At 53.2% G+C, this 70,612-nt stretch overlaps 1 protein-coding gene across 1 annotated transcript; it reads right to left on the bottom strand.

Annotated features, from left to right (window-relative positions):
- Nucleotides 1-20,829: 20,829 nt before the first annotated feature.
- LOC142596819 (maestro heat-like repeat-containing protein family member 2B) lies at nt 20,830-54,244 on the bottom strand. Its single transcript, XM_075727312.1, has 37 exons — nt 54,118-54,244; nt 53,506-53,645; nt 52,028-52,150; nt 51,309-51,474; nt 50,811-50,909; nt 50,107-50,258; nt 49,576-49,719; nt 48,948-49,040; nt 48,359-48,428; nt 48,134-48,247; nt 47,583-47,656; nt 47,128-47,247; nt 45,984-46,091; nt 45,629-45,788; nt 45,224-45,264; nt 44,790-44,931; nt 44,031-44,083; nt 43,487-43,594; nt 43,120-43,239; nt 42,797-42,919; nt 41,802-41,960; nt 41,458-41,580; nt 41,073-41,140; nt 40,571-40,706; nt 40,370-40,465; nt 39,450-39,573; nt 38,695-38,804; nt 38,102-38,254; nt 36,427-36,623; nt 36,014-36,176; nt 35,525-35,718; nt 34,976-35,113; nt 29,586-29,695; nt 28,911-29,137; nt 27,168-27,297; nt 25,108-25,238; nt 20,830-21,033 (listed from the first exon to the last, which is right to left on the bottom strand). The coding sequence occupies exons 1-37, from the start codon at nt 54,242-54,244 to the stop codon at nt 20,830-20,832; spliced, it is 4,740 nt and encodes a 1,579-aa protein (XP_075583427.1).
- Nucleotides 54,245-70,612: the final 16,368 nt, after the last annotated feature.

Raw genomic sequence — 70,612 nt, forward strand, 5'->3', positions numbered from 1 at the left:
ATTCTTAAAGCTACCTCAGGTCTTGGTCTACAGAGAGGGGTTTTGGTCTTGCTTTTGGTTTGGTTTCTCTTTTTTCATACACATATCCCTGTATGAACTTCAAAGCAGAACCTGGATCTGTGTGTGGCAGGAATAAATCACTGGAAAGCTTACCAATTCTTGTTGAACACTAAAGCAGCAAAACTAAAATTAGTGAAGTTGTTTTTGAAAAGAAGACGCACAAAATCTTATGCTTTGTGTATTTCTTCATTGTGTTGCCTTATGTTCACTGTCATTCTACACTTGCAAATTTGTCCTGCTGTTCCTGCAGCCAAAGCAAGCAAGTGGATCCTTTTTGGTTTAGTATGACTATTTCAGTAAGTGCAGGGATCTCTGGTTGGCATTTGTCCTTAGAGGCTGCAGAAATGCAGAGTCATGCCCATTGTTTTAGCGCGGTCAAGCACAGCTGTGATCCTTCCTGGCTGAACTTTGAGTTTAGCCAAGCCATTGGGTTTTAGGAAACCACTGTAATTTACATGCAGCACTGCAGCAGTGAGATTAGCCTTTTCCTGCTATTTTCTGTCCCCTTCCCCACTTGCTTTGTGTTAGTTTCTGTTTAGTCTTCTGTTGGAAGTGGGAGTTAATACATTGACTGTCAGTTCTGGGTTTTGGGGTTTGTCTTTTCTTTTTCTATTTTTTTTTCCCAATTCTTCTGCATTATTATCTTCGGGTTTCATCCAAGTTGCATACATTGCCTGAGGATGGAAACATTTACTCTGCTCCTGGGAGCAGGGAGGGCTCAGGAGCATATCTGAAATGCTTGTACAGCAGGGCAGGCAGTGTGAGAAACAACCAAGATGAACTACAAGCCTGGGTCCATTCCCAGAGCTAGGATATCATTGGTATCAGTGAGACTTGGTGGGGCAGCCGGGTGTCAGCTACAGCTGCTCACATGCTGGAGTGCAGGGCAGTCCTGGGAGAAAAGCAGGAGCCAGGCACGTGCGTTGCATTTGCTGAGCAGGGCTGGGTCCCCGGAGGGCAGAGAGCAGTGGCTTGAAGAATGGCAGCCTCAAAGGGCGTGCAAGGTGCGGGAGCTTCCTGCTGCCACCCTGGCTTGTGGGGATAGAGCTGAGGCACCCAGCCGAGTGCAGCCTGGTCCCTAGGATGGCAGGGCAGGCTCTGCCTGAAAGTGGAAGAGCTGCTCTCAGGGCCCTTGAGGCGTAGCATGGCTTCATGGGCACCAGAGCTGGGCCCCAAACCAACTGGCTCAAGGCTGCTTTGGATTTTGGAATGGACCTGAAGGTGGTGCCCAGTATCTGCTCAGAGCAGACAGAAGGCGGCCTTAGAGCAGACAGCTTGTCTCCTGTGGATACTCTGCTATTGCAGCCCCAGATTTTGCAGGTGGTTAAGGGGGATTGATGTGAGAGGTGGCCACACTTGACAGAAAATTGAAGGAAGAGTTGTGGTCACTTTGGGGAGAGAAATCTGGCAGAGACAGCAGTACCCAGGAAACCCCATCAGTAATGGCATGGAAGTCCAAGACGACCTAGCTAACAGCGCCTGAATGACCACATCTGTTCCCAGGTGTGGCAAACATGGGAGCAAGGGGGGGGGGAAATAAGCAGGGGTAGGTCCCTTGTTTGGGAGGAGGCAAGGGTGGAGAAAGGCGGGAGTCAAGGAAGCTGAGGGGGGTGTACAAGCAAATGACCACAGGCAGAGAGAGGCACTGCAAAGTGAACAGCCAACTCTTGTAATGAATTAAACAAGAAGCTGGGATCTTGAAAACTGAAACTAAGTCCCTCTTTTCAGCTGAGGGAGGGAGCATCAGTGATGGCTTCAGGCTGTGTCACAGCAGGTTCCCCTGCAGCCCCAGGGACAACACAAGGGAGCCCAGAGGGGCAGAGCAAGTGCTGCCTTGGGCTGGTCCTGTGCTGCTGAGCTGGGCCGGGCTCCTGGGACACAGGCAGCTCCTGGCAAGCGGGCAGCGCTGCAGAGAGACAGCTCTGCCCAGGAGCAGCTCCTGTGCCAAGCGCAGCAGGGCTGAGCGCAGTGCCTGCAGGCAGGGAGGGGAGAGGAGGGAGGCAGAGAGAGGTTAAAGGCAGTGTGGGGTGGGAGGATGCTGAGAGCTCACTGCAGGAGAGATCTTCACAGCCCTTGACATGGTAAGTCACTGGCTGTAGGACAAGACCGGTGCAGTTCCTGGAGGGATCTCCTGAAGCTGGTACATCCCACAGCTTACAGGATCTTACAGGATACAGTCATCTGACACAGTTGAACAGCCAGGACTGGTCCCTGTCCCTGCCCACTGCTGCAGAATAGGGCTGACTTCTCAAGAGCCTGTGGGCAGATGCCCTGCTCCTCATGGCCCACACGGCCAGCACCAACCAGGGCTTCAGGCACAGAGCTCAAGGAAGGTCTGCTAGAAACAGAAAAGGGTGTCTATGTATGACAGGGGGAGTGTCTATGGGAAATGGCTTTCATTTTGCTCAGAGAAGTCTCCCCTAACTTGTCACTATCTTTTTCTCCAATGACAGTCCCCATGCCCAGAGGCAGCAGATGTCCAACAGCAGCTCCATCACTGAGTTCCTCCTCCTGGTGTTTGCAGACACGCGGGAGCTGCAGCTCCTGCACTTCTGGCTCTTCCTGGGCATCTACGTGACTGCCCTCCTGGGCAACGGCCCCATCATCACCACCATAGCCTGTGACCACCGCCTCCACACCCCCACGTACTTCTTCCTCCTCAAGCTCTCCCTCCTTGACCTGGTCTGCATCTCCACCACTGTGCCTAAAGCCATGGCCAATTCCCTGTGGGACTCCAGGGCCATCTCCTACTTGGGATGTGCTGCCCAACTCTGTCTGTCTGTCTTTTTCATTTCAGCAGAGCTTTTTCTTCTCACTGTCATGGCCTATGACCACTATGTTGCCATCTGCAAACCCCTGCACTACGGCACTCTGCTGGGCAGCAGAGCTTGTGTCCACCTGGCAGAGCATGGCAAGCTGAAAAGTCCTTCACTAGCATAAGCAATACTTAGCAACAACTAAAACACCAGTGTGTTATCAACATTCTTCTCATCCTAAATCCAAAACACAGCACTATGCCAGCTACTAGGAAGAAAATTAACTCTATTCCAGCTGAAACCAGGACCGTATCTATATATACACACCTTAATAAGCTGGGTCAGAGAAATACATCCAGAAGAGTCATCAATCTGTTCACAAAACATTAAACACATATTCAAGTTCTACAATCAAAACACAGCAATAGTTCACCTCTACTGTAGCCTGAAAGGCTGCATTGTATCCTCTGAGTGTCACTGAAAGAGGCATTTCCAACCCAGTGTAATCTGTATTTGTTCAAAAAAGTGTCCAAACCTGTGACAGCTCCAGAGTGCCTCTGTGGTTAATGAGAAGAAACCAAACTCACCAAACCCGCCTGAGATCAACTTACTGCTCCAGACTATCTCAGAGAGGGACCCTTGTCAAATGCTCACAACTGCTTAAGAGTCAAAGGGGTAAGGAAGCTGCCAATTTTCAGCTAAAAAGGAATTTATGAGAATAAATTGCAACCACACTCCTCCCTCCCAGCTACCTATGGAACAGCTTGCAGGAATGAAGTCCTCAGGCCACTGGTTCGTAATGGACTGCTGTGTTTGTTGAGAACTAATGACTGGAGGGCAATTTTTCCACAAGGAAAAAGGGGAACTCTTCGCTTGCTCCTTTTCCAGTATACTCAAGTCTATTATGCCACAAGCAGCACTTAAGCTTACACTAGTAAAACCTTAGCAGAAAGACACTTGAATCACTGCTTATTATGCCTGAAGTTGTTCACAAGCGTAGAATAACATTTCACAATGTAAAATGAACAGCTCTCCTCAAGGGGTCACTAACTGGATCAGAAGAGAGTAAAACCCTTCCTTGGAAAATGCTCTTGTCCTTTTGCACCTAATGCAGTGGAAGAATTCAAGGGAGCAGTTTTAGCAGACTCTGGGGAAAAAAATCTCTACATGCAGAAGATGATTCCTCACTCCAGTTCATCATTCCTTCTCTATATGTTTAGAATCATACGGTGGTACACTAAAGAAAGGCTTAACTTCTGGGAAATTAAAGCAGCATCCAACCCTGAAGTCACCCAGCTCCAAAAGCATACTGCAGGCAGAAGTGAAGACAAATGACAGGGATTTTACCCACAAATGCACCAGGCTCTAACCTTGTGCCAAAATTTATACACTGGGGTTTAGGTATTTTCATTTGCAGACAAACTATTCAACTAAACTGCTTCATCTGAGAAAGTGGAAAGATCAAATGCAGAACTTTACAATAGCACTTTGTGTAGCAACGATGTTTAATTTCACGGCAATCTATGAAAGACATTTACTCACTCAGAGGGGCCCAAAGAATATCACTTCAATCATACAGTTTTAGGAACAAACACCCAGGTATTTAAGGACATGGAAAGGAATCATTTAGCTGCACAGAACTGTCCTCAAAACATATGGGATACGTGGCTCATCGTATTTGTTTGAACACCCAAATCAAAAGTAAGAAACAGTACCAAGTTGAACAATAATGGTTTCTCAGGGGGTTTTCATCACATTTTCAAAAACAATTAGGCAAAAAAAAAGTGTTTAAAAACAACAGCTAAGTGATACAATGTGAAAATGGCAAAAAAATGCACTCCAGACAATTTGTATTGCAAGAATCAAAAAGCACACAACAACCGATACAAACATACAAACTATTATGCTGAATCAAATACATTCTATTTACAACATATACTCTGTTTTACTGCAAAAGAGATGAAATTACTGTTTGGAAAATTAATACAAGGCTACATTGTTTAGAATTAAGTGCCGTGTGTAGAAAAACAGTGCGAGACTGTGGTTTTACATACTGGTTTTGATGGTCCACGCACTGGCTCCGTTCGACTTCTGCAAGAAGAAATGGAGGTGATCAGAACTTAAAATAGAGCACGTACCTCCTGAAGATGAGGAAGTACAAGGAAATGCTTGAGATTATCACACAGTGGTTTCTTCGTACATTTCCCTTCAAGAACGTACTACAAGGCAAGTAATGCATTTTTGAAGGCCTCTCCACCATTACAGCATACGGTCAGCATTCCCAAACATTAACCACTCTACCAGCAGTTTCTGCAATGTTTCCAGACAGAGGAATCAAAAGCTAATCTGCACGGCTAGTTTTCAACGTTACAACAGCAGTGCCATTCTTTCCTCGTCCCCACACACAGGGATTTAGTTGAGCTTTGATGCCAGCAGCATCTGTCCTCTCACTTTAGGGCAGCATTACAATACCAGGAGAGGGTGCCACCCAACCAGAAACGGAGGATGCATTCACAAGGCAGCACTGAGCATCCATACTTAAATTAACCCCCCAAACAAGGCCATGTTTATAAGCACAATGCTGTGGCGTCCACAATTACTCAGTAGTGCCTGAAAGCACTGCAACAACTGCTGCAGTAACATGCCCAAAGTTTACAGGCAGAGCCACACAAATTCAGGGTTTTTGGCTGGCAAGTGCATCACAGGCACCAGGATGCTGCTGTACTGTTTGTTCAAGACACACTGTAACTCATCAGTATACTTTATTTATGGGGAACCCACATCAGAAGGACATGGCAAAACCACAAGCTAATAACACCTACTAACTGTGGTGGAGAGGCCTATCTTTAAGAAGGCTGGAAAACATGACCATTCAAACAATGCTAATGTAGCTGATACACAACTGAACTGTGTGAATACAGAAATGACAGCAATAATGCTGTAGGCAGGATTGCATTTGAGTGTCTGTCATTTTAATCAATACGCCTGATTCTCTGTCCTCTCTAAATCTTAGGAATACAGAACTAAAACCTGGAGCACAGATATCAGCTTAGGGTAAAAACAGACTTAGAAAGAGAACTAGCAACAGTTGGCAACGTGCTAAACTGCTTCCTGCATTTCAGGTTTGGAAAGGATTAACTATTCCTTCATCGTACTCGCACAAAAGGCAATACACTTTGGGATATTGTTCTTTTTCTCTTGCCTGAAATGGATGTTGTCTTTAGGAAACTGATACGAATCCCTTATGAATGGAACTTCTTGTTTGCACGGTTCGCCAGCTGGCAACCCTTGGTCTTTCCTCTACAGCTAGGATGCAAAACCCCCAGCCTTGGGGCATAAGAATACCTGCCATATCCCACCCTCCCTCCCCCAAAGGCAAGAAAGAGTCAAACCCCAACAATCAGACACTTCTGAGATGGGAACAAGTTCTGAGTTCCCACTACGATGTGGCTCTGTCTTTACTATAAAAACAATAAAAGCAAACAGACATAGCAAGGAATCTCTCCAGACAGAGGAAACAGGATCTACATCCTGGGTATCAGCAAAATCAAGCCCCTGAACAAGCCCAAGAGTATCATCTTAAAAGTTACCATTGCTGCAGTTGGAACCCTGTGTCCCAGCAGGCCTGAACATGGAAGTTGACTTTGGGACAGATACATTCAGCTATCAGAAGTCCTGGTTAACAGGGGAGGTCCCTGATGACTGGAGGCTTGCCAATGTGACGCCCATCTACAAGAAGGGCCAGAAGGAGGACCCGGGAAACTACAGGCCTGTCAGCCTGACCTCGGTGCTGGGAAAGATTATGGAGCGGTTCATCTTGAGTGAACTCAACAGGCAAGTGCAGGTCAACCAGGGGATCAGGACCAGCCAGCATGGGTTCATGAAAGGCAGGTCCTGCTTGACCAAGCTGATCTTTTATGACCTGGTGACCCACCTGGTAGATGATGGAAAGGCTGTGGATGTCATTTACCTGGACTTTAGCAAAGCCTTCGACACAGTCTCCCATAGTATTCTCCTTGGGAAGCTGGCAGCTCATGACTTCGACGGGCATAGTCTTCGCTGGGTTAAAAACTGGTTGGGTGGCCGAGCCCAGAGAGTAGTGGTGAATGGAGCTAAGTCCAGTTGGCAGCCGGTCACAAGCGGTGTTCCCCAGGGCTCTGTTTTGGGGCCAGCCTTGTTTAATATCTTTATCAATGATCTGGGTGAGGGGATTGAGTGCACCCTCAGTAAGTTTGCAGATGACACCAAGTTGGGTGGGAGTGTCAATCTGCTGGAGGGTAGGATGGCCCTGCAGAGGGACCTGGACAGGCTGGACCGATGGGCCGAGGCCGACTGTATGAGGTTTAACAAGGCCAAGTGCCGGGTCCTGCACTTCGGGCACAACAACCCCATGCAACGCTACAGGCTTGGGGAAGAGTGGCTGGAAAGCTGCCTGGCTGAAAAGGACCTGGGGGTGTTGGTTGACAGCCAGCTGAACATGAGCCAGCAGTGTGCCCAGGTGGCCAAGAAGGCCAACAGCATCCTGGCTTGCATCAGGAATAGTGTGGCCAGCAGGAGCAGGGAGGTGATTGTGCCCCTGTACTTAGCGCTGGTGAGGCCACACCTGGAATGCTGTGTCCAGTTTTGGGCCCCTCAATACAAGAAAGACATTGAGGCGCTGGAGCGTGTTCAGAGAAGGGCAACAAGGCTGGTGAAGGGTCTAGGGAACAGGCCTTATGAGGAGCAGCTGAGGGAACTGGGATTGTTTAGCTTAGAGAAGAGGAGGCTGAGGGGAGACCTTATTGCTCTCTACAACTACCTGAAAGGAGGTTGTAGTGAGGTGGGTGTTGGTCTCTTCTCCCATGTAGTTAGCAATAGGACAAGAGGAAATGGGCTCAAGCTGCGCCAGGGGAGGTTTAGGTTGGAAATTAGGAAAAATTTCTTTACAGAAAGGGTGGTCAAGAATTGGAAGAGGCTGCCCAGAGAGGTGGTGGAGTCACCATCCCTGGAAGTGTTCAAAAAACGGGTAGATGTGGCACTTTGGGACATGGTTTAGTCTAGTCTACCCTTGATTGGTTTAGTGTGGACTTGGTAGTGTAGGTTAATGGTTGGACTGGATGATCTTAAAGGTCTTTTCCAACTTAAATGATTCTATGATTCTATGATTACAATCTACCCCATGACAACAAAAATTAACAGTGGCTTTAACAACAAAGATGCAATCTGAATGCCTCTGTAAACTAATATATCCACAAAAGCAGCTAACACACTGAAAGCCCTAACAAAGGGTACAATGCTGTATGGATACTTACACAACACAGGTTTTGCTGGTACCTTTGACTCCTCCAACAGGGATTCTCCTAACAATCACCGATGAGTTCTTAGCAATCAGGGCATTATCATCTGTGTATTCTGAAAACAACACAAATGCAGACAAAAACTGTAGTCACTTTGTAAGAATGTATAGTACTATGACATTACACATCACTTCAGGGAATCCCTTCACAGGTATGAAAGCAAAACTTTAGAGGTAACATTGTGCTTTTAACATCTCAACACACTAACGGGACATTCCTAGAAGTCTTCAGATTTGGTCATCAAACACAAGCAGCAAAATCATTTCTGTTCTTTTAAAACAGTTTGTTGTTTGCCAACAGCACAATGGTCTCCAAGGTCACTCAGGACTGACAGAACACAGAAGACAGCCTGCCATCTGCATTAAGACCAGGTCAGAGGCCCAGCTGGGGTTTGTTGTTTACGTTGGTCTGTTGTATTTTGCCTGAGAAGCAGAATAGCACATGCTCCAAGTGTTTTCAGTCAGAATGTTACAGGGCAGGAAAGAGCATTCCAGAATCCTGAGCCCTCGAGTTTACAGTTCTTCCACAATCCTGTGAGAACATCTATTCCAAAAGACAGGTCAAGAAATTCAGATCAAATTAAGAGGAGGCAAGTTGAAATGCATCATTCCTGAGTACAGGCTTTTTGAAGAGAACTCTGCCTTTATAGAACATGCCTCTAGAGTAAGCATGGAAGAGGACACCCCTGCCCCCCCTGCTATTTAAAATAGGACCCAACCATCCAGTATAGCTTCCCAGCATCTTCAAAAGAGTCCATCAGATCATTTTTTCCACTGACATTTAAAATCCTGTTACCTTTTAGCGAGTTTAAGCATCTACATCTGATGAATAAAAACTGAAATTCATGGTTATGCATTTCAAGCAAAAATTTGGTATACGTATACATTACACTGAAATGTATTCTCTAGCTTTGCTCTGAAAACCACAGGGAGATTTTTGTGTTTTCACATGGAAAACACCCTTAAGAAAGCTTCAGGAAGCACCTCTGTCACTAATACACCAAGTTTAAAATTTTAGACTCCTTTTACAAAGGTCAAAGGGCAACACAACCGACCTAGAGGAGGATCTGGTCACTGGTGAACAAGAGGGATGCTCTTTAAAGCATGACAGATACTCCTTCTTTAACCTCACCTTTAGGGAACACCACGCTTAACAGAACCTAGGGAAGCAGACACTTTTTCTTCACCGCATTCTGAGTACGGATGAAAACAAAGCAACACACTTTGTAAAACTGGTATGATGTATATTGCAGTAACACTTTATGGGGTAAAGTCTTTATGAGCATCATTTTCTCTTCTAAAACTTTGCTTTCTGTTCCTCACCTTCTGTAACAGAATCCACGTTTGGCCTATTTCAAAACATTTTTTCTCCTGGGGATAATAACTGGGCTCCATCACAGTTTATGACCATCCATCAGTCTGGTTTTAAGGCTCTGTTTGACACAGACCCAACTATTCCAGTAGTGACGCCAGCCAGTTGGCCATTCAGCCTGCTAGCATTCATGAAGCTGACAGTACCTTAGCAATTGAAGACAAAATTCAGAGACCCTTCTGCAGAAAAGCCCTTCAGGCAAATTAACCATTTTTCAAAAGCTCTTGACAATTTCATTCAATAGAAATAGAAAAATTCAAGACTCCTGAAATGTATCTCTATCTACGCGTGTCATGCAATCCAATGGCACCCCTAGGACCCCTAACATTGTGCTCTTAAGTCTCTTCACAGACATTCTCCTGAACATAGTTTAAATATCTTGTCGTGGTTTAACCCCAGTCAGCAACTAAGCACCACAGAGCCGCTCACTCACCCTCCCCTCACACCCCACAGGGATGGGGGAGAGAATTGCAGGGGAAAAAAAAGTAAAACCCCTGGGTTGAGAAAAAGGTAGTTTAACAGGGCAGCAGAGGAAGAGAAATAGTAATACTACTGCTACTAATGAGAAAAGAACACACAAAGCACAAAGTGATGCCCTTTGTGATGCTGTTGCTCACCACCCGCTGACCGATGCCCAGCCCATCCCTGAGCAGCAATCGCTGAGCCCCAGCCAACTCCCCCCACTTTCTATACTGAGCATGACGCCCTATGGTATGGAACAGCCCTCTGGCCAGTTTGGGTCAGCTCTCCTGGCTCTGCCCCCTCACAGCTTCTTCTGCACCTGGCAGAGCATGGGAAGCGGAAAAGTCCTTGACTGCCACAAACACTCCTGAGCAACAACTACAACATCAGTGTGCTATCAACATTATTCTCATGCTCTCATTCTCAATCCAAACCACAGCACCACACCAGCTACTAGGGAGAAAACCAACTCTGTCCCAGACAAAACCAGGACACATCTGCAGATAAACAGGGAGCTTTAGGTGCCCAAGGCCCCGCGCCCGCCACCCCCATGCACCTTTGTTGGTCTGGGCGTTGCTGATCTGCAGGTCGCAGTTGGTCGCCTTCAGCTTCTCGCGGCCCATGATCTGGCGCTTGAGGTCACACAGGGGGATGTGGAGGCCACTGAAGGTGACCGCATCATAGCTCAGCTGGGAGGAGAACTTCTAGTGGACGCACGGCATGCTCCTCCTCACAGCCCAGCGGGCGGCCACACGATGGGGAGTGGCCCCCGCGGCCCCGGCTCCTCCTCCGCTCCCTCTCTCACATGCAGCGCTCCCAGGCCCGACCGCTCGCTATGGCCACTCGGGCGCCCGGCCTCAGCATTCCACCCAGGGGTTTCCTGGATGACAAGTGCACAGGCTGCCTCCAGTGCCTCATGTCACCCAGCGTGTTACGGCAAAAGGCCTGCATCATGGGGGCACGGCAGCCCCACCCTCTTCCTCCTAACCCTGAGCTCTCCCTAAAGGCAATCGCCATTCCTCCACACCTTCTTCCAAAACCTTCCCGTCTACCACATCCACTGAGCGGGCAAGGGAGATTCTCCAGAAGCCCTTACGTGAAACCCATTCGAATAAGCCAGCACGCTGGCCATTTTTTTCCTGGAGGGAGTTCATCCAGCCCTGCACACTGCTGCATAACGTGGATGTTTGCAGAGAGATTCACTTGCTTTTCTGCAGGAAGCCACAATCAAACTAAAGGTAATGGTAAGAGTTTGGCTGCCACTACGGGCCCAGAGCATCCTGATTGCTCTGAGTCATCTCCTCTGGGTCCCAGCCTTACTGGTTTACCTGAACAGCCCAATCCGGCACATGCTAACCCTTGCACAGGAAATCATCTGCATCATTCAGACTTACCTGAAGATTAGACTACCCTATTTGCACAACTACCAGGGCAATACTGGATAGGTGAAGAAAGGGCATTCCAGGATTTACCCTCCACCTGAGCTGAAAAGGGGATTCTAAGTGCATTAATACCTTCCGCACAGGTTAGAACCGCTATCTCTTCTGCCTCTGGAGGTCGTAGCTACTGATAGTTATGGGAAGAAGTGTTACAGCCCTCTGATGGAATGTGGCACTAAGTTCCCCCTGTCTGTAACAGCTTTTATCCCTCGTTTATGGGTTGCAAAACTAGAAAGAGCTATTGTGAATGTGTCAAGAGAATTAGAAAAAGCCATTAATGAAACCGCAGGGAGTATTACAGCCCTACAGGAACAAATCAACTTATCACCACAAATGCTAATACAGAATTGATTAGCCTGAGACCACCTTTTAGCAGCACAGGACACAGTGTGTGCATTGTTGAATCACAGCTGCTGGGCTGTTTATGTAAATCAAGACCAGAAAAATGAAACTGATTGAAAAAAAAGAAAAAGACTCATTTAACTGTATGACATGAAGTAAGGCACGGATCTTCCCTAAATCTCTTTGGCTGGTTAACCTCTTGGCTCCCAAGCTCAGGTAGAGGACTGTGAACTAAAAGGATTTGGGTTGTTGCATTCACTATCGTATTTTGCTTTGTAATTGTATGTGTGTGTTTATAGTGTTGTATACCTTATGCACTCAATTTCCGGCTTATAAAATGAATAGTATAGTGTGAGCCTGATGGTCCAAAGAAAAGGAAGTAAAATCTCATTCCCTAACTATTGTACCAATTAGTCTTTAGACTATGAACTTGTATGAACTTTCTTAAGATACATCGAGCTGACACCGTATACTGCACCGCCATGGTTCAGCCAGCGTGCCCAATGACCCCAGCTCTCTGCAAGGAGAAGGACAGCCCCCACCCTGAAGAACAAAGCACACCCCTGCACTGCCCAGATCATGCCAGCATCCCAGCCCCTCCCACACCTCTGGGAAACCCTCCCCTTCTCTGGCAGCAGAGACAAGGAGCTGCAGCAAGACCCACTCCAGGGACGTCTGGATCAAGAAAGCAGCAGATACATGATGACGACACAGAGACAGAGTTGCTTTGCAAAACAGCAGCGTGTGTGTGTGTGCGTGTTCAGTAACGATTTGTCAAATTGCGTTGGACCTCAATGCTTGAATGGTCTAAGAACCACGTGTCAGACCACATTCGGGCTGCGCCAGTTTGAATGGGACAGCTTGTGCGCACGAATGCAAGAATTCCTCTTGTAATGCTGTACTTTGCCTCCCAGCCTCTCTCGTCGGTCGGCACGGGCCACTTGCCAAATTTTCCTGACAGCTCCCCAGCATGGCCACACGGTACCAGCACTGGTTCCACCACACTTGGGTGCAGCATCTTCCCCCTCTGGGGCAGAGACGGGGAGGGAAAACACAAGCCAAAAGCACCCCATCCTCACTACCGGGGCGGGATGGGGCAGCACACATATGTCGGCATCGCAGGGCCACCGGTGGTGGCCCCATGCCTGCCCCTTGGAGAGGAAATTCACCTCCCCGCAGAAAGCATGCTTGGGATGGGAAACTGTTGGGGTGGGAAACAGGGCTGATGCAATCATGGTTGGGATGGGAAGCCATCATCGGGATGGGAAATCACCATTGGGATGGGAAACCATCATGGGTATGGATGGGAAACTATGGTGGGGATGGGAAATCAGCATTGAGGACAAAATCATCAGCAGGCAGGGAAATCATTGAGATGGGAAGTCGTTGTGGTATGACAAATCAAACCATCGCAAGGCTGGATGAAGCAGGTGCTGGCGGAACCATTGCCATGGGGACGCCCCCCCCCACAATGCTGTTTGTCCCCAACAAACCCCACACCGACCAACCGCCATGGCAGGTACAGCAGCAGGCTCCTGCTCCTCCTGGTGCTCCTGCCCCCCAGGTAACTCCCCAGACGGCTCTGCCCACCAATATCTCACCCCATCACCCCTCTTTGCTTCCCCCAACAGGGAGGTTCCCTCTCCGCCTGCCCATGGCATCGGAGGTATCCAGCATCACATTCACCACCCCGGCCATGCTGCCACCGGTCACTGCCTGTGTGCTGCCTTCTGTCCCGGGGCTGACACTGTCCTCTGAGCCTGCCCAGCTCCACACTGTCACCTACCAGCTGGCCCAGGGCAGCGTCTGCCAGGGAGTGCCAGGGCCCCTGGGGGCCCCGGGGCAGGGGGTGCAGCTCCATCGCGCGGTGCCGCTTCCCCCCGGGGTGCAGCTCCCCACCGTGGTGCAGCTCCCCCATGGGGTGCAGCTCCCCACCGTGGCTGCTCCCTTGCCCTCTGCCTACAGCTGGGGACAGCCGGTGGTGACAGGGATGCTGCTGCCCCACCAGCTGATGGAGCTGGGGATGGGGGCCATGGTCAAGGGGCAGCCCCTGAACCCCAACAGTTCCTGCTTGCTGCACGTCCCTGCCTGCCCCACCGCCCTGGCCCCCCGCCACCCCACGGCTCAGCTCTGGGTGCAGGGCCCCCCTGTGCTCCACACCCTGCCTGGCAGCACCCAGAAGCCATCGGAGGCCGCCAACAAGGACGCAGCGGCCATTGAAGATGGTGACCCTGCTGCCAGCCCCCACCAGCGTGCCCTGGCTCCGCTCACCAGCGGAACTGCAACAAAACCCAAAGGTGAGGTTTGGGGGGTAGCAGAGCCTGCAGGTGGGCGGCCAAGCTGAGGAAACCCTGCATCACCCTGGGGTTGGGTTGCCTTTGTTTGCTATTTCAGCAGTGGTGACCACCCCGGCAGCCCCAGGGAAGCCCACGGAGCTGTCCAAGCAGGGGCCATATGCCTTCACCAAAGGGATTCCTGAGCACAGAACACCACCGCCAACTATATGCTCACCTGGCTCAACAACATGGACAGCGAGGACACTGTCCCTGATGTCCCTGACAGCCCCAGCTTGACTGACTTCCTCCACCAGCTCCCCAGCCTCTCTGAGTATGCGGCAGATGGCGGCTGCCCCAAAGAGCAAGCAGCGGTGGCGGGTCTATGGGACAGCAAGGACACCGTCTCTGATGTCCCTGACTTGTCTGCTTTCCTCCAGGAGTTCCCCGACCTCTCCGAGTACGTGGCGGAGGGCGGCTGCCCCAAGGATTGAGTGGTGGCGGCAGGGCTGGGGGACAGCAAGGACACCCACCCTCATATCCTTGATTTCCCCAACAGCCTCACCACCAACGCTTTCCTCATTGAGTTCCGTGAATTCTTGGAGGACACGGCGGACAGCAAGTGCCACCAAGACCAAGCGGTCGTGGTGCGGCTAGGGGACAGCGAGAACACCACCTCTGCTGCCAGTGTCCCCAGTTTGACCACCAAGGTCCCTGACCTCTCCAAGTACGTGGCAGAGGGAGGCTGCCCTGAGGAGGGAGTGGTGGTGGTGGGGCTGGGGGATGGTGAGGACACCATCTCCGATGTCCCCAACATCCCCAACTTGACCTCCTCCCTCAACAACCTCCCCCACCTCTTGGACTACAGGGCAGAGGGCGGCTGCAGCAGACAGCGAGTGGCGGCGGTGATGCCCCCGGCTGCCCCCCGGTGCCATCCGCCCCGCATGGACCAACTGCTGGAGGAGGCACTGTGGAGGCAGCCCCGGGTGCTTTTGACCCGCTTGCCACTGCCGCCGGGCACCGTATCCTGCCAAATGGTGGCCAGCTCAGGAGAGGCGGGCGGCAAGAAGGCCAAGCGCTCCGTACCAGCCAGCACCTGCAAGACGCAACATGCAAGAGTGAGTGCCCCACGGGACACCATCCCACCAAAGAAAAAGAAGATGGTGGTGGTGTGCCGGGTGGCCAAACACTCAAATACTCTCTTGCAGAGGAAGATGGACGGGGACGGCGATGCAGCAGGCGGCAGCGGGCAGCAGGCAGGAAGCAGCAAGCGGAGAGCATCCGAATCCAACAACGTCCCCGCCAAGCAACCTAGAACCCGGGGCGATGCCAGGGGTAAAGGTCCTTTGTGCAGCAGGAGGGGACAGGTTTAATGCAGCCAGTCCACCAAAACCCTGCAGCATGGAGTCCTTAAACCATGGGCCTGGGGCTCCGGCCCCGCGCCCAGCCCAGGGACCCTCCCCCAGCCCAGTCTACTGAACTGTGCGGCTGCTAAAAGGAACCACCGCCCCGAAACAGCATCCCCACCGCGGCCTGGTACCAACACCCCTGCTACCGCCATCTCTGCCCCTTCCTGCCGCTGACAGCCCCACTGCCAGCATCCCCACCGCAGGCGGGAAACAGCGTCCCTAGGAACAGCATCCACACCACAGGGCTGAGGACACCCCGCAACGACCTGAGGGCACTTGCTGAGCTCCATCCAGGGTTTCCACCCGCTGGGGCAAAGAGTGAAGGTGGTGGGGCTGGGACACCAACTGCCCGACCTGGAGCCACAGCCCGGCCCCAGCGTGACCCCCAGACTCCCCAAGACCCTGCCCGCGGCCCCGAGATGCAGCGTGGCTGACTCCAAGCCCCTGCCTCAGGCAGGAAGGAGACAGCACTGGAGGCAGCATCGAGCAGCAAGGCACACACTGGGGCTTCTGCCAAACCCAAGCAGCCAAGCTGGCTGCGCCTGTCGCCCATGGTGGGCCAAACCCCACGCGAGGGGCTGCCCCAGCACCTGCACATGCTGCCGTGGCTGCCACGCACCCCCACCCACCCCGTGCTGGCCCTCGGGGGCCTCACGGCTGCGCCCACCCCACTGGAGGAGCAGGAGGAGTTGGTGCTCATGACACCCCAGCAGCGGCCCGAGCGCGAGCGCAGGAAGAAGCTGGCCAGGAGCAGTGGCAGTGGGCGGCGCTGCACATGTCACTGGGCCAGCTGCAGTTTTTGTGCAGAGCGAGATCAACATGGAGATAGCCGACAGCAATGGCTACCCATAGCCACCGGTCCAGCACAGTCCCCCGCAGCACCCACGCGCAGGGGGAGATCCGGAGGCAGAGACCTGCACCCACCTGCTCCAGCCCCAGCCCCAGCCCTCTCCCACATCCCTGCTTCTTCCTTATTTTATTAAAAGTGTTGGCTGTTCGCTTTGCAGTGCCTCTCTCTGCCTGCGGTCATTTGCTCAGTGGGAGGTGGGGCACGGCGGCTAACACAGCCCCTTCCCACCCCACAGATGCCTGAGCTGGGCTGGGGATGGCCACCGAGAGGGTGGGGAGAGGGGGCATCACTCCGGGTGGTGGGCGCCCGTGGGAGAAACCACGCTGATTTGCACCAACGCCGGGAGGATGGAGGCCTCCATCACCGCCCCAGCACCAGCATCACAGCCAGTGAGCCAGATCCGGCCCTGGCAAGGAGCTGCGGCCACCCCAGGGGGCCAGGCAGGGACTGGCTGAGCGCGCAAAACGCAGCTGGCACCTGGCCGGCGAGTGGCCATAGCTGCATGGGCTCACACAGTGAGATCCCGGAGCTTGTGCTGCATCGGCTGCCCAGCTCGCTCCCACCCCTCTACGGCCTTGTCCGGCGCTGCCTGGACCTCACCCAGCAAAACCCCCTGCCCACAGCTGAGCCCCAAGACGGTGTCACAAAGAATTCGCAACCGGCCCATGCCGACCAAGGCGAGAGGCCAGGATGCAAAGTATACAATTAGAGGGGCAAGTACTTTTTCATCTGCGTGCCATGTCCCAGCCCAACTGGGGCACTCCAAATGTGCTTTTACACAGCCTTCTTATACCCTTCCATTGTTCACGTACAAGACAACTTGACTCTTCACTAGCACCCACGCTCCCAATTACTAATCCTAGCCAAACTTTGCAAAGCAACTCTGGCTTTGCAGCATTCTCGCCGCTTGTCTATTCATCCAGATGTCCCTGGAGTCAGTCTTGCTGGAGTTACTGATCTATGATGCCAGACCATGCTGGGAGCCTTTCAAAGACGTCTCAGAGAGGCTAGGACGCTGGCATTATCTGGTTGACCTGGGCTATCCTTTAGCCTTCATGGACAGCTCTAAGCTTCCCAGATGCAAAGTCCTTCTTCCCAGGGACAGGCTGGCCTTTCCTTTGTTTCACTTCAGCATGAGCAATATCAGAGTCTCCAAGGAAAACTCCACTACCTCCTCACATTACAGAGTCTCACTTGACATCATCATATATATCTACAAAGTTAACACACTTCCATACTATAAAGACTGGTTGATTAAATAATTGGGGAAGGGAATTGTCAGAACGTGCCCTGTGGGTCCCACCAGCCAGGGCCCCAAAAACCCACTGACAGGGGGACGGAGAGCCAGCAAGGATGCCACCCGGGGAGGATCGGTCTCCTTGAGTGACTACATTTGCCGCTGCAAATCACAAATTCCCCTGCAGCACTCAGGGCATTTCAGCGTCCCTGGAAGAGCCATCCCGTGGCGTTTCATCTCACTTCATCTCTGCCATTCCCTAGACCAACATGGCTGACCAGCAGCCCCGTGCCCCACGACTACGGCTGCCGGCATGCCGCGGGGAGCTCCTTCCTGCTGTCTGACCCTGCAGGTGCACAGAAAGTTGGGAGGGGACACAGCCGGGACAGCTCACCCCAACTGACCAAAGGGATATTCCAGACCATATGACATCACGCCCAGCAATAAAACTGGAGAGGAACGGTGGCAGGGGGGGGGGCCACCTTTTGGCAAAGTGTCTCAAGGAAATGTTTCTAATACTCTAGAATGGTCAGACTAAGCATGGTAATCTCACTCCATGTTCTAGCTCTGCCACACGTTACCTCTTCTTTTTTTTTTTTCCCCTCCATTCACCAAAAGGCTGCCACTTCTTTCTGAATGCAAGATGAGTTACATGGGGTTATACAGACAGCCCATGGAAAATGGAGAAATGACTCTGGGATCACATCTATCCCCATTCCTTGGCACTCCAACACTCCTTTCACGCTCCTTTCCTTGCCAGCAGTCAGGCCTTACGCACTCTGTGCAACACATACAAGATGACGACTTCGCCAGACACCGCCCAAATCAGCTCCTGCTTGAGTTCTCATCAGCTCAACTCCTGCCGCAACCTTTTCTCTCCTTACATGCAGCCCTGCCACATTCTCACTCACTCAGAAAGCTCCTACAAGCATCATCTCACTCACTGCCTTCATCGCAACTAACAGTCTCCTTAACACCGTCCCGTTGTTCCCCTCACTTCACACATCAGTTAATGCGGCCTTTCATGCCTTAGCCTCCTCCCTCATGCTATTTCCCACCGAGTACCACGACAACGGCTCCTAATTACACGTCCTGACAGCAGCTTCCACTGACTGTCACCTGCTACACACCAACAGGAACAGCACTGTCTTCTCCCATCGCCATCCCCATGCTCGCGAAGAGCTGTTCACACACCCTGGCAGACGGCCTTGCTGCCTCAAAATCCTTGCTCTGCTGCTCAAGGCCATGAAAACTGGCATGCTACAGCTGGACCCACATCACTCTTCCTCATTCCAGGTGACACTGCCCATTTCTGGATATTCCCACCTGCCCACAGACATCTCTTCTTTTCAATCTTGTAAGCATCTTGGAAAAGCACACTTTTTAAAATTTTTTTAACACCTGCTTTGACCTTGCTACAGTACAGGCTCAGAGTCCATGACTATGGCTGGTAATGTCTGTAGCAATACAGAGTTGTGTAGGGATGAAAAATACCCAGTGGTTCAGCTCATTTCAGCTGTTTAAGCCAAGGCTTTTGGCTAGAACACAGCCAAGAACATTTAAAACCAGAACTAACCTACACTCCCTCCTTCACTGGCACCTCTTTCTTCATCAGTTTGTTGCACTTCCTTAGTTCCTGGGGAGTACATATCAAGATGTTCCTGTTTAAAAGAAACATCAGTCACACAGAAAACCTGCCACTCACATACATGGTGCCCACACAGTAGCATTATCAAGGCCCTGCATATACACAAAAGACTAAATTAATGAACCAGGGAGGAGAGAGCAGAACGAGTGCTCTGGCACCTGCGATTAGTAACAAGAATTTCTGCTCTGACCTGGGGCTTAGTCAATGTTCAAGTACAGTACTGATCCACTAACAAAACTGAGCCTACCACGTAATCCCAGGTGCCATATACACCCTGCCTTCTTCCATTGCCTCCTGCCGATGAAATGTTTTCCAGGCTCTTCCACCTCATCGCAGCTTAGATACCTGCACTCTGGCTCAGGGCTGACTCGGGGAACTTCTCAGTGCTTTAATTTTGCGTTGGGCTTGATACAAGCACGAGGCTTCTTCCTTCGCCTTGGCCCCCAGCAAGTGGCAGGCTTGCAAGTGCTTTGATGGAACTAAGCTTGGACACCTACCACAGACTAAAACCCAAGCAAACAAAAAGCCCAGAGAAACCGTGTTGGAGAGTAGCAGAAATAAACATCAGGGCTGAGCACTGTTTAACACACAGGGTTTAGAGTTTTGGAGACTGGAGCTCCCAACAGACTTGGCTCTTTGAATGGAAACATCCTTTAGCTCTTGATCCTGACAGAAATACTACAGACTGCCCCCACCTCTACTTTGCAGTTGCCTGAAGCGTTTGCTTGTCCACATCCAGTTCTCTTCCACGCTTACAAAGTATGTTGAACCAACCGCCCGACCCGGAGCCCCAGCCCGGCCCCAGTGTGCCCCCCAGACTCCCCAAGACCCTGCCCGTAGCCCCAAGACCCAGCTCAGGGACGGCTGACTCCAAGCCCCCACCTCATGGCAGGAAGGAGATGGCACCAGAGGCGGCATTGAGCAGCAAGGCACGCACCGGGGCTGCCGCCAAACCCAGGCAGCTGAGCTGGCTGCGCCTGTCGCCCACGGGGGGCCAAACCCCACGCGAGGGGCTGCCCCAGCACCTGCGCATGCCACCGCAGCTGCCACGCACCCCCGACCACCCCATGCTGGCCCTCGGGGGCCTCGCAGCTGCGCCCACCCTACTGGAGGAGCAGGAGGAGTCGGTGCCCATCTCACCCAAGCAGCGGCCCAAGCGCAAGCACAGGAAGAAGCTGGCCCAGGAGCAGCAGCAGCGGGCGGCCCTGCACATGTCACTGGGCCAGCTGCAGTTTTTGTGCAGAGCGAGATCAACATGGAGATAGCCGACAGCAATGGCTACCCATAGCCACCGGTCCAGCACCGTCCCCCATAGCACCCACGCGCAGGGGGAGATCTGGAGGCAGAGACCTGCACCCACCCACTCCAGCCCCAGCCCCAGCCCTCTCCCACATCCCTGCTTCTTCCTTATTTTATTAAAAGTGTTGGCTGTTCGCTTTGCAGTGCCTCTCTCTGCCTGCGGTCATTTGCTCAGTGGGAGGTGGGGCACGGGGGCTAACGCAGCCCCTTCCCACCCCACAGATGCCTGAGCTGGGCTGGGGATGGCCACCGAGAGGGTGGGGAGAGGGGGTATCGCTCCGGGTGGTGGGCGCCCGTGGGAGAAACCACGCTGATTTGCACCAACGCTGGCAGGACGGAGGCCTCCATCACCGCCCCAGCACCAGCATCACCGCCCCGTCACACAGCTTCGCTTCACTGACAGCAAGACCAAGACTGACCTCTGGCCCATGGGAGCAGGTTCTTGACATTGGGTTTGCCATCAGGCCCACTTCTTCCTTTCTGCTCTTGATTTTCTTCACGAGGTCACGAGGCAAACAGCTCTCCTCCGCATGAAGATTCTGATCGCAGCTCTGAGAGGAAAGGATGTGGAACACCAGGCATTAAACACAGGCGCCACAAGTACTCTGCATCAATCATCGTTAAAAATGTGATGTTCTATGTAAATCCACTGCAATATTAATGTTGTCATTTGTCATTAAGACCTGTGGCTTAAACCTGGAGATTTTCCCAAAAAATAAAGTGTGAAACTATACTATTGTATAGCTCCTCATTTACCAACAACAGATGGGAGGCACCTGTTGATTTTTTTTTAGAGATTAAGATTCAGTTTTACAGCATGTGTTATAACTGCTCTTGTAAGTAAAAGGCCTCTTTTCCCTACCTTTAGGCATACTAATTTAAATTATCAGGTTTAAATTTTCAGAGAGAAAAACCTTTAACTGCAAAATAGATTGTTTCAGTCAAGTATGCTACAACTGTGAGTTTTATTCCATTAAGAGCTGGTTTCCCTCGAGAGTCACCCTAAATTAAGGAGGTATTTCATCAGTCCACTTCCATGAGTTTCAGTGAAATGGAAAGGGGGCAGGGGGGGAGGAAATTGGATCTCTGCTCCTCAAGTAGATTAATTAGAACTCCTCCAATTAGAAATAGCTGATGCTGCTGCAGCTGCCCAGTCTGCTTCTCCACAGCTCTAATCTGAAGCTGTCATGAACTGCCCTCCCTCCATTTACTGCTTAGTAGCTAGTTCGGGCAGTTGTTGCTTCTGGAGCTCTTAATCGAGGTACAGCAGTCAACATTTAAACTCCTTTGATACTTTTAGGCCAGGGTTACTCATCAGACAAGACACAAGACACCAAATCTTGGAGCCAAAGGGCAGAAGAGCTAAAAAAAGCCAGATACAGGAAAGCTATGTGGTTTCTTGGTCATGCTACTTTATGTCACTTCACATAACTGTTGCCATAGGAACATTAGGCAGGGGACACTTACCCTTTGGCTTTAGGATGTTCTGCATGTACCAAAATACTCCTTGCACTATTTAGTAAAACATTAACCTTGCTCCTTTTTTTTTATGGTGTCACACACAGTAAAAAGCTACTGCTGAGCTTCCAACCTGCTGCCTGGTTTCGGAAGCTTTTAACTTCAAAGGAGAAAGCCGTCTGTGTTCTTGCCTAGGCAGCTGAAGTCCCCAGTTACTTATCTTCTCTGGGTCACACTGACAGCATCTTCTCACCTACCACTGAAAGGAAGAGCTGATTTTGTGAGTATCAAACACATGCTGAAAGCTTTCCATTCACATCACATACTGCTTGTTAAATAACTAGTAAAACTTAGGTAAAAATCCATTGTAACTTTGCTGTATTTATATACTATATACATTTTACATACTATATGTATTTACAGTGGGGCAAGTGCTTTTTATCTCTAAAAAAACAAAGATCAAACTTTAGACATCTCTGAACCACACAGCTTGTATCAACCAGGCAGATTATTCAGATGAAATGTATTTAATACAGGTTCCCCACTCACCTCCTGATTCAGGACCAGTGAATAAGAAGCCCATCACCGTTTGGTAGCATTTAATATTAAAAATAGAAATCACAGGATGAACTTGTCTGTAACTAAACACTTTAGAGAGACAAAACAGACAATTGAGGCTGAAGACAAATGGCGGTATATTAAGTCAACATAATAAAAACATATGGAAGAGTACACAGTCTTGAGAGAGACATTCAGAACTGCATATCCCTTGTTTCACAAGTATTCTCTGACCTGATCCTCTTCCACCAAGTGTACCTCTTCCTTGCTCCAGCCTTTCCACCTACTCTCTGGGACCTGGCACTCCTGAAGGCTGCTCTTGCTAGTAAAGGCTGAGGCAAAGGCTGCATTCAGTACCTCCGCTTTTTGCACGTCTGTGGAACCAGGTCCCCTGTCTCATTGAGCAAGGGGCCCACAATTTCCCTCGGCTGCTTTTTGTCTCCTGCGTACTTAAGAAGCTCTCCTGGCTATCTTTGACATCCCTGCCCAGATTCAATTCCATTTGGGCTTTGGCTTTCCTGACTTGGTCCTTGGATGCTCGGACAATGTTTCCATCTTTCTCCCAGGACACCTGGCCTTGTTTCCACCCTCTGTAAGCTTTGTTTTGCATAGAATCATGGAATCAGAATCATTTAGGTGGGCAAAGACCCTTAGGATCATTGAGTGCAACTGTTAACCTAGCACTGCCAAGGCACCACTTAAGCAGTTCCCTAAGCGCCACCTCTACATGGCTTTTAGATACCTCCAGGGATGGGAGGAGATGGATGAGGAGAAATTGGAGGAAAAGGTGAAGGAGGAGGAGAAGAAGAAGGAGGAACACAAGAAGGAAGATGAGGATAAGGAGGATGAAAAGATAGGACAAGGATGAAAAGGAACAATGAGGAGGAGAAAGATGAGAAATGAGCAAGAGGAGGAAGAAGAGGAGGTGGAGGAGGAACAGGAGGAGAAGTAATAGGAAAAGGTACAGGCATAAGAAGAGGAAGAGGAGGATGAGAAAAAGGAGAAGAAAAAAAGGAGGATGGCAACAGGAGGATGAGGGGGAAGAGAAAGAAGAACAGGAAGAGGAGGAATAAGAGGAATAAAATTAAGTTGAGTAGGAGGAGAAGGAAGAACAGGAAGAAGAACAGGATGATTAGGAGGAGAAACAAAAAGATGAATATGAGGTAGGAGAAGATGAAGAGGAGGAGGAAGGAGAAGGAAGACGAGGAAGTAGACAACAAGGAGAAGGTGGAAAAAGAACAGAAGGAACAGCAGGAGGAGGATAAAGAACAGGAGAGAAAGAACAACAGAATAAGAGGAAGTGGAGGAAGAAAAGCAGAAGGGAATAGGAGGAGGATGAGTTGGAGGAGGAGGAGAAGGAGGGGTATAAGGAGAAGGACTATGAAGAACAAGAAGAACAGGAAGCCAATGAACATGCAGAGGATAAACATGCAGAGGCATATGAGGAGAAGGAGGAGAAAGAGAAGGAGAAGGAGGAAGAAGAAGAGGAAGAAGAGGTGGAGGACGAAAAGAAGGATGAAGAACAGGAGTCATAGGAAGAACAAGAGGAGGAGGAAGAACAGCAAGAAGAGGAAGAGGAGGAGGAGAAGGAAGAGAAGGAGGAGGAGGGAGGAGGAGGAAGAATGGGAGGAAGAGGAGGAAGAACAAGATGAATAACAATAACAGGAGGAGGAAGAACAGGAGGAGGATGACGACGACTATGATGAAGAACCAGAGGAGGAGCAGGAGTAGAAGGAAAAGGAGGAGGAAGAACAGGGAAGAGGAAGAGGACAAGGAGGAGGAAACACCTCCAAATTCACTCTAGAGTGTCAGCACATCAACATTCTTGGATGGAGCACCTGCTGCATATGTTTGTCCATGGGGATGCACTAAATCCAAGCCTACTGGTAGAGCCATTACACACAGGAGTCATTCCATGTCATGGCCATCACTCCTCTCGGGAGCAGATAGGAAAGCTCTGCATGACAAAGGCTGTCAGGACGTGCTCCAGAAACAGAAGCCCACTGCAAGAAGATCCCTGTCACCTAATTGCACAGAAAAAATTCCAGCTCAGTGAAACAATTATTGAAAATGAAATGCACAGAACAGCATCCGCCATCAAAACACTTTCAGTGATAATTTTAACTGCTGCAGAGCTGCAGGCTGGCAGCCTTACCATTACTGTCACAGGACCCCAAAAGAAACGATAACTGGCAAACAGTAACTCTATCCATAGCCCATATCTATCCAGCCTTCGGAAGTAGAATAGGTAGAGGTAGAATAGCTCAGCCTACAGCTATACAGTCAGCCTAGACTTAGAGCCTCTGTCTACCTACTCGATGATCTGTCCAGAAAATCAAATCATAATTAGCTTTGAAAGAGGATGGAACTGGGCGAGGGTCAAGGGGGAAGAAAGAAATTGCTGGAAAAAGGGAAAGTGTGGGCACACAATTAAACAAGAAAGGAGCTGAGTTATCCCGAAAGCCAGCTCACTTTTGCTGGTGAAAAGCTGTGGAGCTTGGAAGAAAAAAAAAACTGACCTTGGTGCTGGGATGCGCACAGATGTCTGAGTTCAGATCTGAAACAGCAGGAAAAAACCTTGACACAGCTCCTTTTCGCTGTCCTCACACCTGTGTGCATGCTTTGACTTCCTCGTTTCCCTGAAGTTCCCCCAGACTAACAGGGAACTGGCTTCTGTCCAGTCCATGTGCCATGAAGAGAAAAAGTTCTGACCACTGAAGGGGGTAGCAAACAACTGCATCTGCAGAAGCAAAGGGGCAGCCGCAAAGCTGATCTGAGCCCCAGGAGCCCCTGGTGCCCTGGTATTTGCTTGGCCAGTACTGGGGAGCACCAGGGACAGAAGCGAAGGACAGCGGTCAGCGCCCGCGGGAAGACAGACGGGGCTCTGTCCTTCCTCCTGGCCACAGGAAGATGCCCTGGGCCACACCAGGACAGGGCGTCCCTCCTCCTCACTGCCCGGGGGAAGGCGAGGCCTGAGGAAGGCCCTGGGTGCTGGGCTCAGCACAGGCGCTGGCACCAGGGGCAGAGCCCTGTCTCCTGCCTGCTGCCGGCCTGGCCCATGCCAGCGGCTCCTGTCACACAGCTCCTCCTGCCCAGGGCTGTGGCTGGCAGCACAGACAGACCTGCATTTTTGGGAAAGACTTGCCAATCCAGAGCAATTCCAGGCAGCTCCCTCCTGGCAGCTCCCTCCCCTCCCCTCCCCTCCCTCCGCGGGCAGGCCCAGCCCCCAGCAGAGCCCTGAGGGAGGGCAGGGCTGTGCACAGCCCTTGCGCTGCTGAGAGAACAGCCCCAGGGCCATGGCCCTTCTCGCAGGCCGTCTCTCCGCAGGCCCAGTGTCCCGGCGGGCTGAGGAGCCGCTGCGGGCTGGGGGGCAGCGGGCGCAGGGCAGCCCTGGGAGGAGAGGCGTGGGCTGCCTGTGCCCGCCTGGCAACAGCCACGCCATTGGCCACAGCTGAGCCAATGAGCGGAGCCGGAGGCGGCCTGTCAGTCCCAGGCAGCCTGGGGCGGGGCCGGAGGGGGCAGAGGCCGAGCAGCCTGAGGAGAACTGGGGGAGGGGGGGAGCGGGGTGGGGGGGCCGGGATAAAGTTAATTTTCTTCCTAGTAGTTGGGATAGTGCTGTGGTTTGGATTTAGCATTAGAATAATGTTGGTAACACACTGATGTTTTAGTTGTTGCTACATAGTGCTTGCACTAGTCAAGGACTTTTCCAGCTTCCCATGCTCTGCCAGGTGCACAAAAAAACTGGGAGGGGGCAGAGCGAGGAGAGCTGACCCAAACTGCCCAAAGGGATAGTTCATGCCATGTGATGTCATGCTCAGTATATAAGCTGTGGGGAGTCGGCTGGGGAGCAGCGATCACTGCTTGGGGACTGGCTGGGTGTCTGTTGGCGGGTGGTAAGTGGTTGTGTGACTTGTTTTTTTTTTTCCCTGGGTTTTCTTTCTCTCTCTCGTTTTTCTCCTTTTCATTACAATTTGTATTACTATTTGTATTATAATTATTATTTCAATTATTAATCTGTTCTTATCTCAACCCCTGAGTTTTCTTAGTTTTGCCCTTCCAGTTCTCTCCCCCATCCCACTGGGGAGGGGAGGGTGAGCGAGCGGCTGTGTGGAGCTTGGTTGCCGACAGGGGCTAAACCAGGACACTGGCCAACTCTGGAAATGCGAAGAAAGTCTCTCTTCCTCCCTACAGGCCTGTGTTTCGGCTGTGGAAGAACTGTCTGAAAAACTGTCCGGTGTTCCAGCAACTCAAAGAGGGTATGTCCTACTCCCCACCTGTACGGACCAGTATCTCAGCTGTTAGGAGTAAGCGTCCCTCTGCTCAACAGAGAGGATATAGTGGATACACACCACGGGCCACCCTGTGGTTTTACCTGCGTGACCATGGAGAGGACATGAGGAAGTGGGATGGGAAAATCTACCTCGACCCTAGAGGCATGGGTGCATGAGTTGCAAGGAAAAAGAGTCACAAAAGGTGATTCTTCCAGGTAAATTGCAGCTCCAGTTTCCAGTGGGCAGTTCCCCAGACAGAGTAGAAGGGTTGATTTTACTTCTGATCTTAATAAAGGGACTTTTGATTCGCATTTACAAGAAGTGAGTAATGAATACTATGAGCAGGACTAGAGGGGGCCTGCGTCCAGCCAGGTGGAGGAAAGGGACAACCGTTTTACTGGACTGTGTGGATTCGATGGCCTTATGATCTTCCCAGTCCTTGACATAGTAAGTCTCTGGCTGCAGGACAGTGTGGCTGATGTTCCCAGAGAGGTCTTCCGAAGCTGCCACATCTTCTGCTGATGGGATCTGTCAGGACAGCTCTCACAGCTTCTCAGGGGTGCAGGAGAAGGAGGCGCTCCAGAGCAGGACTTTCTTCTGCCACCGTCAGAGGGACAGGGCATCACTGCTACCTTTCCGAGGGATGGTTGCAGGGTGTGCAGCTGGGATGTGCACTCGGGTCTGCACAGGGCTGCAATTCAGAGTGATGTCCTCCTGCTCCAGAGATGCTGTGTGCTCGGGACGGTGACTCTGCCCCATGCCATGTCAGCACTTGGCCTGCCCTGGGAGCTCCCTACGGTGGTGCAGGGAGGTCTGGGTGGAAGGAGAAAGCCCTGGCAGGGCAGGGTCATTCTTCCACCTGGAGGGTGTTATGTGGGATGGGGCTGCTCACAGCTCTAGCTCACAGCTCTAGCTCACAGCTTTAGCTCACAATGGGGACATTTGGAGATGGGGACTTTTCAAGGGGAAGGTAAGTTCACCAGGTACCTGCAAGGTCTTTCCTGACTCAGTTGTTTTGTGGGTTTGGGGTTTTTTTTTTTTCAGTTTTCCAACATCGGCAATAGGGAGATGGAAGCAGTTTTGGAGGTTTAGATTTGGGGGTAAGACTGCTAACATGTTACTCTGAAAGATCAAGAGGTATGTGAGGAACCTCAGGAAGTCCCTTCGCCCTCCCCTGCCCCTGCCCCCCAGCCTACAGGCAGCGCCGACCACTCCGATCTTCTGGTCATGCCTGGCCCTCTCCTTGTGCTCCCCACTGGCCCTTGGGAGCTGGGTGGGGATCACTGCTGTGAAGCCCCACCCTGGGGCTCTGTGGATGTGGCGGGTGCTTGAAGGGACTATGATGCATTTGAAAGGAGAGTAGATGTTCAGTTATGTCTGAGGGTGACATGAACGACTCTCCTGCCTCTCCCTTCCTTGTGCCTGCTGGGTCCCCATTTCCTCCACTGGGACTCCAGAGTCCTTGTTTCCCTGCCGTCGCCTGGGTTTAGCACTTCTGCTTTGAGCGACTCCACCTTGGGTGATCTCTTACTTTGTGCGTCTCTAGTCACTGCCTGCCCCAGGCACACGCTGTCTATGGAGATCCCTGGGGTCTCCAGGCAGCTCCAGGTTTGCTTTCTCAAGGCCATCATCTGCATGGGTATGTCCTGGGTATGTACATCGGTGACTGCTCACCATCTCCATTGTAAGTAGACATTGACGGGTTAGTCTTAAATCCAGCCTTCGGTGTCTAAGAAGTCACAATGTGACACTGAGCTCTTTGCTCCTTAATCAATGAAGAAACAGGCCCTTTTGGGGAGCAGTTGCTCATGCCTGTTCTTGGCATCAGCTTTGGAAGATGAGCCCAACCTTTGTGCACTGAGGAGGTCACCCTATATTACAGAGATGCTATATGAGAGCCACCTCTGACCCAGTGTTAGATGTACATTTATATGGACGCCAGGTGAGAAAGAACAGGTCCATTCCTCAGTAGAAGTGAACTGAGTCTAAACATTTGTGTAGGAACAAAATAACCACAAATTACCACAAAATTATAATGATAGCAGCTACGATAATGATAATAAGAAGAGTAATGATGATGATAATCCTAATGATGAACATGATAACTAAAAAAACCATAGCATAGGCCTGGAATGGGATACCCTGGGAGTCATTTGTGAGGAGAGAAGTTTATCACTACTGAAAAACATCCAAGAAATCATTTTCCGAATGGCATCCTTGAGCTCTTTGTTCCTCAAGCTGTAGATGTGGGGGTTCAATGTTGGAGGTACCACTGAGTACAGAACAGCCATCACCGGCTCCAGCGATGGTGAGGAGATGGAGTGGGGCTTCAAGTAGGCAAACATGCCAGTGTTGACAAACAGGGACACTACAGCCGGGTGAGGAAGGCACGTGGAAAAGGCTTTGTGCTGTCCCTGCTCAGAGGGGATCCTCAGCACGGCCCTGAAGATCTGCACACAGGAGAAAAGAATGAAAATGAAAACACCCCAAGCTCACAAAGACACCAACCATAAGAAGCCCAACTCCCCTGAGGCAGGAGTTGGAGCAGGAGAGCTTGAGCATCTGGGGAAGTTCACAGCAGAACTGGTTTATGGCATTGCCTCGGCAGAGTGGTATTGAAAATGTATTAGCAGTGTGCAGCAGAGCGTGGAGGAAACCACTGCCCCAGGCAGCTGCTGCCATTTTGGCACAAGTTCTGCTGTCCAGGAGGGTCCTGTAGTTGAAGGGGTTTGCAGATGGCAATGTAGCAGTCATAGGCCATGATGGTGACAAGACACAGTTCTGCTGACATCAAAAAGGAAAAGACCTGGCAGCACATGCCAAGGGGATGACCCTGGTGTTGCAGAGGGAATTGGCCATGGACTTGGGGACAGTGGTGGAGATGGAGCCCAGGTTGAAGAGAGAGAGGTTGAGGAGGAAGAAATACCTGGGGGTGTGGAGGCAGTGGTTGCAGGCTATGGAAGTGATGATGAGGCCGTTGCCCAGGAGAGTAGCCAGGTAGATGCCCAGGAAGAGACAGAAGTGCAAGAGCTGCAGCTCCCGTGTGTCTGCGAACACCAGGAGGAGGAACTCAGTGATGGAGCTGCCGTTAGACATTTGCTGCTTCTAGGTGTGGATGACTATGGAAGAAAAGGCATTGAGAAGTTAGGGGAGATTTCTCTGAGCAAAACCTACTCTGCTTCTCAAAGAAATCCCCTAATCTGCTTCTCCCATTTCCAGGAACACCTTTGGCAGGTGCCTTTCATGAGCTTTGTTTAGGGCCAACTAAGGGTGTCTCTGGGAGCAGGGGGCTCTGCTGTGGGCTTTGGAGGAGACATTCCTGCCCTACACCAAAAGGTAAATAGGGCCATGGGGTGATCTCAGATCAAATCCACTTGTGATATCAAAAAGTTTTTCAGCATTGTCGCTCCCAAATCACCCAACCGTAGAGCAGAGCTTTGGGGATTTTGATTTGTTTATTTTGTCCTTGTTGCCCCACCACACCTGAGGAGTGTTTTAAGGCAGAAATCCCTGGCATTTCTGCTGCACTCCGAGTGAAACCTTGTGGGTCCTGAGAGGCAAAGGGGTTTTTCCCTTAGTGTAGAGTGAGATGAGCCAGTCTGTCCATCAGTCCTGTTCTCAGCTGCCCTGTGCTGGCACCTCTTTGAGCTGGAGGGTGATTGTACTCAGATGTTCCCCTGAAAAGAAAGTGGACACTACTGAGAGCAGAGGAACCCGGTTTCAAAGTGCAGATCTCCAGACTCTCCATGCCCACCTCATTGTACCTGAGCATGATCTCAGCTCTCCCCTCCCAGCCGGGGACACAGGGGGCTTATTGCAGCTGCCCACCTACAGCTGTCCGGCAGCATTTCCATGGCCTTAGCACCGAGGTGTCTTCTCCGTGGGCCTCCTACATAACACAGAGATGCTATGGGAGAGCTGTGCCCTTCTGGAGGGCAACCTGCAGCCCAGCAGCACTCCCAGGGGAAGTCAAATGTCCTAAAGATGGGGTGTCCTGAAAGGAGGGCCAGCTCATTCCAGTCCCCCACACTGCAGTGCCAACAGACCACAGGTTAGGTGGGGACAATCACAGCAGGGACGGGGGGGAAACATGCAGAAATGCCCCAATGCGCCTGCTGAGGGAGACAGGGCAAGGACAGAGATACAGGCATTTGGGGGTTTCTCCTCATCAGAGATCGGGATGCGAAGGAGGTGACTCAGCCTGAGACCCCATGGCTGTGAGGGCAGAGGCTCTGCTAGGTGGGAGAGGTGAGGGGGTTGCTCCAGGGCAGGTGTCTGCACTGCAGGGGATGGCAGGGAGGTGCTCGAATCCCCTCTCCCAAGGCATTTCTGGTGGTACTTCCCTCTACCTTATTGCCCATGTCTCTACAGCCTGGAGCTGTCCCTGCTGTTTCTCTGTCCCCATGTCTCTGCCCTGGCTATGTTCACAGACCCCATCCCACCTGCTGTGTGCTCAGCTCTGCCCTTCAGACACCTCCTGGCAACAAGGCACTCCCCAGGGGCATCTCTGTGTGTGCAGGTGTGAAGGAGCAGCTCAGACAAGTCCTAACAAGAGCTGGGGTCTGAGTGCCTTCTTCAGAACAGAGAAATAAATTCCCATCTCCCACTGCCCACCCAGACAACCAAGAGGAGAATCCTCAAAGCACAGACACCTGCCCTTTCAGGTAACCCCCACCTTGATCTTCCTCTTCAAAACTGCCCTCAGAAATGTCCTGGGGGTGATGTGGAGCTGTGAGCAGGCCTGGCCCATGCAGCACTCTCTCGACAGCAGAAGGACCCTGCCCTGCTGCGGGTTGCTCCTTCCACCCACAGCTTGTCATCACAGCACTGGGAGGAGCTCCCCAGGCAGGCTGAGCGCTGACCCTGGCAGGTGGCAGAGTCCTGCCCCAGCACACAGGCCCCTGGGGTGCAGGGACCCTGCTTGGAAGGACAGTCCTGGGCACCCCTGGATGTACACCCAGCTTCACACCCCTGCAGCTGTACCCGGCAGAAGGCAGCTGTCATGTCTTGTCCCTCTGATGATGCAGCAGGGAAGCCTTGCTCAGCAGCACGTCTTCCTACAAACTGGATAAACTGTGAGGGTTGTTCTGACAGATGCTTTGGATGTACCAGATTTTGGAGAGCCCTCCGGGATACTCATGTGCACTGCCCTGCAGCCAGAGTCCTACCATGTAAAGACCTGTGAAGATTTCTCCCACACTGAGAGCCCAGCTGTCCTTCCACCAACCTCTCCCTGCCTCATTCCTCTCCCCTCACTGCCTGCAGGCACTGCCCTCAGCCCTGCTGCACTTTGCAGGGGAGCTGCTCCTGGGCAGAGCTGTCTCTCACAAGCACTGCCCACTTGCTATGAGCTCCCTCCATCCCAGGAGCCCGGCCCAGCTCAGCAGCAGAGGACCAGCCAAAGCAGCCACTTTCTGGGCTGCCTGGAGATGTCCCAGGGGCTCTAGGGCTGACAGCTCCTGAAAGGCAACAGAGTCACCTTTGGGGAATGGACTTTTTAGCTGACTGAAATAATCGCCAATTGTCCCTCTCTGAAGAGTGGAGAGACACTGATTCCAAAAGTGTGGTTTGTCCTATCAGGGCATGGATGCCTATGAGAAGTATAAATGTTCCCCTCTGGACACTGACATTCTGACCCCTAACGACAAGGACACACAGGCAGTGACAGGGAGGTGTTGGTTGGACCCTGCGCCAGGCAGGAATTCAGCTGAAGCAATGCAGGCATCTCCTCCCCAGCTGGAAGCCTTTGGGCTGAAGTGGGATTCAGCTCCCCCCATGCACCCCACAGACCCACAGTGTTAAGGGATGTCAAGACTGGCCACCACTTCCAGCCACTCCAGCCCAGGACCCCTCCTGCCATGCCGCTGGAGCCCAATACACACCAGTACCACCCAGTACAGTCGTGCCTGGCTGCTGGAGCCCAGCCTGGGGATCTGGAGTCTTTGTGCAGGCTGAGGGATTCAGCTGCCACTTTTCTGCTTGCAGGTGGTAACTAGTAGCGAAGCTGACCACGCATCCGAGAGACAGACAGACACACACACACACACACACACGCCAACACACACACACACACGCCAACACACACACACGCCAACACACACACACACACGCCAACACACACACGCCAACACACACACACGCCAACACACACACACGCCAACACACACACACACACACACGCCAACACACACGCCAACACACACACACACACACGCCAACACACACACACACACGCCAACACACACACGCAGAGGACACTGATACAGCCAGTCACACAGACTGCCACAGATGAGGTGCTGCCGTCAACAGCACCCGCATGCAGGACTCACATAAAACACAGCCAGCCACGTCCCCTCCTCCTCTTGGGCTGGCAGAGACAGGAGGTCACTAGTGCAGGCACACACGACACTCTCTACGTTCACAAGCATACAGATGTTCATGGATCCCCTGCGTACTGGCACAGCCCCTCTGTCCACTGGTACCTCTGCCCAGATCCCAGCCCTCTGACCCACCCCATGGGTCCGCTACTCGCCAACTGGTCCATCTTCGTGCTCCCTGCAAACAGGCAGCACTCACACGTTTCTCCTGCAGGCACCCCACACTTGCCAATCTCCCCAGGTGCTAGCACAGACCCTCTGCCCACCTGATACCTCAGCCTAGACCCAAGGCCCTGCAAGTCACCAGCTGGTCCAGCTTGAAGTCTGCTGGTGGATGCACACGCACACCCCATGCACACCAGGTTTGGGGAAGATAGAGACACTCACAGAGCCTCTCACTCACCTCACTCATGCTGGTCTCCCCCAGTAGGTGGTTTACAGGATGTACACCGTTCCTGCCACAGAGCCTGGTGGTCAAGACCCCCACTCGCTCCTGTAGCTGCACTGAGAACCCCTACTCACTCCACGAGCTGCACTGGGACCCATGCCAGTAGCTGGCACCACAAGCCAGGGGTGCCTACACCCCCTGGTTGACTCCAGTAGCTGGCACCCAGTCCACCCATGCCAACCCCCCAATAGCTGGCACATAGTCCTTTCAGTTTGCATGCACACAGGATAGAGAGCGAGATGACACAGAGAGATTGTTAAGAAAAGATTTAACAAGAAGATACGAGAAGACAGGACAGACATCATCTGTGTCCTGCTACCAATTAGTTGTCTCTGGAGAGACTCTGGCGTCATCAGGTCATCCGTCATCTGAAACTTCTTCAACAAGATTAGAGGGGACAACGCCTCTTGTGCCATTGGTCAGCTCTGCTACATACCAGCCCTCTCCATCCACATCTCCAAAGATGTAAACATATTGTCCAGCAACTAGAGGAAGCACTAGTTCAGGCAGCTCATTGGGACCATCAAAAGGATCATAGCTCTATTGAGCTACGAATGCTCGAAGCTCTGCTGGTTGTTTTCTCACAGCCTCCAGGAGGATGCACTCCTTGTCTGCTCCCAGGTTAGCCTGGCATGGCCTGGAAATGATGTGGTTGGATCTTTCTCCTTCCAGCTGTTCAAGTTCCTGAAATAGTTTCTGGTGTTGTTCATTTAACTTCTGGTACCGATCATTCAGTTCAATCAGCTGGGCTCGAAACAGTTGCAGGGTTTCTTTGTGTTCCCTGTGTACTTCTGCCTGAGGCCTCTGCAAATACTCGCTTTCCTCCTCTTTCCTCTGGAGCGCTAACTTTGTCTCTCCTGTTCCTTCTCCAGCTGTTGACTTCCTTCTGCCATTTCTCTCATGGCTTTCAGTTTGCGCTCTGCCTCTTTCAGCTGGGTTGGAAGACAGATGTTTGTCTGGATGGCAGAATCTCACTCCTCTGCCGCTTGCGCTAGTGAGTCTGGTGAGCTAGACATCCCAAGCAGCAGTATCTCGGCAAAACCCCTCTGAACCCTTCCTTCCCCACCCCCTGCCTTACCTCAGCAAAGAAAGCTGTAGCACTCACCCGCAGCTTAACTGAGGAGGAATCCAGCCATGGCAAGAGGTTCCTCACCACACAGGGGGAGATGAGCCCAGCATGGAGCAGGACGCTGTGCAGGGGACACAAGCGAGGGACACACAGTTGCCCAGGAAGGCCGGGTCTCCAGAATTCACTTGCGCTGACACAGACGCTATTCTTTTGCTCAGGACAGCTTCCCAGGCACACTGGAAGGGTCCCAGCAGCCATTTCCCTGCGCACAGCTCCACAGAAGGTGGCCAGATGCATCCCTGGGGCTCTTACCTGCTCAGGAGACACACCCCCTCAGGGTGAGCCAGGGGGTCTTCCAGGCGAGCCCACACTGCCCAATTCATGAGCAGCCGCATCCATTTCTGCACCATGCATTTGCCTAGCACCAACTCTATAGCTGAAAGGAAAATCCTGGCACAAGAAACAAAACACAACAAATCAAAATAACACCACCACCACAAACCCAAAGAAATCTCAAATCACAGCAGGTTAGGGGAAGACTTATCTTTAGCAGAGCTAAATACCCCTGAAATGATGCTTCATAGCCTCCAAGACTGCAGCTAACAACACTGGCATTTTTGTCATGCCCCAAACCCACTGAAGCAGAAGAAAACCCATACCCCTAGACTGACTCCATGCTAGATACTCCTGCCTAGGAGCTGGAGTTTCTCCATGAAGGAACAGAAGTAAACCCAACCATGACTACTGGTTTCCACATCTAGGAAGCGGGGCAGGTGAAGCTCTCCCTCAGCTCCACAAAGGCACATGCCTTGGTGAGGGGAACTGAAGCCAGCCCCTCCATCTGCCCCTTCAGCTCCTTACCTGCACGGCTTCTCTTCAAGCACCTGGCCCTCAAGGAACAGTTGTCTCCAGCTGCTTATGGGGGAAAGCAGCCTCTCCTCACCCAGCGTTTCCCTGGCCCACCTCATGAGGCTGGGAAGAAGGTGGGGAAGCAGTTGCCTGAGCTCCTCTGTGCTCCTCAGGGCAAGCACCACCTCGGAGATGGCACGGGTGATCTGCAGAGAAACATGACCAAGAACCACCTGTTCAGGCAAGGCCTTTTCCCACCAGCCTGGTTCCCCTGCCTGCCTGGGGCAGGGGGGTTACTGTCCACAATTGTCACTTCTGTGACAGCCTTGTGGCTCAGGAGCACAAAACTGTCCCGGCTCCCCACACTCCTTGAGGCCAGCCCAGCACAGTGCCCTGGGAGTCTCCACGGGCATCCGCAAAGGGCACCTGACTCCCTCGTGCCAAGATATGAGTTAGAAAGCAGATGCAAAGCTGCAGAAACGTGTGTGCCATTGAACGTACCGACAGAGTCTCCAGAGCAGTCTGACGGCTGTGCCGCTCACAAGCAGAGGAGTGAGTCCCCAGGTGGTTGTTTCCTGCTCTGTTTAGTTTCTCTACTAAGCACCTCAGGATCTGAATCCCAAGGATGCTTCTTCCCAGGCTCCTCCACAGCTCCACCATGTCACTGCAAGGGAAGAGACGTTCACCCCTGAGCCCATATCCTCGCAGTCCTGCAGTGCCCTCAAACCTCCTCACCTGCAATGGGGCTTACAATGCCCCACTCACAGCAGATACAAGCATGCAGTCTTGCAACACTCAAGACTGTTCAGGCAGAAAAAAAAGACCTGCTTCTCAACTGCCCCCCCCCCCCCCCCCGCCCCCGCCAGTACAAGCAAGCTGCAGGGTCTCTGACTACAGTGGGGAAGTGCACATACCTGTCCATAGGCAGACCTTTCTGCAGGAGACTGCTGATCACAGGCTCATGGTGAAAGCGGGCGAGAAGAAACACCATATGGAGCAGGAAGGGCCTGTGGGTGCTCTGCTGCATGTAGGTGTAAAGGGTGTTCAGGATTTTTGGCACCTGAATGAAAGAAGAGGAGAAAGAAGGGCTCAGTGCCTTCTTTATCCCCTCCTGCGGGGCCCAGACACAGTCATTCAGCACATGAGCAATGCCTGCTCCGTCGACACAGAGTCCAGATCTAGCTCGAAACCTCACTCCTTCCACCCTGCCTGACCCTGGCTCATGTCTGGAGCTGAGCCTGCTCTTGGCAATAGCGCACACGCATGCACACACGCGCACGCACAGATGCATGTGCTCACAGGCAGAGCCTCAGTCACTGCACGTGCCTGGGCCCAGATGTATGAGCAGCTGCGTGCGCTGTGTGCACACAGAGGACATGGACACATTTCACACCCAGCACTTAAATAGCTCTCCCCATGTGTCTGTAGCAATGCAAGAGCAAAACCAAACACACTCTTGCAGGGCCTGTGCAAGGGCATGTGACTCCTTCCGGAGGAACCCAGTTCTCCAGGGACACTATTCCTTGCCTCTGCCCTCCTTTCCCAAAACTCCAATGCCGTCGCTACACAGAGGACCATCCCCTGAAGAAAAGGGTGTTTGTTGGAGCCTTTCACAGCTAGAAGCCGTGGTCATGATAAAGACAAAGAGGCAGCCAGTTCCCTCATCCCGTGGAAGAGCCCAGCTTCCCCCACAGCTGCCTACCTCTGGCCTGTGGTGCAGACACAACCCACTCTGTGCCTGGGGAAGTAGCAAGGGGTGACCCCGCAGCCCATGGATGCGGCGCTCTTGCTGCCTGGAGCGGCCGCTGGCTCTGCAGGGATGGCACAGGGATGCCCTGCCCTGCCTGTAACAGGAGCTGCCTAACAGCTGGGTGAGCTTTAGCTCAGCTGGGCATGATCCTGTGGGCTGCCACCCATGATTGCCATCACTGTGACCGACTTCTGTCAGCGGCAGACAGCCACTGAGCTAGTCCGGGCTGAGCAATGTGCTGGTGGCCCTAGAGCCCAAGTGGAGCGCAGCAGAGCACAAATGGAGGAGGAGAACAGGAGCCTGGAAAGGGCAGGCACAGCATGAGGCCAGAGGCTCCCAGGCTACAAACAGGCAGCAACTGGTGGCTAAAGGAAGGTCACCGTGCAGGCTGGGTAACACCACAGCCAGGGAAAGCAATGAGAGCAATGAACAAGTACCCAACCTGTGGAAAACCTAGCATGCCCAGCAATGCTCAGAGTAGAGACAATTTGCAACCAGTGAAGAAAGAGCAGGGTGAAGTGGGTCCCGGGGCAGGGAGGACTGACAGTGACCCTGAGGAAGGGGAAGAATGGCAAGGGGCAAGGTTGGTGCCTCCCAGTGCCTCACTCATGGGAAGGAGCTGAACCAACAGGAGACTTTGGACAAGAAGTGCCCATATCCTTTGTCACCAGCTGGAGCAGACACCAGCAGCAGGTGCTAATGCATGACTCAGACCATCAGTAGCCCCTTGGCTCAGCACACAGGCAGCATTCCTTGAGCCCATGGCAACTGCACAGGGTGTAGTGCAACAGCCAACAGGAGAAAAGACAAAGTCAAATGGAAAAAAAGGTCTCCTTTACCTCCTGGAGTATTTCCTTTCTGCATTCCACCAGGAAGATGAACACCCACTTCCACACTGCTCTTGCACGTGCAGGTGTGACATGCAGCAATCTGTCCAGGATGGCAGTCAGAAAGTCCGTAGCCTGTGCTGGAGGGATGCATTTGCTAACAGCCTGGAAAGAAGTCAGGAACAGGAGAGACCGCATCACAGCTCTGCTCCAGCAATTCGGAAAGGAAAGCAAACTTGACAGGACTGTTAGTTCAGCAGTCATGGAGGGGGCAATCACTTGATCCTCCGGCTGTGCATACAGTGCTGTTTACATCTGATGCAGCTAACCAGTTTGGAAGTGCCTCCCCCCATGTTGTTTGCTCATATACCAAATTTGTATTCTGACAAGAGCACTCACACACGTGTGCGCACAAACACACCCATCATGGTATCTACTCCAGCAGGCCTAGAGGACAGTCTTGTCTCAAAGCCTCCTGCTACTTGCTAACAGCAGCCGTTCCAAACAGCTCACTCTGGAGACAGTAAGAGACTCTGGAGGGGAGCAGGGAGACATGCAGGAGGCCAGGAGCCGAGCCCCCACCCCGCTGGTCTGGGGCCAGTTACCTTTGCTAGTTTGGTACAGGTCTCCACCAGAGTCTCGGTGTCTGGGCTGTTCAGTGCCTCACAAAGGCACCTGATCTCATCTGCCTGAGGCACCACCTTCATGGTCTTGGCTGGAACAAACACCAGGAGAAAAGAGGAGTCACATCTACAGAAAACCCAACCTCTGGCCCCAGGTACCAATAAAGGAGAACCCAAGTGGTGGCAGTGAAGGCCACAGGGAAACCCAGGGCTCCTGAACTCGGTGCAGCAGGACTTCCTGACCCCAATAAATGGCTGACAAATCCTGGGCTGGAAGGAGCCCTCTTCCTCCTTGAACTGTTTGCTGGGACTTCAGGGATTCAGCAGCCTCTGCTCCCAACAGCTGTGTCCCCTACGTCACCCTCTGAAATATCAGGGCCCTCATCCAAGTGAATTGTCTGACCACCATCTGTCTCTCCTTGAATGTGGAGGGAGACAGTCCCCAGCATTGGTGACAACGTCCTGCTCTCAGACAGCAGTGGGGGAAGGCCCTGACCACCCAGCCTCACACATGCCCCAGGGAGGTCGGACTCAGCGACCCTCTCCCAGAGATCCTTCCTGAGATGGCCAGGGAGGCAGAGAGTTAACAGGGTGGGGGCACAAAAACATCTGAGCTCATTGACTCCCCCTTCCTTCCCTGGGACAGGGCCTGGCCCCACGGGACCCCAGTGGTCACCAGACCAGGAAGGGAGGGAGGATCAGGCTGAGCAAGTCTGGGAAGCGCCCGCTCTCCTCACCTTGCATTCGGAGAAGGTAGCTGAGGCAGACCCATGCCTTCTTGCGGGACGCGGCCAGGCAGTCGTTGGTCAGAGTCCCCAGCAGTCCCACCAGGGAGCCAAACTGCTTGCAAGGATGTCCTCTCTGCAGGGGAGAGCAGCAGGAAAAGGGTAACAGGCAGACCCAGCACCTGCTCGCCTCTACCGCCCATCCTGCTCCCTGAGCAGCGACTGGGCAGAGGGGCAGGCAGAAGGGCTGCCCCATGATCCCAGGAGCCCCGAAACCCAGCACCCAGTTGGGCAGGGCTCCCTTCTGGGGCCACGAATGCTGGGAAGAGGGCACCAGAGCACGCAGGGGATCCCTACTTACCATGAGCTCAGATTGCTCCTTGCAAGCTCCCAACACATGGGCACAAACCTGCAGGGCTCTCTCCCGCTCCCATTCGTTGGCTGAGGTGAGCCAGCCTTTCAGGACCTGAGGCAGGGTGCATCTCTCTCACAACCGGCATTTTTCTCTCCCTGAGATCCCCCCCCCCCCGTCCTTCTCTGGCCCCTTCCCAGCACAGCCCCTGGCCCTACCGAGCACTGGCACTGCAGCCTCCACTGCCTTGCGCTCTCCAGCCACCTCTGCCCTGAGGCAGGTGTTGCTTCCCTGCCAGCATCTCCCCTCCCCGGCCTTCCCCCAGGCTGCTCTTTCCCAGCTCAGGGCTGGCTCTTGGCTTTCCCTCTGGCAGGGCCTACTTCTCTGCCTGTCCTGAGGCTGCAGTGGCCAGGTGCTCCCACCCCCCAGCTCAGCCCCTGGCCCCAGCCTGATGCACACTCTCAGAGCAAAGAGCCAAAGCCCCACTTTCCCATAGGAAAGGCATCCACCTCCTATCACCCTCTAAAGCCTCGATTCTCTGCCCCTGCAACACTTTCCCTGTTGCCCCATGACTACTCACATGGACCACGTCATCAAAGCAGGCAGAGGTCTCCTCTGCCTCCAGAAGGGTTTCTATAAGATGCCCCAGATCTTCCATGCTTCTCCTGTGCAGAACCTGAAAGCAGGAAAGGAGAGCTGAGTTTCTGCATCATGGGGACTACCAGTGCGCACTGAGGTGGCATCCTGACCCAGAGGTGGGCAGGCAGTGGCCAGTGGGTACCTGCATGTTCACCGCTGCCCTCACTATCTTCCTTCTCTTGTTCATCCGCTCCTTGGAAGGATAGGACAAGACACTCTGGCAGCACACTGCCAGCAGGTTGCAATTTTCCGCCCTGCTCAGAGGTGGCCTCAGCTTGCTGGCCAGAGGAAAAAGGAAGAGAAAAGAGAAAGGAGATTGACTAGCTCTCTCCAGAGCGGCTTAAAGCACAACTGGGTTCCTCCTAAACAAGGGCCCTGTATCCAACACCCCCAGCCCATGCCAGCAAGCACTGCCTTCAGCTCCAGCAATTCCTGCCACATCCCAGGCAGCAGGCAACCTCCCACCCGCAGGTTAAGGGGGCTCCCTGGAGCTCCCTTCTTTTGGAGACACCCAAAATGGGGAACACCCTCCCACTCCACAGCCCCAGCAGCTCCCGGCCCCATGCTCAAGGCCACTGGGGCTGTCCCAGCCAGCTGGGATGGAGTACAATGGGAGTCCCCAGAGCCCGGGGAACAGACCTCACCTCAACTCCTCCAGGGCCTGAAACACTCCATACACTAGGGAGCCCCAGGGCTCCCCCTTTATCCAGTCCTGCAAGTCCCAGAAAGACAAATGCAGAGTTGGCAGCAGGCAGAGACAGGGGACAGCCCTCCTGCCTCCCCTGGGGACAGGCTCTGTTGCCAGGCCTGGGCAGACACTGCCCCGTCACCCCCACGGATCCCCAAAGGCACCACAGGAGCGACCCTGCTCCGCAGCCAGCTAGCACCAGCACCCAGCAGCCCCACTGGCTCAGGACACAGCTGCAGGAGCTCGCATGAAGTCAAGAGTCCATCGTGCCTCTGGGGAAACCAGTCTGATGGCACAGCCCAAAACCCCCCCATGTGACTGCCCTGGCTACGGGCGCTCACCAGCAGGGTCTGCGTTGCCTCCTGCTTTGAGGAGAGCTCAAAGTTGCTGCAGTCGCCCACAGCCTGGATGGCACAGCTGACCTCAGTGATGCTCTGCACCAGGGCGAGCTTGAGCTGCAAGTCCTGAGGCCAAAGACAGAAAAGCACCCCTTGAACTCTTTGAAGGGCTGAGAGGTGAGCGTGGGCAGGGGGAACCAAAAGGGGGGGTTGGATCTGTACGTTGAGGACAAACCCTTCCTTGGGGGATCTTTAGAAAAAGACCATCCATCTCGGTATGCCCCAGCCCCTAGGGGCTGGAGCTGGGGCACCCAGGCATCCCCGCCCTGTGTGCTCCATGCTCCTACCCTCTGTTTGGCTCTGGAGAGCCGCAGGATGTTGCCCATGATTTCTTTATCCACACGGGTGAGCAGCTGCTCCTTGGGGGCATGCAGCGCAATGCCGCTGTAGGTGTGCATGAGAGCAGCGCGAATGCCCTGGGCTTTCTCCTTCTTCCACCGCTGTACCTGTGTTGACAGAGATGCCCTGAGACATCAGCCCCGAGACTCCTGCGGGCTCCTGCAGCAGGCCCTGCTCCGGCACCTTCACCAGCTCCTTGTTTCCCTGGGCACCTCCCAGCAGCTCCCCAAGCTGCTCCTTGAGCTGCGGGAGCTCCGGGACTGGGAGCTGTTCCCATCCTGCAGCTTGGGTTCTTGCATGGGGATGGGGAGGAGGGTGCAGCCAGCATTGCACACGCTGCTGGCTGTTTTACCACTGATTTGAGAGGTCAGGGAGCTGTCTGGAACCTTTCAGTGGAAAGGTATCTGACATCGCTTGTCATGGTCCTGCTCAGAGATGCCCAGCCTGTGCAGGTCAGTGGCGCAGAGGAGCCCAGTCTGCTTGCCTCCCCAGACCAGGCTGCACTGCTCTCTCTGCAAGGCCGTGCCCTGCCCAGAAAGGTTTCCCCACAGCCCCCAGGTGGGGAGCAGAGCCAGCGAGACCTCACCAGACTCCTGCTCCTGGCCCTCAGCTTTGAGGAAGGGACAGAGGGTCACACTGTGCCCACCCCATCTTGTTGCTAGCTCCTGCTGAAGTTCAGTCAGGGGCAACGTGGCTGCCAGCAAGGAACCACTGCAGCTGCCCCAGCTGGGTGGCTCTGATCCACCAGGTGTCAAAGCCCATCGTTTCCAAAGACACCTCAGGGGCCCCAATGCCAGGACGTCCCCTCTGAAAAACAGGTCTCAGGTAGCTCTTACAAGAGGGCTAATCTGAAGGCAGCTGCCCCGGTTTGGCTGCTGCAGGTGTGGAAGTGGAAATAAGGCTGAAAAAGGAAAGCCAAGCAGCAGAACCCTGGAGCCTTTACCTTCCAGCCCGTGGAAGTCTGATAGAACCAGCCTCTGGTGAAAGCAGCAGAGAACATAGTCACTGTGTCCAGGACCAAGTGGAAGTGGCTCTCGGCAGCATGGGACACAACAGAAATCATTCCCTGCAACCACAGAGAAACAGAGAGTTGGCTCCAGCCCATGCACTTGGCTGTGGCCAGTGACAATAGCCTGACAAGATGTTGCAGCAAGGGGGAAACGGCAGCGATGTGGAAATCAAGGAGATATGGAGCTGGGCCAGCAGCAGCCCGCCCTCTCCCCCAGGAACAGGCAGGGCATGCTCAGGACATGAGCATCACCTCACCTGGGCCTCAGACAGCTCCACAGGGCTTGTCTCCTGGAGGAACCTCAACACCTGCCCTTGGACGTGTCTGAGGTCCCGACAAGCTGCCAGCGCTGTCCCAAGAGCCTTGTACAGGAAAAACTGAAAGAGAAGAGGCCAAACCCAAGATGCAGTCACGGCCCGACCCATCAGGAGAGGGCTGGCCCCAGATGGACCCAACCGCCCCAGGAGCAGGCAGGGCCGGCTGCGGTGTCAGGCTGTAGCCAGCCACTGGGGCAGCCTGGGGAAAGTGCCTTTTGAGGGTGAGGGAACAGGAAGCAGTGAAAACCGCCTGTGTGGGCAGAGCAGTGGCGCCAGCCCCAGCCCTGGCACGGGGCAGGAGACGCACCTTCTCCCAGGAGCTGGGGGCAGAGCTGCCCAGCTGCTGGCTCAGCTCCTGGCTCAGGCCCACAGTCCAGGCCTTGTCCTCAATGGGCTCCAGCGATGCTCGCAGGAACTGGGGTGAACAGGAGAGGAAGCGAGTGTTCCCCTGCCCTTGGCCAGGGCCCTTTCCACACTCGTATGTCCCGGGATGCTGCTGGGGAAGAGCTGCCGGGAACAGCAGTCTCTTCCCCCACCCCACGCTCTTTTCGCCAGCCTCCCTCTTCCTCTAACACCTCAGGCGAGACCCCCCAGCACACCAGACATAGAGGAGGAGGCAGTGCTAAGGCACGTGCCACAGCGTTAGAGGGCATTAGCCATCAGCCATGGCACGTGTGCAGACAGCAGCTCCTCTGAGCGGGCAGGCACCTACTGCGGGGGGAGGCACAGGGTGCTCATGAGGTACCCCCACCTCCTGCTGCCTACACAAGCAGCCCCGAGCTTCCTCCCACAAGTTTGTCTGCTCCCTCTTCTCCCCCTCTATTTCTGACACCCCCGCAAGGATGCTGTACCTTAAGCACACGGTGCTCCCACTCTGCAGAGTCCACGGAGCTCTCGGTTTTTCCTAGAAAGCAAGAGGAAGCAAAAGCTCTTGCTGCTATTTAAGCTCACACCAAAGACAAGCCCTGTGGTCTCCTCTGCGGTCAGACCGCCCAAAAGTCCCAGGCCATCAGGCTAGAAGGCACCTACATCAAAGTCTTTGTGAGGCCAAAGACACAGGAAGGATCCCAGGGGCATCTGTCAGGGCCACTGATTCAAGCTGGGGAAGGACATACTGACCGCAGCTGATCCCCACTGCTTGACGGCAGCTCCCAGAACAACTCCGACCACTGAGACACAGCACGCACCAGCAACACGCATTTTCTCCTTAATGACCCACCGCTTTCTGCCCATTTGTAGCCCTTCTCCCAGGCTACTGCCAAGGACGGCTGCTACAAACCTGGCCTGGCCTGGGGACTTGGTCCTCCAAAGCCAAGGCCTGCACCCGCTCCAGGAGCACCAGTCCTGTCCCTCCCCCAAAGACCATCCTGGGCAGGACATGGAGGTGCCACCAAGACCTGCCATCCAAGGAGACATCAACGGCCCCACCCATTCCCTGGGCTGAATTGACACCAGGGGTCAGCTGCCCCCAGCCTCAGTGCTGGCTCCCTGGAACAGGAAAGGCAACAGAGCAAGTCCTGGGGACATGAGGACAATTCTCCTCCATCACGCTGAGAAGCTGCATTTTCCTCCCCCCACCCCCAGCCTCTCCCTCACCACCCGCACTTTACCTTCCAGGTACTGCAGCAGGAGGGGGATCTCAGTCGCCCACACTGGCCCCAAGGCTCTGTGGATCCAGCCGTGGAGAGCCTGCAGCAGCTGCAAGGCAGCGACCGTGCGTTCGCTGCTCGCGTAAGGAGCCGCTGCCACCACCTAGGCAAGGGCAGGAGAGAAGGGTCACTCCTGCTGCCAGAGCCACAGCTTCTCCCGGGAGGGAGGGAGGGAGGGAGCCTGGTGCCACTCGGCCAGCAGCAGGCAGCCGATGGCTTCACCTGGGGTGCTGCCAGCCCCAAGAATGGAGTGGGATCCCCAATGGGCTCGGGCAGGCTCGGCATGCTGCCTCCTCCTCGGGGGCTCCCAGCACTGGCCTTAACAGCACATCCGCCCTGGGCTCTCCCACCACCCCTGGCCAGAAAAGCTCTTTCCCCAGGGCCCCACTACTCACCAGCAGTCGAGTCAACAGGGCCTGGGGAGCCGGCAGCTGGGCTGCGGGGAGGAAGAAAGGCTGGGTGAGCCGACAAGCCCCCACCGTGCTCTGCCCCGTGCACCTCCGATGCCCCACACAGGGCTGAGGGCTGCGAGCAGCTGCACTGCCACAGCGCTGGCCCGGGGGGGCTCCCCAGGGCTGCCCAGCATGAGATGAAGGCAGCTCATGGCCAGGAATGAGTCCTGGCTCACCAGCAGAGTGCTGCGAGCAGGAGAGCCAGGCCTCTGCACCGGGCAAGGTGCAGCAGCACCTGCTTCTACCCTTTGGTTTTCCTGGGCTCCTGCTCAGGGCTGGTGGGGTGCAGGGAGACACAGGCTGGCCCGGCCCCTGGCCAAACCCAGCCGCACTCACTGGGGCTCCTACCTTGCTCCTGGGAGTCCATGCCATCCAGATCTTCCTCTTCTTCCTTGCACCCTGCTCTCTCCCATCTCTCAACTAGGGCTCGGAGACAGCAGGAGAGCGGGATCAGCATGCCGCTGTACTGGGCTGGCACCACATACTGCAGCAGCCTTGGCCACAGGAGCTGCAGAGAAGCAGCGGGCAGTTTGCCACATTGGCATTTCCACTCAGCTCAAAGACAAAAAGGGTGGTCTGCGTTTCCCTGAGCCTTGTGCACTTCAGCACACATGAGGGGAGAGGTTCAGGGCATGGGGGTGCATGAGGAAAAACATCCCGAAGGCAAGAGGAAGCCACAGCAGCAGGGCAGAGGGTGACTTACTTTGGTCATCCCTCTCAGAGAGACATCCAGCGAGCTCAGGATGTCCATGCACAGGGCTTGAAGAGCTCCATCCTCTTGGGTTTCGCAGGCAAAAAGGCCTCCTGCCACCTGTAAGACAGAGTTGGCAAAATCCCCATTACTCTCGGCTCCTGACTGAGACAGCTCAGGCACAACTCACCAGTGCTCCTGTGCCAGCCTCCTGGCAGCACTGATCTCCTGAAAGGGGAACAAGGACAGCCGGACCCAGCTCAAGGACCAGGTCCCGGACCCTGGGAAGGACTGGAAGCCTGGGAGCAGAGAGCGACGCTGCTTGTCTGCACAGTCCCCCAGGGCCTAAATGCTGCTCTCATGCCAGCAAAGCAGAGGTGAGGAACGTGCCCTTCAGCATTGTTGTAACTCGGTGCCAGCCCTGGCAGGAGCACGCTCAGCCCGACAGATGCAGAGGAGCACGCAGAAGCCCTTTCCTTTGCCCTGCTCCCAAAGCAGAGCCTCCCCAAGCCTCAGAGCAAAGTGACACACACAGATCTCCCAGCTAGAGGGAAGCTTCAGCCAGAGGGAAGATCCTCAGCAAGTCAGTGGGAGGCTCAGCCATCCCCAGCTTTCATCTCCTGGGCACCCAGCTGGAAATGCTCATGGAAGGGATGGCCAAATGGCCTGTCCCCTTGCCAGAAGGGATGCAGGCCCCCAGACTGCTATTGGATGGGCAGGGTGTGTTTTGGAGGGCTAGGGCACAAGAACACCACAGAAATCTCCTCTAGCCAGGCCCACCTGTCTGCACTGGCTGTGTTTTGCTGATTGTCCATGAGCATTTAAGGATGAAGGATGTCCTGTCCCTACCAGCCCCTCCCTTTGCAAGGTGGCTTTGCAGAAGGCGCCTGTGGGCACAGCTCAGCCCATGGGGTGTGCAGGCAGCCCCACAGTCCTGGGTGGCATGCCCGGGTGCAAACCCACATCATCCACTGACATCTCCACCAACATCAGCACAGACGCCCACAAGGAACAGCCATTGGGAGGCCACTCCGATGGCAGTGCCAACCCTGATGGCCCTGCAGCGTTGAGCTCTCCATGGCCAAAGATGCTTGCAGGAGCTCTCAGCGCAGTCAAGGCACCGGTCAAAGCTCTGAGTGTCCTGCTCTGCCCTTACCAGTCTGCCCGAGGTCCGTCTGAACTCGATGAAGATGTGCCCCACCACATCCCATGCCCAGCGGCTCTCAGAGCCGGAGCTGAGCAGCTCCCTGATGAACTCCAGAACTGCCCTTCGCACCTGCCAGGAGAGAGTGCGGTTACGATCCTCCTGTTCAAAATCCAAAAGGAAGATGCCTTTGCTTGGGGGCAGCCTTTGTGGCTCAGGGAGAGATGATGAGTGCACGGCAGCAGCTTTCACTCCTGGCACCAGGGCTGGGCTTTAGCACCAGGCTGGATGGGCATTTGCCCCACAGAGCACAGCAACCTGCCTGCTCCACTCTGCCAGCTCTCCCCGGGGAGGAGCCATCACCCACCACCTGGGCGACGTGCTGGCGCTTTCCCAGGCACTCCAGCTCTGCCCCGAGGGTTTCTCTGCCTCCCCTGGTGGCACTGTCCCTTCCCAAACCAGCTCACCTGGGCACTGGGGTTGTTGCACACGGATCGCACGGCCTCCACCACCTGGGGCAGCTTCTCTCTTGTCGCAGGTGCTGGAAGACATACAGAGAGGTGTGCGTTGAGGCACAGCCTAGATGGCAGAAGGGATCCCTTGAAGATACCAAGTTTTTCGCACACCAACGGGACAGAAAAGTGGGGTCTGACTGACTTCACAGGAGGCAGTGGCATAGCCAGAGCAACTCTGTTTCTACAGGCACAGCTATTTTATAGGGACTGAAAGCTATGGTAATACAGAGGAGAAGACAAATGGCGTGGATACAAGCAGCTCCTGTGCACACCAGCCCACCCGCCAGCCTGCCCGTGTTACTGAGCTTGGAGCATCGTCCCTGGTGTGCCGCCATTTCTAACTGCTGGGGGAGTGCTTGAGCCTTGTTGCAGGGTGCCAGCTCTGCTGGGGGAGCTGCTCTTTGTAGCTCCTTTTGGGTGCAGGTGCACCACTTTCAGCCCATTCCTGCTCTCAGCCCAGCAGCCCCAACCCCTGCCTTGTGTCCCTGGTCCGTGGCACTGACCATCAGAGTGGGCCAGGGCTCCCAGCAGGCCCAGGGCTGCCACGCAACTGGCTTCGCTCCCACCGCTCAGCTGGGAGTGTAGAAACACAACCGTCTCCTCAGGGCAGCTTTGCGCTGTGGGGAAGAAATCACATTCTGCATTAGCAGGCAGCTGCCCCTGACCACCAAGGACAGGGAGAGAGCTGCCATGGCACGGCGGGGCATCGCCCAGCCTCCTCACCTTACCCTGCAGCATGATGCAGCGGGATAGCACTGCCTTATGGGCTGGGCCAGGCTCCTTGGTCACATCAGAGAGCTGTGGGAACAAGGTCCATTTTAGAGAAAGTCACATCAGTGTTGACAGGGACTGAAAAGAAACAGTGCTCTCTGCTCGCCTCTCCCAGGGCACTCTGGGCACAGGATCCACAGCCAAAACCCAGCCCACACCACAGTGGCCCCGGGCACACACAGAGGTTTGCAGCAGCCCAGGCTGCCCAGGAGCTGAGACTGAGCAGCGTTAAAAGGCTGCCCTTAGGGTGCCAGCGCTCCAGAGTCCGCCTGCAACTTGGCCAAGAGGGAAATTGCTGTGGGAACCGGGCTGCCCCTCAGGCCCATTCCAAACAGCCAGGATCAGGCCTCCTGCAGCCTTAAGGTGGCACCTAGGTGACAAATCCTGGCATCCTCCTGGCCTGCAGGAAAGTCCTGGCGGAGGGACACCCTGCCAGGTTCTGCCCTGTCCTGCCCTGCCCTGCCCTGCCAGCCAGCAGGTCTTTCCCCTCCATGGCAATCAGGTGTGCAGGCCCCAGGCTGGCGGCAGGGCGCAGGCTCCCCTTACCTGGCGGTGCACAGCGGTGCTGATGGCAAGAGCTGTGCCCTGTGGGATGGGCGTCTGAACTCCCTCCAGTATCTCCAGGACATAGCTGAGGCTCTACAAGAGAACAGGGGAGGAAGAGGAGGCTAAAGGCACCTGGGAAAGGAGAAACCTAGCACATCTGGGATAAGGGGAGTCCCTAGCACCAGCTCCCAGGGAAAGCCCCAAACCCTCCTAAATGGGGCTTCTTGCTTGCAGCATCAGGAGGGTCTCTTTCCTCTGAACAGAGCCCAGTGTTGACAATTCAGTTTCCCGGCACTTCCCACTCATCAGACCTTGCCCTTCACTGGACAGGATTGGACATGGCCCTGGGCGTTAGGGCAAAGCTCTTTCCGCACACAGAGCCCCAGGGAGGTGGCAATGCCTCATTTCCTGAGAAGATGAGCCACAGGGACTCTTGCCTCTCTCGTGCCCCCCTGGGTTTCTCTTTTCTTGTCCAAAGAGCCCAGGAAGCCTCAGGCTTCCTCTGATCTCCTTGTTCCTTCTCTAAGGGCGTCCCAGCTCCTCCTGGCACCCCACAGCTCCCCAGCACCTCGTGGCACTCTCATAGATGCCCCCCAGGAGCCACGCTGAGCCTTGCGCAAGACCTCACCTTGGTGACCCGGGAGGTGTCTCGGACCTCCTGGTATTGGTGCAGGAGCCAGAGGAGCTGCTCACAGGCATGCTCTCGGTGCTGCTCCTCATGCAGAAGGACCCCCATCATGGCAGCCACTGCCCCGAGGACAGCCTGCTTGTCCTGAAGAGAGAAGGGAGAGGCTCTGCTTAGAGGGCTGAAGGTCTGCCTAGTGCTCAGCATCCCCTGGACACCAGTCTGTCCTTCCCACTGGGAGGGGTTTCCTTTCCTTTCTGCCCTGCAGGAGAAGGGCTCACTCCAGAGAGGAAAGAGCACTTCCCCATGCTGATACCCCACCCTTCCTGCAGAAAGGCCCCAGGACTTGGCTGCTTCCTGCCAGGGAGCCCCTAGTCTCAGGCACGGTGCCGACAGGCTCCTGGCTTGGGGTGCCTTGTCACTCAGACCACTCCCTCCCCTCGCCCCTCTGCTCGCACCCAACTGAGCACAGACAGACCCACCAACGTGGATGTCTCTGCTGTGGACCCAGGCGTGGAAAGCAGCACTTCTCACCTCTTCATCCTTGCAGTCCAGCCGATTTACCACCACATAGCGGAACACCGGGTAAATGGCTTCACAGAAGTGTGCTACCCCCTTGAGAGGGAACGGGCATTGCTCCCGGTTGCCAAAGTATGTATTGACTGCTTTTGACCATTGCTCAAGAACTGCACCAGGAGAAAGGAAAAGGGAGCATGTGAGAGTCTGCAGCAGGGACGGTCCCTTGCATCCACGCCCAAGCCTGCTTTAAGGACAGTCCCAGGCTCCAGCAGGGCTCAGCCCAGGACCAGATCTGGATCTGAGGGCAATCTGTGCTCTTGAGGCATCTGGATTCAAACACCCCATTGTTTCGCTCCTCCTCGCTCTTGCACCTTCTCCTCCTCAAATGGCCTGTTCCCCTCCAGCATTTCTCACTGCAGCCCCTTCCCTTCCCCACACACATGCCCTTTCAGAGCACGGATTTTAATCCCAGAGGAAAGCAGGGGAACAGAAGCCATGGAAAAGGACCTAGGAGTTCCTCTGTGCAGCGCCACCATGTCCTGCCCTCAGGAACCTCCTGGGCTTCCCCTCTCCTTCTGCATACTCACAGGAGTTTGGGAATACCAAGGCTTGACCTCGCTGCAGGCTGCACCCACCATGTTCCCTCTGAGATCCCATGAAGGCATTGAAGGCCACCCCAGCCCTGCCCCAGGGGCCCCGGCCAAGGAGCTGACACTCACCACTGCAGACAACGTGCAAGATCTGGCCACTCCCCACCTGGCTCAGCACAGTGCGCAGGGCGAGCAGCGTCATCCCCATGAAGGGGATGCACCGCAGGGCTGCAGAGAAGGCAGGGACAGAGGGACCAAGGTCAGTGATAGACATGGGAGACTGGGGTCGATCTCTGGCAAGGCTGGGGCTGCTGGGCCATGCAGGGCATGCCAGAGGGCATGGGGAGGGCTGCCTTCCCCAAGGGGAACACAGGAAAGCCCTTTGGGGAAATGGGGAGGAGAGTGGGGGACAGACACCCCACGGGTTTGTTTCCAACAGGTGCCCACCCTTCAGGAACTGGGATTGGGCTGGTAAGGCAGAGCTGCCAGCTGGCCCTGGCTTGGAGCAAGGAGGCACAGCAACTCCATAGCCCCCCAGTTCAACACAGAGTGTTTAGGGAGGGGGAGGATCCCTTCTCGCTATTATCACAGACCCCTACCCAAACCAGGAGGCCGAGGGTGCCGTACCATAGCTGCGGGCCATTTTGCCCAAGGTGAGGAGCACAGTCTCATCAGGGACCTTCCCCATGGCCTTCAGGTGGCTCTGGAGCTCAGACATGACAAAGTGGAAGTGGGAGCGGGCCAGAGCCACCAGGACATCGCTAGCGGCCGTCTTCACATCACCTGTCACACCCTGCAAAAGCATCACAGGCTAAACACTCCCAAGAAAAAGGCTGAGGCATTCAGACAGGCTGAATGACCCCATGTCCTCTGTGAAACCCCTTGGGGCAGCTGTGCTCAGGGCCAGGCAGCTGCTGCCTCTTGCTCCCTGGGGTAGGCGAGTAGCTCCCTTGCAAGACAAGGGAGGCATTTCCCCGGCACAGCCCCGTGCCACTGGCTCCTCTCCATGGAGATGCCAGGAACAAATTGTTGCAGACTTGAAACCCCCCTGGGACCTCTCTGTGGGGCTGGTGGGTTCCCATGGCTCTTCCTCAAGGCAGGAGGAATAACCTTGAGCTTGAACCCAGCTCTCTCTCAGTTAGAAACAGCCCCAAGTCCGCGTGTCTGCACAGCTCTCTGCATCCCCTCGCCAAATTCCCTGTAATGACGAGTCCCCAGAATCTCTTCCCTTAGGACCTCCGCTGGGTCTGAATAACCACGGAACATCTCTGCGCCACTCTGTATTTCCCCCCAAACCAGGGGCAGAGGCAGGCTGCTTTGGTGGCCTTGAAAGAGGACAAGCTCACCTGGGCTGCTCGCATGTCACTGGATGCCTCTGCTATTAGGCGGTTCACGACACCGCTTGTCAAACAGCCATCATCTCCCTGCAAGATCCTCTCCAGCTCCCGGTATGTCTCCACTCGGTCACCCTGGGGACAGACCACAAAGGGGAGTGATGGGACTTGCTTTGCCCTCTTTTCCAGGGAGCCACGAGAGAGACCTGCTGCCCCCCAAATCGTCTGTGTGACATGGGCACGAGGTACGAGCTGCAGGCATCAGTCAGGACAGCCATGGGCAACACTAAGATCTTCCGCAGCGCCTCTGATGCTAGCAGAGAGCCAGATAGGGAGATCAACTCCACCAGGGTAAATGGCCGTGCAGGAGCCAAGGAAGTCACTCCTGAGGATGGGGGATGGTGGAGGTCAGAGGGAAAGTGCCAGGCGAGGAAGGGTGTGACTGTTCACTCAACTCCTGCCTAGGTTTTGGCTAACCCAGCTCATGCTAAGGCCTCATGTATACTGGGAGCAGCACCATTAGGTCAAAGCAAGAGCACCATATAGGCAGGGCAGGCGGCCAGAAAGAGCTAAAGGGCCATGATGCAGCCATTATCACCTGCAGATTGCTGTCTGCGGCAGGCATTGTCTTTTGTCTAGCAGTTTCCTCAGAGTCCACTACTTTATGGAAATGGCATAGACCAAACCTCCAAGCTGGAGGGTATAAAACATCAGCTTACTCAAAAAGCTTTTGAAGCGGATCCAACAGCAGCTGAGCGGCTGAAGCTTTCATGCTTCCTGGTGTGATAGAGGGGATCCCTGCACTGTGACGGAGGAGGGATGAGCCCTCTCACCGTCGGCTAGGTAACTAATTCTTTTTTTTTGCTCATAGGTGCACTACATTAACAGTTATGGGTTGTAAGTTTTGAAACTTATGACTTGACCGGTTAAGAAGTGAATTCATGTGATAGACTAGTCTGGGCAAAAGGGGATTGAGCACCCCTGTTCATCGAGTTCATGTAGTGTATTTCTTAATGAGCTCATAAAATAAAATTTAGATCAGGGAGTATGTTGTCCTGTAAATTTGAGAGCTCCAAAGAGACTGTGACAAAGGGGAAGGCTTGGGAACGAGACCATGGCCCGAGGAGGGGAAGCCACGAGCACTCTGCACCTTGGGGCACAGCATTGCTCCTCACACTGGCAGGAGCACTGGTGCTGGGACAGTTCCCAAACCAAAGCTAAGGAGGGGCCTTGGACACTTGGACAAAGGTGCCGGAGAGATGCTGAGATTTATGCCAGAGGCTTTGCCTTGCCCAGGAGTGTGCTGCGAGCTCCTGGGGAAAGGAGTGGGGAACAGTGGCCTTAGTCCAGCTTGAGCAGCAGGATTAGCGCCTGGGGACAAAGAGCCTGCAGGAGTGCAGAGGTGCCGTCAGGTGAAATCCCCCTCTGCCCTGGCTCCCTGGGGAAGCCAGGGGCAAGGAGGGGAGCCCTCAACCCCCGCCCCGCCTTACCTCATGGTCTTGCAGCTGCTTTAGCAGAGAAGTCCCAACGGCCGCAAAGGTAGTGACGGCCGCAGGGACAGTCCCTGTTGCCCTGCCTCCATCCTCAGAATGCACAGGTCTGGCCTGGGAACATATGCATGGGCACAGAGCTGGAAGAAAAGAAAGAAAAGTATTGCTGGCTGCAGGGCTTCACACCAAGGAGGGGTAAGGAGGCAGGAGGGCAGTCAGTGGGATGATGGGAGAGAGTCTTCCCCGCACTGCAGCACTGGGAAGACCACCTTGGGGGACTGGGCCCATTCTGGGCTCCCCAGTGACAGAACAGCAGCAATGTGCTGGAGCAAGTTCAGTGAGGGGGCCCCAAGCTGGAGAGGGGATGGACATGGGGCTCTGTGAGGAGAGGCCAGGAGGGCTGGGCAGCCCCAACAAGAGACAGCTAGGCCAGGTTGTCTCTGAGCAGTCCCCAGCTGCCCCATGGAGGGCAGGGAGAGGATGGAGCCAGAGCCCTCTCAGAGGTGCCTGGCAGCAAGATGAGAGGTGATGGGGATGCAGCCCCTAGCACCTGGCTGGGACAGACACTGCCTCCAGTAGGCGTCAGCCCCTAACCTCCCACCAGCCCCTCACCTCTCAGCACTCTCATCCTCCTCATGGCAGCAGGATCTCCCAGATCAGTGCACTGCTCTCTCTGGGCAAAAGCCATGAGAAACTGGGGCAGCACCAGCCCCAGGAGGAAGATATAGAGCCTGGCCATTGTGACCCCCCTGTGGGGCGTGGCACCTCACAGAGGGCTGCTGTGACACAAGGTCACAGGGACACATGCTGGGGACACACCATGGGGCAGGGACCACACACGGCAGCATCCTGGGGACCCCCACAGGCCCAGAAATGCAGGATTTCCCCATTCTCCATCACTTGAATTCACTCATGGTCCTCAAATAGCTTTAGCAAAGACTTTCTGCAGACAGCCCTTCCCAGCTCTGTCCTTGATCCATGTCCCCCTCCAGGAAGCCATCCCTGGAAACATTCAAGGTCAGGTTTGACAGGGCTCTGAGTAACCTGATCTAGTTGAAGACGTTCCTGCTCATTGCAGGGGGATTAGACTAGATGAGCTTTAAAGGTCCCTTCCAACACAAACTATTCTATGATTCTATGACCTGAGGCAACGTGGTCTCAAGGGGACTGTGGTGGTGCACACACACCACCCCCCCACGCCTTATTCCTCTTTCTCTTCAACCGCTTTATGATCTCAGGAATTCCAGGCCACTATTTTTGTGTAGCGAGTTAGTCAGTTAAGCGCCCCTTAATTGTACCAGAAACTCCTACATGGCTGAAGCAGAGAGCAGCCCTGTCCTTATCAAAATCTTTGTATTATCGCTAACAGGGGAAGTGAGAACAGCTACCCCTGACAGACTTGAAACAGAGTGGTATCATCGTTACTGGAATTCCAGCAACTACTGATCTGAATTGTGGCTCAGATGGAAATTTACTGGTGATTAAAGTCAATCATCTCACAATCCTATAAACAGCAGTCCTAAGTGAGGCCCTTTGAGCTCTCCTGGACTGCCATGGGCTGCACCAGCATCTCCCTCCAAGTGCAATGCCTCTCAGAGCTAGCAAAATCTTAAAGTTTGCTAAAACCAGAAATCCATTGCTGAAGACCGACAGCGGAGCCTGGGCTGAAACCCTTCACTCCTCGAGGCTCAACCCTCACCCGTTGAGAAATGCCAAGACATTAGACGCGAGTATTTCATTGACCTTGAGGGGAATTTTTAACAGGTATACCATTTTTACATATGTATTCATGTTTGTGTGTATGCATGTGTGAATCAGTTTAAGCAGTCTGTAGATGTACGATTTAGTTTCCAAGTGAGTCTTATACTGCTGCCTTATCCTTATTCCTATAAACCGTTGACCAAGTCTGAGACTAAGAGTGGACCCAGCCGCACCTCGACTCCTCTCTGAGAAGGAGTTTAGAAAGCAAAGGGGTCTATTCTGAACCTCGTGACTCAGCGGGAGGGTCCTCCTTATCCCCTGCATACACAATCATGAATCACTTTATGAATCATTCCAACTCAGTGTAACTTAATTTTCCTTTATGCACTTCCACGTAGTAATAGAGTGAACCTTGCCATCTTCGAATCTTTAACTAAGTCACTGTTTTGACCAGTTTTCTCTAATCACTTTGTTAATCACTGATGACTGAGTGCTATTAAAATATTACAATCAAATCCTGCGATTTGCTACCAGTAAATTCTAAACTGCTACTAAATCAAGCTGTGTAAAGTCACTCATTCACAATAAATTGACATAATCAGCAGGATTCATAAACCTGCATTCGTGACAGGGACTGACCTGGCCTTTGCCCTCTGCATTTTTGTGCCCTGTTTTTCTCCAAAGAGGAGGATCCCGCCTGTGTCCGTGTGTGCCCTCCCCTATGTCTCCTCCAAGAACATTTGCTCCCACTCTCCAGCCAGGACCAAACTAGGCAGAAACTTGAGACCTCCAACCCATCAGACCCAACTGTGTCACAAAAAGACAAAGGAGACTTGTATTCAAATGGAATATCTGTTTGCTGGACTGTGGATGAGCATGGGACAGCTGACCTTCCTAGAAGGTTTCTCAGCTCAAATCCAGACGAAAGGATGACCAGAACTGCCATCTCTACTAGAGTAGGAGATGCACACATATCCAAGCCCTTCATGCTACTGGGCTGGCATAGGATTGCATGTGGGTTCAGAAAGAAATTACCCTACAGTCCTTCGGTCTCTATGAAAGGGTCGATATGTGCACATCTGTTGGTTTTTTGGGTGTGGGGCTGGGGGGGGGGGGGGGGGGGGGGGGCTGTGGTGCTGTTACCTCTTAAGTCAGGACACAGGCAATTTGAGACATCTTGCTGTTATTTGACTGTAGTTTTCCATGCTGGGTTGTCGGCCTCTGCCTAAAGAATAAGGGAGTGGAATAGGGAATAAGGGAGAGGGAGAGGAAGAGGAAGAGGAAGAGGAAGAGGAAGAGGAAGAGGAAGAGGAAGAGGAAGAGGAAGAGGAAGAGGAGGAAAAAGAAAGAGGAACAGGAAGATGACTAGGAAAATGCAGAAAAAGAGAAACAGGAGAAGAAGAATGAGCAGGAATAGAAGGAGGAAGAGGATAAGGAAGAGGAGGAGAAGGTGGATGAGGAGGAGAAAGAATAAAAAGAGGAGGAGGAACAAGAGGAGGAACAAAAGGAGAAAAGAGGAAGAAGATGAAGAGGAGGAAGAGAATGAAGAGGAAGAGGAGAAGGAGGAGGAGAATTAAAAGGAGAAAGATGGCAGAAAAACAAGGACGATGAAAAGGAGGAGCAGGAGGAAAAGGAGGAGCAGATGGAAAAGGAAGACAAAGCAAAGGAGGATGAACATGAATATGAAGGAGGAATAGGAGCAACAGGAGGAGGAGGAGGAGAGGAAAAGGAAGAAGAGGAGGAAGAACAGAAGAACAAGAGGACGATGATCATGAAGGCCAGAGGGAGGAACAGGAGGAGGAACAGCAGGAGGATGAGGAGGAACAGAAGGAGGACAAGGAGGAACAGGAGCACAAGGGACAGGAACAAGAACAGGAACAGGAAAAGGAGGAGAAGGCAGAGTAGGTAGGTAGATGTGGAGTAATTGCTGGAGGTGGCTTAGACATTAGACTTAGATTTACAATTTCAAGAAAAACACAGCATTGAAGAAGCTGTCCAGATGAAATGCAGGTGGATGCAAGGAATCTATCCCATCAGGGAGTTCCCTAAGCCTGCAACCTTGGATGTCGGCAACATGAGGGGAGCCTGGTGCGCTGGCTCTAAAGGGAGTTGCCCAGAGGGAGGAGTGGTGTGGAGACACCACGGCCAAGCTCTGTGATAAGGGACTCAGAAGAGGACCATGGCACCGATGAGCTGCATAATTGATACCCTGAGCCAACAAGCTGTCATGATTTTGACAAAATACTGTCCTTTTGGTATACTTTGCTCATTATAATGTCATTATAATACCAAAACACACCTCCATCCCAAAACCTACCCGCCTCTAAGGTGAGACCACTCCTCACTGAGCCTGCACTCTGAATTTTTTGAGCCTGTACCTTTAAAACGAAGCAAGAAAGTTTTACACCAATCATAACAAAAGTATGTATGACTAGAGTCCCTCGAGCTCCACCTGAAAGATAAAAGTACTATAAATTGGCCTAAGAGAGAGGGGATGTTAGGGAAGATACCATCATGTACTACTCTGACCTCTGGGATCAGTAGACGGGCTGAGCCTCTCTTCCCCCCCATCGGGATGCCTTTGGGTAAGAATCTAACACTTGGTTATACCAAGTGCACACACACACACACCCCCCATCATCGCGCGAAACTTAGAAACCTCTATAGAGTCGCTTTAGGTCTGTTGATGCATCTGTGTTATTCCAAAGCTTTGGTATTTGCATGTGCCTTGCAGTCAGTGAATTTATCACCGGTAATCCAAAGAACCTGTGTGTCTGTTGCTTTAATAAATTGCTTTGATTTATTAGTCTAGTGTGATAGTGGTCATTGAACGCGACCAGACACTTTAAGTTCATGCAGCACGACTAGACGAAAGGTGCCTACGTTATTTGTGAATCCGTAATCGTGATAGTTCAGTGTACTGAACACGACCGGTCTTATAACGATAAATTGGGTACCTTCCAAAGCCTCTCTTGACACAACAGTAGAGAGGAGGAGGAAGAAGAGGAGGAAGAAAAGGAGGAACAAGAGAAGGACAAAAAAGAACAGGACTTGCCTACTGGAGGCAGTAGTCAAGGGCCCAGGTGGTGTTCCTCCAGTCCTGCCAGCGAAGAGGCAAGGGTGTGAGGAGAAGGGCACTACTAGGACAAGTCAGTAATTGGCCATGGAACTGGTGTTGGTAACAGGGCTTAGGTTCTGTGACCATGGGACCCTGTTTGCTGGTCAGCCTCTGCTGGGGAGAGAGGATCCACCTCACGAAGTAGGGCAAAGCTGTTTTCGCCAGCAGGATGTCTGACCCCATAAGGAGGGCTTTAAACTGAGAAGGACGGGGAGGGAGAAAGCAACCTGCAGTCCTGTGAGGGAGTGACAGACAGGATCGCTGAGCAAAGAGCAGGGGGTGATGTGACAGGAAGGGATCAGCACATCAACAAAAGAGGCTAAAGTAGGGTCACCTCCAGCACCTGCACATAAAACAAGGAAGTGCCTACAAGACACCACTATGGAGAAAGCCCCCAAACCCTCTCTGAGAACCGAGCATGCAGACAAGCCTCTCTAAAATGCCTGTACGAGTGCACGCAGCATGAGGGATAAACATGAAGAGTTAGACATCTCTGTGCAGCTGCAGGGCTATGGTCTTGCTGGGATCACAGAGACGTGGTGGGATGGCTCCCATGACTGGAGTGTCACAATGGAGGGATGCAGGCTTTTTAGGAAGGAGAGGTTGGGAAGACGAGGAGGGGGAGTTGGCCTGTATGTGAGAGAGCATCTGGAGTGCATGGAGGTCTGCCTGGGGATGGATGAGGAGCCAATCGAGACCTTATGGGTAAAGATTAAAAAGAGGACAGATAAAGGTGACAGGTATAGTGGGTGTCTGACCCAATGTTGTGGTTTAGGGATTCTATTCCCTTATTTACACATTGAATATACAATCTCCACACCTTTCTAATACATAATCATTAACCTGTCTTCGTGCGCTCATCTTCATTGGTTACCAGTTTACTCGCATAGTCTTTAAAGCTATAGTGTCTTTTTAATTCACTGCGCTTGTGCAGGAGGAGTCAGGGGGGTACTTGCTTCAGTCCCTAATTGGGTCGGTGGTCACGATCTCCCCCTGCCCGAATTACCTCTTACCCAGTTTTTTCTATTATGTGCATGCCCCTTTTGTTCTGCCATCCCCTTATCTTTGAAGGTCAGCAACCATCCGCTTAGCCATCCTCCCTTCCTTTTTACATTTTATCAATGTAGCAAAATATGCATTACTTCACTGCTACTCAAGGACTATATTTCATTAGTATAACAAGATCTACTACTTAAAGGCATAGGATCATATTTCATTAGTATAACAAAATCTGCTACCAAAATCTACTACTTAAAGGCAACACTATGACATGACAAAAAGCTGCAGAAGCCATCTGCATGCTTCTGCCCTGATAGCTGCAGAGACACCCTTGACACCCAGCAAGGCAAAGGGCTCCGGAGCGGAGGATCGCGATGGGGTACCCTTCCTAAAGTGGCAAATCGGTGGCAAAAGTGCAGGGCAAAAGTGCAGGGAGGGAGGGTACCCCAGCCCCCCCACCCCAAGCGGGAAAGAGTGAGCTCCTGACAAGAGGCAGCTCTGACTCAGCATGGGCAGGGACAAGAGCGATGGTGGCCTAACCCCCTCACGTACAAAAGCAGCCCTCAGGGAGCACGAGGAACCAGGAGCACAGTGAACAGGACAGGCAAACAGGGTGTGGCACGGCAGTTTGTGTGGCACTTTGCACAGGCGGGGCATGCGGGCAGGGCACAGTCCCCTCCTGGCTCTAAAGGGAAACTCAACTAGTGGTCATCGCCCTCTCAGGAGAGGACCTAGCAGCTATGGTTTCCACTCACCCAAAAGCCATCGCCACAAGGAATGCGGCGACCTAGACGGAGCTCCTGCACAAACATACAGCCGTCCAGGTCTCTGGCTTCAGGGAGTGCCTGAGCCTGTCACTCATACCAGAGGGCAGCACAGACAACAGCTGATTTCAGTGTGACCAAGTGAATGATCTGCTCAGCCTGGTGGCAGAGCTGAAAGAGAGTGGAAAGGCTGAGGAGTATCAGGGAGTGTGAGAGGGAGACAGATTGGTGGAGCCACACCCTACCATCCCTGGTGCCAAGGCAGCAGATGGAGGCTCCACAAGGAGCAGAGGCTCCCCTACCCTCTTGCCAGGAAGCAGAAAGAGGGGACCTCAGAGACAGGGGGGGAATGGAAACAGGTCCCTGCTCGGGACAGCAGGCGAATCCCCTCCCGGCCTCCCTTACCTTCCCAGTTGCCCTTACACAACAAATGTGGGACTCTGGTACTTTGAGGGCCAGGCAAATGAGGATGTAGGTGACGGTCCATCCAGGGGGTTGCCTAGGGCAAGTGAGTCAGCCCCACGCATTATGACTGCTTCTGTTAAGAAAAAAAGGAGGGTAACTGTCATAGGCGATTCCCTCCTGTGGGGAACAGGGGGCCCAATATTCCGACCAGACCCATCCCCCAGGAAAGTCTGCTGCCTCCCTGGGGCCCACGTTAGAGACGTTACTAAGAAACTCCCCGATCGGGTACAGCCCTCTGATTCTTACCTGCTGTTCGTTATGCAGGTTGGCAGTGATGAGGTTGCAGAGAGAAGTCCAAAAGCGATCAAAAGGGACTTCAGGGCACTGGGACAATTGGTTGAAGGATCGGGAGGGAGCACAGGTAGTGTTTTCCTCAATCCTGTCAGCGGCAGGGAAGAATACTGAAAGGAATAGGAAAGCTCAGCTGATTAACAGGTGGCTCAGAGGCTGGTACCATCGGTGGAATTTTGTTTTTTTCGATCATGGGGAGGTTTACACAGCACCAGGCCTGCTGGAGGCAGATGGAGTTCAGCTATCTCCAACAGGGAAAAGGATCCTCGCTCATGAGTTGGCAGGGCTCATCGAGAGGTCTTTAAACTAGGTTCGAAGGGGGAAGGGGATATAAGGAGGCTCGCTAGAGAGGAGCCCAAGGGTGGCATGGCAACATTGGGGGTGAAATCAATAGCCCATCTCAAGTGCATCTACACCAATGCATGCAGCATGGGCAACAAGCAGGAGGAGCTGGAAGCCCTTGTGCAGCAGGATGGCTATGACATAGTCGCCATCACAGAAACGTGGTGGGACGACTCTCATGACTGGAGTGCTGCACTGGATGGCTATAAGCTCTTCAGAAGAGATAGAGGCAAGGAAGGAGAGGCAGTGGGGTGGCTCTGTATGTTAGGGAGTGTTTCAATTGTATAGAGCTTAACAATTGTGATGATAAGGTTGAGTGCTTATGGGTAAGGATGCCCTCATCCTTGGGGAAGGCCAACAAGGCAGACGTCGTGCTGGGAGTCTGTTATAGACTACCCAGCCAGGGTGTAGAGATAGATGAAGCATTCTATAAGCAGATGGCAGAAGTCTCACAATCGCTAGCCCTTGTTCTTGTGGGGGACTTCAACTTGCCAGACATCTGCTGGAAATACAACACAGCAAACAGTCTTGGAGGTTCCTGGAGTGCGTGGAAGATAACTTCCTGACATAGCTGGTAAGTGAGCCTACCAGGGGTGGTGCCTCGCTTGACCTGCTGTTTACAAACAGAGAAGGACTCATGGGAGATGTCGCGGTTGGAGGCCATCTTGGGCTTAGTGACCATAATATGATATGATAGAGTTTTTGATTCTTGGCAAAGCAAGGAGGAGGCCAGCAAAACCACTACCATGGACTTCCAGAGGGCAGACTTTGGCCTGTTCGGGACGCTGGTTGGGAAAGTCCCTTGGGAGGCAGTCCTGAAGGGCAAAGGGGTCCAGGAAGGCTGGGGGTTCTTCAACAAGGAAGTCTTAAAGGTGCAGGAGCAGGCTGTCCCCATGTGCCGTAAGACGAACCATCAGGGAACATGACCAGCCTGGCTGAACAGGGAGCTTTTGCTGGGACTCAGGGAAAAAAGGAGAGTTTACCACCTTTGGAAGAAGGGGCAGGGAACTCAAGAAGAATACAGGGATCTCGTTAGGTCATGCAGAGAGGAAATTAGAAACGCAAAAGCCCAGCTAGAACTCAATCTGGCCACTGTTGTAAGAGATAATAAAAAATGTTTCTACAAATACATTAACAACAAAAAGCGAGCCAAGGAGAATCTCCATCCTTTATTGGATGCAGGGGGAGCATTGCCACCAAGTATGAGGAAAAGGCTGAGGTACTTCATGCCTTCTTTGCCTCTGTCTTTAATAGCCAGACCAGTTATCCCCAGGGCATTCAGCCCCCTGAGCTGGAAGACAGGGATGGAGAGCAGAATGAAGCCCCCATAATCCAGGAGGAAGCAGTTAACGACCTGCTACACCACCTGGATGCTCACAGGTCTATGGGGCTGGATGGGATTCACCCGAGAGTACTGAGGGAGCTGGCAGAGGAGCTTACCAAGCCACTCTCCATCATCTATCAGCAGTCCTGGTTAACAGGGAAAGGTCCCTGATGACTGGAGGCTTGCCAATGTGACGCCCATCTACAAGAAGGGCCAGAAGGAGGACCCGGGAAACTACAGGCCTGTCAGCCTGACCTCAGTGCCAGGAAAGATTATGGAGCATTTCATATTGAGTGAGCTCAACAGCCATGTGCAGGTCAACCAGGGGATCGGGCCCAGCCAGCATGGGTTTATGAAAGGCAGGTCGTGCTTGACCAACCTGATCTCCTTCTATGACCTGTTGACCTGCCTAGTGGATGAGGGAAAGGCTGTGGATGTCATTTACCTGGACTTTAGCAAAGCCTTCGACACAGTCTCCCATAGTATTCTCCTTGGGAAGCTGGCAGCTCATGACTTCGACGGGCATAGTCTTCGCTGGGTTAAAAACTGGTTGGGTGGCCGAGCCCAGAGAGTAGTGGTGAATGGAGCTAAGTCCAGTTGGCAGCCGGTCACGAGCGGTGTTCCCCAGGGCTCTGTTTTGTTGCCAGCCTTGTTTAATATCTTTATCAATGATCTGGATATCTTTTAATATATAATATTTAATATTTATTTTTATATATTTATATTTATATATTTATATTTATAATATTATATCTTTTAATATTTATTATGTAGTATTTTATTTAATATCTTTATCAATGATCTGCAGCACTCAGGGCATGTCAGCATCCCCAGCAGAGCCGTCCCATGCTCTTTCAACTCGCTTGGTTGCTGCCATTCCAGAGACCGACATGGCTGCCTGCCAGCCCCGTGCCCCAGGACTACAGCTCCCGGCGTGCCCTGGGAACCAACATGGCCTCACAGTAGCCCCGTGCCCCAGGACTACAGCTCCCGGCGTGCCCTGGGAACCAACATGGCCGCTCAGCAGCCCCGTGCCCCAGGACTACAGCTCCCGGCGTACTGCGGGCGCTCTGTCCTGCTGTTTGACCCTGCGGTGGAGCCGGGAGGAGGAGGAGGAGAGAGGGAGAGAGCAGCAGAGAGGGGTGGGGCAGGGTGGTGGGGTGGCCGGAGAGGGATGGGAGGAGAGAGGGACGGGAGACGGACAGAGGGACGAGGAGGACAGGGGAGGAGCTGAGCAGGGAGTGGAGGAAGGAAAAATACTGGTGAGCTGGCACAGGGGTAGAGCGGGAAAGAGATGGAGGGCAAGGGGCTGGAGAGGTGCAGGAAAGAAAACAGCGCTAAGCAGCAGGACAGGGAGAGAGAGAAGGAGAAGGGCAGGAAGGAGGACAGAGGGGTGGACAGACACAGGCAGGGTGAGGGAGCAGGGTGGGGCAGCAGAGAGAGAGAAAAGGCAGCAGGAGAGCAGAGAGAGAGAGAAATGGAACAGGGATCAGGACAGCGGGAGAAAGGGGAAAGGGTGCGAGGGAAAAGGAAGGGGAGAGAGCGTGGGACAGAGAGCAAGGGAAGGATGGGAAACAATCCAGAGAGACTGAGAGCCAGAGGGATGCGGATCAGGATAAGCAGGTGGAGAAGGACAGTAGAGCAATGGCCTCCAGGATGGAGGTGGAGGAGGAGCAAAACGGGCTGGCGAGCAGGGTGGAGGCCCAGAGAGAAGGGAGAAGCAGAGGCAGCTGAGCAGGGGAGAGAGGCAGGAAAGAGGGGACAGGCTGCAGGACAGAGAGGAAGAATAAAGCCAGGAAGCAGGAGAGGGCAATAGAAAAGATGAGAGAGATGTAGAGAAAGAAGAAAATAGCAACAGGACAGAGAAGGAGGAATTAGAAAATACAGACAGGGAGTCAGACAGAGAAAGAAAAAGAAAGAAAAAAATAGCAATGGGCTAAAGACAGAGAGGGAGGAATTAAAAAATGGGGGCAGGGAGACGGACAGAGAGCAATGGGGAGGGACACAAAAGAGCAATGATGGGCAACTGTCCCCATTTCTTGAGCAGTCCCCAAGAACTGCATTACTGGGGGCCTCAAGGAATGTGCTGCCTGCAAAAGCCCTGCCCTTGGGCCTAATCCTGCATCCTAATAATTGGCATCACCTTGCAGAGTGGCCAGGAGTGGGGAGAAAAGCCCAGCTGGGAGGAAAACAGTCACCCAGCTTTGGGTTTTTTGTTGGTTTGCTTGTTGGTTTTGCTTTTAAAATAATACTATTTAGGCTCTAAATTCAACTTGCAAGGAAAAAGGAACCAGGCATACCAGGCTGGACACATTTCAAGCCTGAATCCATTCAACAGCCGCGCAAACCACCGCTCGCTCCCGCTGTGCACGCTCCACCGCCTGCCTGCAGGTACAGGCAGCCGCCTTGTTTCTTGAGCGCTCCCCAGGAGCAGCACCACCAGGCAGCTCAAAAAACCCTCCTGCCTGCAAAACCTTGAGCACGGGTTAATGGGGGACAATTTCTCCTCTCTTTAGACCTGCTGATTAAAGACTCATCCATCAGGAGATGGCTCCGGACCATGCCAGGGCCAGCGGCGCTGCTTTCTGGATGCCATGGCAGCGATGGGCAGAGGGACCGGTTGTCAAATCCCAGGTCTGGGTACCCGTGTGGGGTGTGAGGGTCCCCCCTGCCTGGCTTTTCCCAGCAAAGTCGCAGCCGGTGCTGTCCCCGTGCTGCAGCCCCGGGGCCAAGGCTCAAGGAGCCAGGCATTTCTGTGGGTGCTGCACCCTGCTGGGCCCCAGTGCCGTCCGCCCTGGGCTTCCCCCGCTGTTCTCTCCAGCTCTGCTTTCTGCCAGGACCGGGGACACCGCAGAATGCCTTGCCTGCTCCCCACAGCCGTCCTGACCCATGTCTGCAGCTTGTACCAACGTTGTGTCCACAGCATCCAGCGTGTGATTTGGGGGTGGCAGGTCTCTTGTGGCACCCTGGGAACGGGGACAAAGCAAACGCCATCGCTCTCTGTCACGAATGCAGGTTTGTGAATCCTGCTGATTATATCGATTCACTATGAATGAGTGACTTTACACAGTTTGATTTAGTAAAAGTTAGAATTTACTTGTAGCGAATTGCAGAATTTGATTATAATATTTTCAATAGCACTCAATCATCAATGATTAACAAAGTGATTAGACAAAATTGATCAAAACAGTGACTTAGTTACAGATTCGAAGATGGCAAGGTTCACTCTATTACTACATAGAAGCACATAAAAGAGAATTAAATCACAACAAGTTAAAACAATTCATAAAAGCATTGTGTATATATGGAATAAAAGCAAGGGGGGGGGGCTCCCGTTGAGTCACGAGGTTTAGACTAGACCCCCTTGCTTTCTAAACTCCTTCTCAGAGAGGAGCCCAGGTGCGGCTGGGCCCACTCTTAGTCTCAGACTTGGTCAACAGTTTAGGAGAGTAATGCTATAAGAATAGTACAGCAATATAAAACTCCTTTTAAAATTAAATCATACATCTATAAAACTACTTAAATTGATTCATGCGTGCACACTTACAACTATAAATGCATGTATGAAAATAGTATACCTGTTAAAATAGTATACCTGTTAAAAATTCCCCTCGAGTTTAGTGAAATACTCACGTCTAATGCCTTGGCATTTCTCAACGGGTGAGAGTAGAGTCTCAAGGAGTGAAGAATATCAGCAGCCCAGGCTCCATTGTCGATCTCTGGCAATGGAGTTCTGGTAGCAGCAGACTTTCGGAGTCTGCTAGTTTTTGCTGACTCTCAGAGACATTTTGATCGGAGGGAGATGCTGGTGCGGCCTGCAGCGGTCCAGGAGAGCTCAAAGGGCCTCACTTAGGACTGCCGTTTATAGGATTGTGAGATGATTGACTTTAATCACCAGTAAATTTCCATCCGAGCCACAATTCGGGTCGGCTTGTTGCTGGAATTCTAGCAGCGATGATACCACTCTGTTTCAAGGCTGTCTGCGGTAGCTGTTTGTTCTCATTCTCCTCGTTAGCCATAATACGAATCTTGATAAGGACAGAGCCGCTCTCTGCTCCAGCCATGTAGGAGTTTCTGGTACAATTAAGGGGCGCTTAACTGACCAACTCGCTACACAAAAGCTGTGGCCTGGAATTCCTGAGATTGTAAAGCAGCCGAAGTAAAGGGGAAAAACAACAGAAAAACGGCGGGGGGAGATGTACCACCACACTCTTTTTTGATCTTTGTCCCCAGGGTGAGCAAGTGGAGATGTACCATGTGCTGGAGAGCGTCCTGCAGGGAGGTGACAGCTGATCGCAGAGCAATACTGAGACCCGCCTGACAGCCAAGGCAGCCGGTGGCCACAGAGCAGCCCAGGTGAGCTGGTTCTCTTGGAGGCCACCAGAACAGCCTTCCTCTGCCCCTGGTTTTGGTGAGATATGGAGCAGCACAGAGATGTTTCTCAGGCCTCCAGGCCTGAGGAGGGTTTCCCAGTGACCCCGTGAGAGATCCTGCTCCCAAGAAGCACCTCCTGATAGAGCAAAGGCTGTATCCAGCCACCCAGCGCTGAGTACGGCTGCCTCAAGGGGTCTTGCAGGTAGGATGGGGTCATCTGCCTGGTGGCTGTGGCACAGAAACAATGAGCTGAAGCCCTGTGGTCATGGCTGGCTGGTTCAAAGTCTCCGAGTGCCTCAGCCTTTCTCCCCAGGAGCATTTAACCTGGGCACTTTTTCAGTGTGTGAAGATGGATGCTGGTGACATCTGGTGGCTCCATCTCACTCCCACTTCAGAGTTATGATGTCTGAGATCCGGGGCCACCTGAAGGCCCTGGCAGAGATCTCCAGGGAGTTTGTGTTCCGCTTTCTGATATCTTAGGGCTACAGTGTGCTAGGGTTATGGGGCGACAGGGTTATGCTAGAGTTTAAGCAAGTTACAATTAAAGCGTGTTACTGTTAGGAGAGAATCTGGGTTTGTTGTCCCTGGTTCCTGGGGTTAGGTTTTTTTTACCTTACCTTGTGTTCTGTGTGGTCTTTTTTTGTGGAGAGTCCTTTTTTTTCAGTTTGTTTGCGATTTTAGGGTTTGGAATGGGGCCTTTGGTTTGTGTGCGATGTTTCTTCTGGTTGTTTTTTTGCTGTTATGGTGGACTGTGTTGTGTTTTCTGTCTTGAAACCATCATTTCTGGTCTAATATGTCTACTTCATGTCAGGCAGTGTCACCTCTGGTGTGCTCTGACTCATTTCTGGCAAGTCGGTAGGTAGGTTGCCAGGTAGGTAGGTATGGAGGACTTGCGGTCCATGGAGAATGACTGCCAGATGACTAATGGGCAGTTCTGGGGAGGGGTGAGAGGACTTCTGGCCCATCGGTAATGACTGCCAGAGGACTAAATGTGCTTCTGAGTTTGTGTGGACTTCCAAATGCATGGTCATTTCTCCTGCCTTGAGGAAGAGCCCTGGGAATACACCAGCTGCACAGAAGGACAAGGGTTTCCCCAAGGGTACATAGCTTTTTGGTTTTTGCTTTTGAGTAAGCAATCTGCAAAGAGGCTGCTGTCATTAATTTTGGTGACATTTTGTAAAGTCCTGCACTGAGTTTCGTGTGACTTGAAGCATTGCTGACAAAATAGTGGAGGTTTGACTGGGTGTTGTGGATGCTTCAGGTTTGAACGTCTGCTCGTGGTGGTGACTTCATGCAGTCCTTAGCTCCTGTCTCAAGGCACAACGTGTGCTTAGGACGAGGTTCATCATCCATGCTAGTGGATGTGAATCTGTATTTCAAATAGATTTCTTGATCGTTTTGGGTAGTGGGGGGTGAATTTCTTGTCAGATCTGATTCCATCATCCTTGGTTTTGCCTCTTCACATGGCTGGCGAAGAGCTCGTAGGAAGAGCAGGAGGAGGGACAGTGCTGCCATTTCCACATTGACTGCTTGTACCAGAGTTATCAGGGTTCTCTTCCATATGTAGTTTCTTTGCAGGCATCTCTTGAAGCCATTTGTCTGTTTTGTGAGAGGTAGTGGACTTAACGGGAAACCTACTTTAACATTTTTTGGTTGTTTTTGCATTCTTTGGCAATATCTACTTAAAAGTCTACTTCAGCAAAAGAAGAAGAAATCACTTCTGATTTCTGTGTCTGACTAAAAGGACTAAGCTGATGACAGAGAGAACTGATGTGAAGAGCCATTATTTTGGCATTATTCGGTACCACATCTGACTTGTTGTGCTTTCCCTGTGTGTAGGGTGGTGGTTTGCACATGGCACTGCTCTGCGCTGCTGGGTCCATGTCCCTTTTTGCAGTTAAAGGTTTTTCTCTCTGAAAATTTAAACCTGATAATTTAAATTAGTATGCCTAAAGGTAGGGAAAAGAGGCCTTTTACTTACAAGAGCAGTTATAACACATGCTGTAAAACTGAATCTTAATCTCTAAAAAAAAATCAACAGGTGCCTCCCATCTGTTGTTGGTAAATGAGGAGCTATACAATAGTATAGTTTCACACTTTATTTTTTGGGAAAATCTCCAGGTTTAAGCCACAGGTCTTAATGACAAATGACAACATTAATATTGCAGTGGATTTACATAGAACATCACATTTTTAACGATGATTGATGCAGAGTACTTGTGGCGCCTGTGTTTAATGCCTGGTGTTCCACATCCTTTCCTCTCAGAGCTGCGATCAGAATCTTCATGCGGAGGAGAGCTGTTTGCCTCGTGACCTCGTGAAGAAAATCAAGAGCAGAAAGGAAGAAGTGGGCCTGATGGCAAACCCAATGTCAAGAACCTGCTCCCATGGGCCAGAGGTCAGTCTTGGTCTTGCTGTCAGTGAAGCGAAGCTGTGTGACGGGGCGGTGATGCTGGTGCTGGGGCGGTGATGGAGGCCTCCGTCCTGCCAGCGTTGGTGCAAATCAGCGTGGTTTCTCCCACGGGCGCCCACCACCCGGAGCGATACCCCCTCTCCCCACCCTCTCGGTGGCCATCCCCAGCCCAGCTCAGGCATCTGTGGGGTGGGAAGGGGCTGCGTTAGCCCCCGTGCCCCACCTCCCACTGAGCAAATGACCGCAGGCAGAGAGAGGCGCTGCAAAGCGAACAGCCAACACTTTTAATAAAATAAGGAAGAAGCAGGGATGTGGGAGAGGGCTGGGGCTGGGGCTGGAGTGGGTGGGTGCAGGTCTCTGCCTCCAGATCTCCCCCTGCGCGTGGGTGCTATGGGGGACGGTGCTGGACCGGTGGCTATGGGTAGCCATTGCTGTCGGCTATCTCCATGTTGATCTCCCTCTGCACAAAAACTGCAGCTGGCCCAGTGACATGTGCAGGGCCGCCCGCTGCTGCTGCTCCTGGGCCAGCTTCTTCCTGTGCTTGCGCTTGGGCCGCTGCTTGGGTGAGATGGGCACCGACTCCTCCTGCTCCTCCAGTAGGGTGGGCGCAGCTGCGAGGCCCCCGAGGGCCAGCATGGGGTGGTCGGGGGTGCGTGGCAGCTGCGGTGGCATGCGCAGGTGCTGGGGCAGCCCCTCGCGTGGGGTTTGGCCCCCCGTGGGCGACAGGCGCAGCCAGCTCAGCTGCCTGGGTTTGGCGGCAGCCCCGGTGCGTGCCTTGCTGCTCAATGCCGCCTCTGGTGCCATCTCCTTCCTGCCATGAGGTGGGGGCTTGGAGTCAGCCGTCCCTGAGCTGGGTCTTGGGGCTACGGGCAGGGTCTTGGGGAGTCTGGGGGGCACACTGGGGCCGGGCTGGGGCTCCGGGTCGGGCGGTTGGTTCAACATACTTTGTAAGCGTGGAAGAGAACTGGATGTGGACAAGCAAACGCTTCAGGCAACTGCAAAGTAGAGGTGGGGGCAGTCTGTAGTATTTCTGTCAGGATCAAGAGCTAAAGGATGTTTCCATTCAAAGAGCCAAGTCTGTTGGGAGCTCCAGTCTCCAAAACTCTAAACCCTGTGTGTTAAACAGTGCTCAGCCCTGATGTTTATTTCTGCTACTCTCCAACACGGTTTCTCTGGGCTTTTTGTTTGCTTGGGTTTTAGTCTGTGGTAGGTGTCCAAGCTTAGTTCCATCAAAGCACTTGCAAGCCTGCCACTTGCTGGGGGCCAAGGCGAAGGAAGAAGCCTCGTGCTTGTATCAAGCCCAACGCAAAATTAAA

The sequence above is a fragment of the Pelecanus crispus genome, unplaced genomic scaffold, assembly GCF_030463565.1.
Source record: "Pelecanus crispus isolate bPelCri1 unplaced genomic scaffold, bPelCri1.pri SCAFFOLD_100, whole genome shotgun sequence".
NCBI classification, from domain to species: domain Eukaryota; kingdom Metazoa; phylum Chordata; class Aves; order Pelecaniformes; family Pelecanidae; genus Pelecanus; species Pelecanus crispus.

Coding starts and splice junctions, on each gene's coding strand:
- LOC142596819 (XM_075727312.1), bottom strand. CDS start 54,244: ATGGCCAGGCTCTATATCTTCCTCCTGGGGCTGGTGCTGCCCCAGTTT. Junction 41,581..41,801: donor TCTCCAGAGCCAAACAGAGG/GTAGGAGCATGG, acceptor CTTTGGCCTCAG/GACTTGCAGCTCAAGCTCGC. Junction 39,574..40,369: donor GCTTTGATGACGTGGTCCAT/GTGAGTAGTCAT, acceptor TCTCCCCTGCAG/AGAGGACATCCTTGCAAGCA.